The following is a 71,112-nucleotide window of genomic DNA, read 5'->3' on the forward strand; positions in this document are numbered from 1 at the left end:
CTCCCAAAGTGCTGGGATTACAGGCGTGAGCCACCGCGCCTGGTCTGCACTTAGAAGTTTCTAATAATCATGATGCCTGGAGATGAAGAGAGTCGCTTCAGGGAGGAACGGTTACAGCTATTAGTAACAACTACATAGCTAGAAAAGAAAGTAAGAAAGCGTAGGCTGCATACATCCGGCTTCCTGGTAACCGGTAGACAGGTAGAGGGAGGGAGGCACGAGCAGGGAGGTGCTGGGGAGACCTGATTAATACCATCCCTCGTCCCTACCAGGGCTCAGATCAATGGAGAAATAACAGAACTGTTAGTGGACAGAGGACTGAAGCATTTTTTTTTTTTTTTTTTTGAGATGAAGTCTCGCTCTGTCACCCAGGCTGGAGTGCAGTGGTGCCATCTCAGCTCACTGCAAGCTCCGCCTCCCGGGTTCATGCCATTCTCCTGCTCCAGCCTCCTGAGTAGCTGGGACTACAGGCGCCTGCTACCAAGCCTGGCTAATTTTTTTGTATTTTTAGTAGAGACGGGGTTTCACCGTGTTAGCCAGGATGGTCTTGATCTCCTGACCTTGTGATCCGCCCGCCTGGGCCTCCCAAAGTGCTGGGATTACAGGCGTGAGCCACTGCGCCCAGCCACATTCTTTTTATTACGAAGAAAGCTGACCATGCAAAAGATGTCATTTAAATCTGAAAGTGAGTGCACATTCTGCAAAATGGAAACAGACAGCTGTGCCTGCCCAAGTATAGGCAGAGTGGGGCCAGCGTGGGCCTCCCCACTCCTAAGGTGGAGCTGCCTCTGTAAACCCCCAGGTGGGAGAACAAGTCCCAAAAGGAAGAGAGAGAAGAGGGGCCGGGCTAGGCACATTCAGTTTCTCCAAGCTGCCCTCCTTCCCACAGGAGGAATGGGTGCCAAGGCCAAGAGCGGCTCCCTCACTAGCAGGAAACATCAACCCCAACAGAAACATCAGCTCTTTGGGGGTTTTGGCTGGCATGGCCTTGGTGGGGGGGTTGGCGGGGAGCGGGCTGCACAGCCCGTTTCTAAACCAGCCCTGTATTTTGTGTCTAACTCAGCACAGCATGATGTGCAATCTCATAAACAGGAACTAGAAAGAAACAAGTCCCCTTTCATGCCAGCAGCCCCAGGGCTGAGCAGCAATTGTGGCTTTGCCTTCTCCTTCACCTCGGAGAAGCCACCTTCGGAGGCTTCTGCCTTTTCGTTTTTTTTTTTTCTTTGAGACGGAGTTTTGCTCTTGTTGCCCAGGCTGGAGTGCAGTGGCGCGATCTCGGCTCACCCCAACAACCTCCACCTCCCGGGTTCAAGTGATTCTCCTGCCTCAGCCTCCTGAGTAGCTGGGATTACAGGCATGTGCCACCATGCCCAGCTAAGTTTGTATTTTTAGTAGAGATGGGGTTTCTCCATGTTGGTCAGGCTGGTCTTGAACTCCCAACCTCAGGTGATCCACCCACCTCAGCCTCCCAAAGTGCTGGGATTACAGGCATGAGCCACCATGCCCAGCCTGACTTCTGCTTTTTCTAGCCTGGTTTCTGGGCTTTTGAGATACCAAATTGGGACAATGAGTAAAGAAAATCAGAAAACAGGACATGAAAGGACAGAAAAGGTGAGTGGGCTTAGACTTCAGACAGCGTGGAGAGTGAGACGGAGCTTTGAAACAGCTGTGCAGATTTAAGCAAATTGGAGAGGAGAGAAAGAGAGCGAGCGCGCGAGAGAGGAGAGATTTTTGAAGAGTTGCTGAGGCTTATTACTCGGAGACTCCTTAACGTTATTCAAGAAGTGCCAGCAAAGATTGAATGTATATTTTAGCTACTTTAGGTTGCAAGATGGCGATGGCATTTCTTTGAAGTTGATACAATAGAGATTCTTTGCATGTATTCCTGGTGTATAATTGGATTATCCAAAATACTAAAACAATAGTCCGGGCGTGGTGGTTCATTCCTATAATCCCAGCACTTTGGGAGGCCGAGGTGGGCAGGTCACCTGAGGTCAGGAGTTTGAGACCAGCCTGGCCAACATAGTGAAACCCCGTCTCTACTGAAAATACAAAAATTAGCCCGGCATGGTGGCTTGCGCCTGTAATCCTAGCTGCTCCGGAGGCTGAGGTAGGAGAATCACTTGCAACCGGGAGGCGGAGGTTGCAGTGAGCTGAGATTATGCCACTGCACTCCAGCCTGGCGACAAAGCGAGACTCTGTCTCAAACAACAATAACAGCAACAACAACAACAACAAAAACAGGTCTGGTCTTTTCTGAGCACCTGTAATGGGCCAAGTGCTGGGACAGGGTCTGATGAGAAGAGCGAGTCACAGTCTCTGCAGTCTCTGCCCTGACAGGGCTCATGATTTTGTGCAGGAGACGGACAAATAAACAAATCTCTGTAGTTCAGTAAGGCTAGAGGCGCATTAGAGGTCAGTACCAAGCACTATGAGAACACAGATAGGTGACAGTGGAGAAGAAGTTGTTTAAATCTGAAAGCAAGCGCATATTCTGCAATGGAAACACACTGATGTACCTGCCTGGATATAGGCAGAGTGGGGCCAACGTGGGCCTCCCCACTCCTAAGGTGGAGCTGCCTCTGCAAACCCCCAGATGGGAGGAGAACAAGCCTCCAAAGGAAAAGAGAAAAGAGGCTGGGTTAGCAGCCGCCACACCGTCTGGCAAGTGAGGAGCGTCTCTGCCCGGCCGCCCCGTCTGGGAAGTGAGGAGCGCCTCTGCCCGGCCGCCCCGTCTGGGAGGTGAGGAGCGCCTCTGCCCGGCTGCCATCCCGTCTGGGAGGAAGTGAGGAGCGCCTCTGCCCGGCCGCCCCGTCTGGGAGGTGAGGAGCGTCTCTGCCCGGCCGCCCCATCTGGGAAGTGAGGAGCGCCTCTGCCCGGCCGCCCTGTCTGGGAGGTGAGGAGCGCCTCTGCCCAGCCGCCCTGTCTGGGAGGTGTACCCAACAGCTCCGAAGAGACAGTGACCATGGGGAGCGGGCCATGAGGATGATGGCGGTTTTGTTGAAAAGAAGGGGGGAAGTGTGGGGAAAGGAAGGAGAGATCAGATTGTTGCTGTGTCTGTGTAGAAAGAGGTGGGCATAGGAGACTCCATTTTGTTCTGACTAGGAGAAATTCTTCTGCCTTGGGATCTATGTTGATCTATGGCCTTGCCCCCAGCCCCATGCTCTCTGAAACATGTGCTGTGTCAACTCAGGGTTAAATGGATTAAGGGCGGTGCAAGATGTGCTTTGTTAAACAGATGCTTGAAGGCAGCATGCTCTTTAAGAGTCATCACCACTCCCTAATCTCAAGTACCCAGGGGCACAAACACTGCAGAAGGCCGCAGGGACCTCTGCCTAGGAAAACCAGAGACCTTTGTTCATGTGTTTATCTCCTAACCTTCTCTCCACTATTATCCTATGACCCTGCCATATCCCCCTCTCCGAGAAACACCCAAGAATGATCAATAAATACTTCATAAATTAAAAAAAAAAAAAAAAAAAAAAAAAAAAAAAATAAATAAATAAAAAAAAAAAAAAAAAAAGAGGCTGGGTTAGGCACATCCAGTTTCTCTCTCCTCTCTCTCTCTCTCTCTGGTTCTCTTCTCTCCAATTTGCTTAATTCTGCACAGCTGTTCCCAGGCTCCAACCCTCTCACTCTCCACACGCTCTGAAGTCTCACCCCACACACATTTTCTGTCCTTTCCTGTCCTGTTCTATCCCAGGCAGGCAAGAGGGGGTTAGAATCATAGCATGGTGAAGGCACAGAGGGAAGAATGACGAGCACGTTGGTGAGTGGGAGAGAGGGTGGCCGGAGATGAAGGTGGAAAGACCCCGTCCTCATGAGGTCACATCTGGACACTGAAATCTTTGATCAGTGTTTGGACTCACTTTAAGGGTGAAGGTGAGTCAGGAGAAGTTTTTTCTTTGGTTTGAATATCTTTTTCTGGATTATCAGATTCCACTTAGAGATATGCTCAGTTAATATTTATTCTATTTTGTCTCTGTGTGTGTCTATAAAACAAAATTAGAACTACACCCCACATAAGGTTTTGTAAACTGTTGATTTTCACTTAATTGTATGACTTTTTCTATTACTAAATAGTCTTCTAAAGCTATTTTTTTTTTCTTTGAGATGGAGTCTCGCTCTGTCGCCCAAGCTGGAGTGCAGTGGCACGATCTTGTCTCACTGCAAGCTCTGCCTCCCAGGTTCACGCCATTCTCCTGCCTCGGCCTCCCAAGTAGCTGGGAATACAGGCGCCCACCACCACGTCTGGCTAATTTTTTTGTATTTTTAGTAGAGACAGGGTTTCACCGTGTTAACCAGGATGGTCTTGATCTCCTGACCTTGTGATCCGCCTGCCTTGGCCTCCCAAAGTGCTGCGATTACAGGCGTGATCCACCATGCCCAGCTCCCCCCCGCCTTTTTTTTTTTTTTAATTTTTCAGACAGGGTCTCACTCTGTCACCCAGGCTAGAATACAGTGGAATGATCACAGCTCATTATAGCCTTGACCTCCCCAGGCTCAAGTGATTCTCCCACCTCAGCCTCCTGAGTAGCTAGGACTAAAGGAGTGCACCACCACACCTGGCTAATTTTTGTATTTTTAGTAGAGATGGGGTTCACCATATTGTCCAGGCTGATCTCAAACTCCTGGGCTCAACTGATTCTCCTGCCTTGGCCTCCCAAAGTGCGGGGATCACTCATAGGCGTGAGCCACCACACCCGGCCATAAAATAACATAAACCAACAGAATTTCTGGCCGAGTGTGGTGGCTCACGCCTGTAATCCCAGCACTTTGGGAGGCTGAAGCAGGTGGATCACGAGGTCAAGAAATCAAGACCATCCTGGCCAACATGGTGAAACCCCATCTTTACTAAAAATACAAAAAATTAGCTGGGTGTAGTGGCATGTGCCTGTAGTCCCAGCTACTTGGGAGGCTGAGGCAGGAGAATCACTTGAACCCAGGAGGCAGAGGTTGCAGTAGTGCAATCTCAGCTCAGAACCTCCGCCTCCTGGGTTCAAGTGATTCTCCTGCCTCAGTCTCCTGAATAGTGGGGCTACAGGCACGCACAACCATGTCTGGCTAATTTTTGTATTTTTGGTAGAGACGGGGTTTCACCATGTTGGCCAGGATGGTCTCGAACTCCTGACCTCAAGTGATCTGCCCACTTTGGCCTCCCAAAGTGCTGGGATTACAGGTATGAACCACTGTGCCCAGCCTCAGTTTTGGAACATTTTTATCACCCCGGAAAGTTTTCTTGTGCTCGAGTACAGTTAATCCCCACTTCATGCCCCAGACAGGTCTGCTGTCTGTCTCTGCATATTTGCCTTTTCTGAGCATTTCACAGACATGGAATCATACAGTATGTGGTCTTCCTCGTCTGGGCTTCTTAACACCACGTTTTTGAGGTCCATCCATGTTGTGACATGCACTAGTAGTTTGCTCTTTTTTATTGCTGTAGAGTATTCCACTGAATGGATATGCTACATTTTGTTTTATCCATTCATCAGCTGAAGACTGTTTGGGCTGTTTCCAGTTTCTGGCTATTATGAATTGTGCTGCTGGGAGCATTAGCCTGGGTGTCATGGGTGAGCTTATGTTTTCTTTTCTCTTGGGCAGATTACTAGGAGGGCAGGGTGAGGTTATCCCTACCTTGAATTTCTGAAAGCATCTTCCAAAACTGGCTCTCCTTCCAGTTCAACCCCTATACTGCGTCCAGTGTCAGCTCCCTAAAATGCACACCCGGGCCAGGTGCGGTGGCTCATGCTTGTAATCCCAGCACTTTGAGCGGATCTCGAGGTCAGGAGATCGAGACCGTCCTGGCTAACACTGTGAAACTGCGACTCTACTAAAAATACAAAAAAAATTAGCCGGGCGTGGTGGCGGGCGCCTGTAGTCCCAGCTACCAGGAGGCTGAGGCAGGAGAATGGCGTGAACCCGGGAGGCGGAGCTTGCAGTAAGCAGAGATCGCGCCACTGCACTCCAGCCTGGGTGACAGAGAGAGACTCCATCTCCAAAAAAAAAAACAACAAAAAAATGCACACCTGGTTATGTCTTTTCCCAGATTAAAGACTTTCAAGAGCTCAGAACAAAGTCCAGATTCCCGACCCTGCAAAATATACTGGCTTTTCCCAGTGCAACCCAGCCCCTCTCCAGCCCCTCTGCAGCTCCTCTCCTGCCCCATCTCTCATCTTGGGTATCAGGTTTTCCCAGGTGTGCCATTGTATCCCCAATGGGTGAGTCCATATATTGGAATCCATTTAGAAAGCACTTCGTAGGCATTGCTGGATGAACGAGTGGAAATTGCAGTTTTGTGATCACAGCTTTTAAAATGCTTGTACATACTGCTTCTTGGCCCTTTGGCAAAGGTTAAGTGTAAAATCCTTGTGCATAGCCATCAGACCCTGGGATGGCTGCAAAAAAAAGTCAAAAACTAGTACGGACTAGGAATTGGGAGAACTTGGTTATTTTCTAGCACCCATTGTAAAGGTTTAGTGAGCCTTTCTCAAATGTTCATAGCCAAATTCACGAAACATTTCATACTGTTAGACCTCTATGCCTTTATGTATGCAGTTTTCTCTCTCTGGAACATATTTTCCTTACCTAGAACAGATTCCCCATCTGCTTAGAGAACTCCTATTCATCCTTCAAAACCCTGGTCAGCCATCACCTCTACTGTAATATCCTCTCTTGATCCTTTCCACCCAAGTAGAATTATTATTCCCTTCCTCCTCTGTACTGCTGTATTTTGTACATACTTTTATCATTGTATATTTTGAAAAATTATTTGCTTCTATGTCTGCATACCACACTACACGTCAAGTTGTCTAGGGAACTATTTCCCATTTGCCCTTGTATCACAAGGCACTGGAGCCTTGGGATACAGATATAGGAGCTCAATAGTTTTGTTTTGTTTTTGTTTTTGAGGTGGAGTCTCACTCTGTAGCCCAGGCTGGAGTGCAGTGGCACGATCTCGGCTCACTGCAACCTCTACCTCCCAGGTTCAGGTGATTCTCCTGCCTCAGCCTCCTGAGTAGCTGGGACTACAAGAGTGCACCATCATGCCCAGCTAATTTTTGTATTTTTAGTAGAGACGGGGTTTCACCATATTGGCCAGGCTGGTCTTGAACTCCTGACCTCATTATCCACCCGCCTTGGCCTCCCAAAGTGCTGGGATTTCAGACGTGAGCCACTGCGCCTGGACTAATTGTTTTTTAACTAAACATTTTCAAGCCTCAAGTTCTCCTTTCATCAAATGGAGATGACAATACCTTCCTTAGCTACCCTAAAAGTTTTTTTTTATGAAAATAAAATGACTAATAAATAAAAATTCCTTGACAAAAGGCATGAGAGACTCTACGAAGGTCAAGTCTAGTCTAGTAAACTCTTGCTTGGCCAGGGTACCTGGCTACTCGGCTGGACATAAGTTGACCTTATTTGGTTCAGGAAGTGCTTGAGGCTCTCCTAAGCCTTCATCATTGTCACTGTGAGCATGGGTGGAATCAGGGGTCAGTTAAGGACAGTGATTAAGAGCTGATGACTGTGTCTAAAAATGTGACCCCATCCTTCTCCAGCCCTTCCTCTGCTTTATCTTCATTGCCTTTATTGCTCTGTGACATCATCCAACAAATGTATTTGCCTTGTGAATGTCACTTCATGGCAAAGGCTGCTGGTTGCCCACCCAAATCCATTCTCCTTTTTACCCTGGCTGTTGATTAAACCCCATTCCTTAACCCTTTTTGAAGTAGGATGGGTCCACAGGCCTAGGTTCTCACCTACGGAAAGGAAACAGAAGCAATGGCTGCCCCTCCCAGGCCTAGGCTTAAGCATGGTAGGTATGGCCTCTCCGAATTCCCTTTCACCTTCCCGTGTCTACACAAGGAGGTGGCAGCAGCCTAGCCTCACCTAAGCAGCTGAAGACAGTGTCCTAGGTGCTTAGAAGAGCAATGATGTGCAAGGGACCAGGGTTTTCCACATGACCACGTGGCTAGGGCAAGATTGTCCATCAGTCTGGGACATACGCCTTGAATTACTACTCAAGAAAGAAATTCAGGCCGGATGCTGGGGCTCATGCCTGTTACCACAGCACTTTAGGAGGCCGAGGCAGGCAGATCACTTGAGGTCAGGAGCTTGAGACCAGCTTGACCAACATGGCGGAAGCCTGTCTCTACAAAAAATACAAAAAGTAGCCAGGCGTGGTGGTGCTCACCTGTAGTCCCAGCTACTCGGGAGACTGAGGCAGGAGAATCACTTGAGCCTGGAAGGTGGAGGTTGCAGTGAGCTGAGATGGTGCCATTGCATTCCAGCCTGGGCCAAGGAGTGAGACTTTGTCTCAAAAAAAAAAGAAAAGAAAAGAAAAAAGAAAAGAAATTCACTTCTTTGTTCTTTAATAAATTTTGGGGTCTCTTTGTTCCCAACCCAACCTTACTCTAACTTACACATACTAATGCTTTGTGACAACTGAGACTTGGTCTTTTTCCTTCACTGCAATGTTCCTAGTGCCTAGAATAATATCGGGCTCATAGTAGGTGCTTAAACTAATACTGGCCCATAAATGAATGGAGTCAGTGCCTGTGTTTGAATCACTGACAAGCCATGTGGCCTCAACCTTGTGAATCTCAGCTTCCTCACCAGTAAAATGGTAATAATTGGACCTACCTTTTGGATTATTGAGGAGATTAAGATAATATATTCAAAGCTCATAGAGAAATGCCTGACATATATGTGCTCAGTATTAGAGATTATTATTACCACTATTATTATTATTATTATTTTGAGACAGAGTCGCGCTCTGTCACCCAGGCTGGAGTGAAGTGGCGCGATGTTGGCTCACCGCAACCTCCACCTCCTGGGTTCAAGAGATTCTCCTGCCTCAGCCTCCTGAGTAGCTGGGACCACAGGCGCATGCCACCACGCCCAGCTAATTTTTTTTTTTTTTGTATTTTGAGTAGAGACGGGGTTTCACTGGGTTAGCGAGGATGGTCTCAATCTCCTGACCTCATGATCCGCCCGCCTCAGCCTCCCAAAGTGCTGAGATTACAGGCGTGAGCCCCTGCGCCTGGCAGCACTATTATTATGATTGCATCCATGTCATGTTTTCTCCAGCCTTTGGGGTCTTCAGTAATATTAATACTTAACGATGATTTTATGCTAATTTAGAATAACTTACAGGGTAGAAGAAGCCACGGCTGCCTGGATGGCAAATGTGTCTCTATTTCTGCCATTGGCTGGCATAGGTGGAGTGGCTTTACCTGTTACTTGTTTCAAGAACTCAATGGGATAGCTTTGGGAGCATATGCAAATATATGCAAATTGCACACAAATTTATAGAAAACAGCCTTGTGTGTGCCTCCGCATGTACTAGAAAGAATTCTGGTGGCTTTATACAATTCTACCTTTGGGTTATGCCATTTTGTATTCTGCTGTTTCAGAAAGACTTACCTGGAAGGAGGGAGGTGCGTGCACGTGAGTGTGTGCTCACGTCTGCAGGACAGGCCGGGGGAGGGCAGAGGAGGCCAGTCATGACAGCGGAAATACTGCTCAGCAATCAGATATGTTTGCTGAGCAGTGTTTCAGCTGTCAAATTTTTATTTTATTGATCCAAAATAAAATGTAAAATTCCAGGCTCTGAGGCCCTACCTCTAATCAGTCAGTCCATGCGATCAACAGCCACTAATGACCTCCCATCATTAGATAACCCTCCGCTGTAGGCCACAAGGGCTGCAAAAGGAGTACAGGAAACTTGTCTTTGGGTTTGAAATGTCAAGTATCCTTAGGGCTACTCAGCTGTGAAAGGGTAAGTAATCAGCCACCCACCAGGGGTTTTTGTAAAATGGGCACAAAGATGCAGGCTGACCAGCCCCCGAAACAGCTGCTCTGAGGCTCACTTGAGAGCATGGGTGTAAGGGGTCTTTGCAGTGTTGCATATGGGTGTGACAGTGCACATGTCACCATCATTATTATCAGGAGGGGAGATTATGAGCAAGGAGGGCAAGTCCTGAGGCCGCCTTCTGCGGTATTTGTGGGGTTAAACAGGTAGGGCAGCAGCAGCATCGCAGAGACCCGCACCTTTAGAGACTTCCAAGGCAATCCTAACCTCAAATGCTTTGTCTACCAATCATTCCACACGGCAGAAGCATTTGCTTGTCACGCATGCGCTCATTCATTCATTTGGCAAAGATACCTTGAGCACCTTCCCTGGGTGGGGTCCTATGCTGGGTTCCAGGATATAAACACGGAGAAGACACGGTCTTTGCTCAGGAGGACCTGTTCTTTCTCACACTAGAGCCGAGTAATAATCCAGGAAAGGAGAGAAACATGTTATCAATAAATACCACACTGCATACAAGGGACAGTAACACAACGGAGGAAAGACACAAGGGAGAAAATAATTTGGCTGTACCTGGGAAGGCTGAGGCCTCACGGAGGAACACATGGCATTTTTGAGAGTGAGCAGGGGCCTGCCAAGTGGACTGGCAGGGAACCCTGTGTGCCGGGGTAGAGAAGCGTGTAGCCACATGGCCGTATGCTCCGAGAGCTGATTTGGAAAATATGGTCCGCTGTGTCAAGATGTGGCTTTCTCCAATCATCCCGGCCCAGACATCCCTGACTCCTCCAAATGCCTGTTACATTTATTAACCCACAGTACTTGTTTGGCAGTTACTGTACAGGACAAGTCCTTGCTGCGGGTGGCCTGTCTCTTCAAGGAGGTTGTGAGTCACCAGAGAACTGAGGCTGTCTACTCTGTCTTGGTCTCCCCGGGACCCAGTTCAATGCCTTCCTTTGGAATATTAAGCAGGCAAGAGAAGTTTTTTGCTGGAGGTGTCCAAATGGATGAGAATGTTTGCACCTTCGATGCTACTATGTATTGAGAATCCCACAGGTGCTGTGCCAAATGCTAATTTGTATATTATCTTATTGAATCTTCACAATAACCCTATGAGGTAGACACGGTGGGTCCCCCTTTTACAGAGGAAACAACCGAGGCTTATGGCGATGACTTCACTTGCAGAAGAACAGCAGCTTAGAAGGGATGGAGCCGGGATCTGAATATGGGCTAACTGGCTCAAGGGCCAAGGTTTTTAGCTCTGACTCTACCCAAATGTACAGCTTCTATTTTGGTATACTTAATAACACTATATGAATTCGAGTTTTAGAGACCAACACATAAGTCCCAACTCTAATGAAACAGTGGTTATTTCTTCCTGTGGCTGTCTCTTGAGCCCTGAGCTCCTTGAGCATGAGGCTACACCCGTGCCCTCTTTATGCTCCATACCTAGCATAGCACTTATTCTCCTGGAATGGAGAATAAAGGGGACCAGGGAATTGTTCAGGGTAATTCTAGGAGGACTTCCTGGAGGAGGCCAAATTTCCTTAAGCAAACTGGGAACATGGTGAGAGGCAAGCCAGGAAGAGGGTATGAATAAAGGCGCAAAGGTGGACGTGATGACATCATTTATGGGGTGCCACATGCTTTTGATGAAGAGGAACTAGATATGTGTTTGGGGGAGCCCCAAACTCCCAGGCTACTTCAGGGGTACAGTTGGAGTGCTTTGTGCTCCCCACGTAAATCTCGTTCCTTCCTGGGAAAGAGAGCCAAGGCTGTCTTTGGAGGGATGAAGTTCCTTGCTCTACCAGAAATGATGAATGAGCTTCTCTAGGTGAGATACTGCTGAGAAACTGGTAGCCTAGTTGACAGGCATCATTTACAGGTGACAATTAGTTAATTAATCAATTCTTGAGTGTTCTGGGGCTGATTCTAGGAACTGGAATAAAGCATTGAGCCTGACCTGGCACAGTAGCTCACGTCTGTAATCTCAGTACTTTGGGAGACTGAGGCAGGAGGATAACTTGAGCCGAGGAGTCTGAGACCAGTCTGGGCAACATAGTGAGACCCCCCCCATCACTGCAAAAAGTAAAAAAAAAAAAAAAAAAAAATTAGCCAGGTATGGTAGCATGTGCCTATAGTGCCAGCTACTTGGGAGGCTGAGGTTGGAGGATCTCTTGAGCCTGGGAGGTTGGGACTGCAGTGAGCCATGATTGCCCCACTGGACTTCAGCCTGCACGACAGAGTGAGAACCTATCTCTAAATAAATAAATAAATAAATAAGAAAGAAAGAAAGAATGAATGAATAAACAGATTGGCCCTTATAGAGGTTCCATTTTAGTGGCGGAAAGTAGCGTGAATAAGTAGACAAACCAGCAAGCTGAGAAATGCCAGGGGGTAATAAACATGTTGAAGCTGGGAAAAGAAGGGAAGCAACTTAGGAAGACAAGGGAGAGTGACTGGAGAAAGATAGGAGGTCAGTGAATGCCATTTTGGGGGGGTGACATTTGGGCTGAGACAGTCCAAATGACCAAATGGCACCAACCATGCCAGGAGCTGGGAAGGAAGTACTTCCAGTGGAGGGCACACCAAAGGGCAAAGGTCTCGTGGTGGAAACAAACATGAGGAATTACATGTATGAAAAGACTAGAGTGTGGTGAACCAAGAGAAGAGGGGTCCCAAATTAGGGGGGTGGGGGAAGGAACATGAAGCCAGGCCATGCAGGATCTGGTGGGCTCTTGTTCTAAGTTCCTTAGTGTATCAGTTAGCTATTGCTGTGTAACAAATTACCCCCTTTTAGCAGTTTTAAACAAAACACATTTCAAAGCTCACAGTTTCTGCAGGTCAAGAGTCTGGGCAGGCTTTCTCTGGGTCTTCTTCAAGGAGTGTCACAGGTTGCAGTCAAGGTGTTGGCTGGGCTTTAGTCTCTCTGGGTTCAACTGGGGAAGGCCCCACTTCAAGCTCCTGTGGTTGTTGGCAGGATTCAGCTCCTCAGGAGGCTGTTGATCTGAGTACCCCCAACCCTGTTCCTCACCATGAGGGTCTCTCCAACAGAATAGCTTTCCTCATCAAATTGTGCAGGAGACGAATTGTTCAGGGAGATGACGCAGTCTGCCAGCAAGACAGAACCTGAACACAGAACTGACCTTCATTGCCTCTGCCATATTCTATTTGTTAGAAGCAAGTCATGGGTCCCACCTCCACTCAAGGAATACCTAGAGGTGGGGATCATTGGGGGTCATCTTAGAAGGCTGCCTGCCACTCACAGGAAGTCACTGGAGGTGTCTAAGCAGGGAGGTGACTTGATCTGACATGTATTTTCAAAGGGTCACTTTGGCTTCCTTAAATATTGTGTGGGTGGGGGATGGGCAAGAGTGGGAGCCAGCTGGCCAGCCAGGGGCTACTGTAAAAGATGATGCCGGTTTGGGTTCAGGAGGTAGCGGTGGAGATGCAGAGAAGTAGAGGCAAGGGGGGCTTGCCAGTGGATCCAGAGAGGATCACATAACGAGGAACTGGGGATGACTCCCAGGCTTCCCAGGGCTTGCAACTCGTACCTGTGGGAGGATGGCGCTTTAGATTCTCGTTTTTCTCCTCCTGAGACAGACAGGGTGAAACTCTCTCCAACCTCCTCCAACCCTACCCAAGGTCGCACACTTGCTGGATGGCTGGCCAGCATTAGGAGCCCCGGCTGTGAGCAGAGAGCAGATGTCTCCTTGTGCCAGGCTGAGAGACTGACCCTGTGTCCTCAGTCTCATTAGCCTGCCCACGCTCAGACCAACCAAGCCAGCGGGCCAGAGGGAGGGAAGCCGCTCCCCCATAACTGTGATCACAAAGTCAACCAGAGCTGGAGAAGGCTCAGGGGTGTGTGTGTCTGTGTCTGTCTCAGATGGGCTACACTTGGAGTAGGGAGCGGTTCGGGGCTCTAGACCTGACTCTAGGTTCTGACTCTAGAATGTTAGGGCATCGCTAGTCAATATATTCCAGAGAAACAAACACCTAAGCTCTTTATCTGAAGAATATCCGTGTACACGAAACCTTTATTTGCTCCATGTGGGAAGAGAGAGAAATAGATCATCATGCAGTTACCATGTATTGTGTTTCCACTACGTGTCAGTCTCACTGCTAAGCCCTCAACAGACACCTCACTTCATCCTCATAACAACCCAGTGAAGTAGATATTAGTATTATCCCATTTCCTAGATGGGAAAACTGAGGCTTAGAAAGGTTAAACAACTTGCCCAAGATCTGTTTAACTTCAAACCCACGTTCCCAACGGCTACCACCACTCTGGCTCCCGTTTAGGCTGGTGGAAGATTCATTTCCTGCTTCCAGAGGCGAAACTAGAGGCAGCAGTTTTTCTTTTAAAACGTGGGTCCAGCCTTGCTCCAGGGAATAAACTGCGTTGAGAGAAGCGCTCAGTTTTGAGCAGTGGGGGCAGCAGGTGGTACCCCTTAGCGGTGGTAGCTAAAAAGGGCAGCGGCCGTGGGACGGGAACATGGAGCCGCAGTTGCAGCCAGTCAACGGGCTGGTGACAAAGACACGGTTGTGTCTGTGGAGCAGGGAGCCTGTTCCATCGAGGCAGGCTGCCCCAAGTAAAAGGCTAGAGAGTGTCTCCTTTCCTGGGGCCCATGAGATGTCCTCACGCTCCCTGGCCAGGCCAGCCAGGTGCTGATCAGAGGTGAAATACGCCAGTAACGCAAATGACATCACCAGACACCAGCCATACTCTTATTCAAACCTAGCATTTGCACCTAAATTCAACTTCTGCACATAAAATACTGGCAGCATCTTGTTTACGACTTGAGGCATAGGATTTTGGCTAATTTAGATGTCTGTCTGGTGAACAAAGGGGGATATTCTTATTATTGAATTTTTCTTGCTTACAGCAACCAGGCATCGCGTGGTGGGTTTCCTGGGGACCACCTTGCACATAGCTTCCCAAGGCCCAACCTCATGGGCAATTGCACAGGGATGGAGAGTGAGACACGACGTGCTCTGTAGCTCGGAGAACACAGAGAGGAGTGAGGATTCCGATGGGGGTGGGGGTTGGGGAAGACACGACATCAGGTTTTTAAATCATAGGGATACCTTGGGTATTTGCCACACTCCTGCTTTGAGCCTTTTGAATAGGAATTACAAAGTGTGCTGACTCTGAGAATACATACAGAAACAGAGCTGACAAGTGGAATCTCTCAACGTTCCTCCCTGTTACCTGCAATGTTTGTTACCTGCAATGTTCGCCCTCAAGGGTAAGAGACTCCCTTCCTGGGGAGGGGGTGAGTGGGTGAATTGGTGAATGGCGCAGGTGGGGACTCAGAATGCCTGTGTTCTATTTCCATCGCCTATCACTGACTCACATTGTGACCTTGCTGAGGTCATGGCTGTTTTATTTGTTGGGGGAAAAATTTAGAGGTGGCAAAGCTTGTATTTCCCCCAAGGGATGGGAGCTCTGGAATGTGAGATACCTCCCTGCCCCCGGCAAAGCCCGATCTTGTCTAGTTCTGCTGATATTAATGAAAAGAATGCTTACATTTGGATCCAAGGAACTTTGGGGGACACTCGATGAAACAAGTGGTTCCTGCCATCGCAAGATTTGTGGCCACTTTTATCTGCAATATTTCTCCAAAGACCTTTCAAATCATGTTTCCATACAAATACTTCCCCATGCGGCCCTCACGTTGTCTGTGGAAAGGAAGAAGAAAGGTATTTTTTCCTTAGTTTCAGGATGAGGAAACCAAGGCTAGGAGTGGTATTTCTCAACAGGTTTGTTACCAAGAGCCCCTCTTAATATTTTAGTACCATGCATTCCCGTTTTGCAAGCCGTTGTCAACTAAATATTGCATTTATTCAGTAGAAACTCATCTCTGTTTTTCTTAAAGTCACCTATGAATGCCGGTTCTGCACAAAAGGACTAGTGCTACCATTAAGTTCGCTGGCAAGAATTGCAGTATTTAATCCGGGAGACCTCCTCAAAGATAAAGGCCTAATTTTCACCAGACTTTTTTAAATTTTGAAAAGACCTCCTCTTCATAGTATCTGGGGACCCGGGCTGAGAAGTCCCCAGAAAGATCAAGTGGCTTGTGAAAGATTCTGTGGCTAGCGGTGGGGCCAGGACCAGACACAGGGTCTTGATTCATACAGGCCAGTGCTCCAGCCAACCACACCACTTGGCAGGGAGAGCTTGTGTACACACTCAGACATACAGACACGTGGGCGTGCACATGCAAGATGGCAGCCCAACCAAATGCGGGTGTCATGAAACCATGATGCTAAGGGCTCAAACCAGTAATAGGTTCCCCTCAGTACAGGAGGGAGCAGCCAGAACCAAGCCTGAGATTAGCAGAGGGCAACAGTTCGGTTCAGGCTGCTTTTGTAGAGTTGCAAGGGTGGGAGATGTGTTTATTCTGCCACCTGCCTGCACTTTGTGTGACTCTTCATTAATTTATGCATCATTTATGTAGGCAGAAGCATTTTCATCCACTCTGGGAGCATTCAGACCACTCCCCCAGGCACCTGCCTCTTCAAGAGCATGAGACTGGGGTGGGAAGGCTGAGCCCTTGAAGTTGGGGATGGCAACGGCAAATTGGGCACCCTGGGAGAGTGGAGATAGAGATGGAGAACTCAGGGAGGTCTGGCTTAGTGGCTTGGAATGTAAGTAGGGGAAGAGCTGCAGGACTCCAGGTGCCTCAAAGCTTCCCCCTGGGTCTCCCCCGCCTCTTCCCCAGGGCTCCTGCAAATATGCTCATCTGTTGAGCCCTTGGCTCCATCCCAGGGGATCAGTTTTTTCATCCCATGGCTCAGAGGCATCAAGTCGGCCTGTACCTTTGGAAGAAGGCCGAGGGCTGAGCTTTATGGCTTCAGAATCCAAGGCTCCACCAATCCCTAGCACGGCCAGGGGCCAGGGCAGGGTCTCTGGGGGCCTGCTGCCCAACAGCTGTTCCCCGGGTTATTTTGGTCTAGTGGGAGTCTGTCAGTTCTAGGGCATTTGGACCAAAATAGCCAACAGCAGGACAATCTCTTGGTAGCTTCTGTGGGGACCCCTCCCCATACAGAAGTTTCTAGAATGAGGTGGGACAGAAGGAAAGGAGTTTGGCATGGGAGGGGTGAAGAGGGAATTTTCCTGCCAGTGTCAGAGGCTGACATCAGCAATTCCTCACTGTCCTTTCATCTCAGCCTTGGCACGTTTCTGACCACCTCCCTAGGCTATCCAAGGTGGGGTTTTGAGGGGGAGAGAGGAAAAGATAATTTTTGAACTTTGTTTTTGACTTCTTGGTCCTCCGCCAAAGCTGGTGAGGTATATATTACCCTTTCCCATTTCACAAATGGAGCTTCCAGGTCCAGAGAGGCAGAGGCACTGGTCTGAGGCCACACAGCTTGGAAGCCAGGCCTGGTGACTCCAGGCCTCAGAGCCTCAGCGGCTGGACCTGTCAGACCAGCAGCTGATCCTTGCGTGGATGCCAGTTCCATCCAGAAGTTCGGGGCCAGCATGGAAAGTGCTGACTGGCCTGGCCTTCTTTCGGGCCACAGCGGGGGCCCTGGCAGGCACCTGCCTCGCTCACCCTCCGGCCTAAGATGGTTCAAGTGCAGGTGGGGGAGGGAAGAGGGAAGACCAGTCACTATCTCTCTCTCCTTGGAACCCCGCCCAAATTCAGACCAGCAGCCCCTGGCACGGCACCCGAGAACCTGCGGGGATTGCCCCCGGAGCAGAGTCAGAGTGACCCAGGTCCCACTCCCTTTGGCGACATAGGGTGACGTGCAGGGAGCGTGCTTTGGCACCAGGCGGGCGCGAGGGGGCAGGGCGCACGCCCGGGACACGCCTTAGGGAAACCGCTCCCGGGCTTGGTAACTGAACTTAGACGTCGAGTGCAGCCTGCCCGGTGCGCGCGGCGTCTTACTTCCAGATCTCGGAAATCAGCTGCCAGGGTGGGGCCGCGTTTTGGCGACGGCCGCTCGGCCACCCCTGACGCTCCTGCCTCTCCCAAGAGATTTTTCTAGCGGGTTAATTTCCTGTCCGGGTAAACCCTTTGGTGAGTCCCTTGCCCCTCCCTCCCCGCCCCTCCCCTCTCCATCCCAGCTGTCCCGGCCCCCTAGTCCGTCCGCGCCGCGCTCCATCGCCCCCGCACGCCCGGGCGCACGCCCTCCCCGCCCGGGCCGCCCTGTGGCTCTCCGCGCCCGGCAGACGGTGCCTCACCGCGCCGCCCCGCGCCAGGGCTCGCTCCGAGAGCCGCCTCCTTGTCGCCGCGGCCGGCGCGGGCCCCCCGGCCATGCGCCCCCGAGCCCCAGCCTGCGCCGCCGCGGCGCTCGGGCTCTGCAGCCTCCTGCTGCTGCTCGCGCCCGGGCACGCGTGCCCCACGGGCTGCGCCTGCACCGACCCGCACACCGTGGACTGCCGCGACCGCGGGCTGCCCAGCGTGCCAGACCCCTTCCCCCTGGACGTGCGCAAGCTGCTGGTGGCCGGCAACCGCATCCAGCGGATCCCCGAGGACTTCTTCATCTTCTACGGCGACCTGGTCTACCTGGACTTCAGGAACAACTCGCTGCGCTCGCTGGAGGAGGGCACGTTCAGCGGCTCGGCCAAGCTCGTGTTCCTCGACCTCAGCTACAACAACCTGACCCAGCTGGGCGCCGGCGCCTTCCGCTCGGCGGGGAGGCTGGTGAAGCTTAGCCTGGCTAACAACAACCTGGCGGGCGTGCACGAGGACGCATTCGAGACCCTGGAGTCGCTGCAGGTGCTGGAGCTCAACGACAACAACCTGCGCAGCCTCAGCGTGGCCGCCCTGGCTGCGCTGCCCGCGCTGCGCTCCCTGCGTCTGGACGGGAACCCCTGGCTCTGCGACTGTGACTTCGCCCACCTCTTCTCCTGGATCCAGGAGAACGCATCCAAACTGCCCAAAGGTGAGCCGAGGTGGCTGGGCTGGGAGAGGGAGTGGGGCAGGGAGAGGCCACCCCAGACCCCAGTCTGGGTGCGAGGAGCCGTGGGTTGAGTTTGGAAGAGGAGGCTTGGGGGATCCTGAACTTTTCCTGGGTCTTTGCTGGGGAAGTGGGTGGAGAGGGACACATCTGGAATTCTTTGGAGTTTCTGAACCCTGAGGCTGGACTTCTTCCCCTGTTTCTCCAGTAACTCACTTTCCCAAGTTAGCGACCTTCCCGTTCTCGGGATGCCCAGGATCATCTCCCTGGGCTTTGGGTCCTAGGACTGGCTGGTGTGGATTACTTATGGGTCCCTGGTAAGCGGAACGCAGCCTACTACTGTGTGGGGAAACGGCCGTATTCTCAGTACCGTGCACGAGGAGTCAGGCAGTTCCAAGGGCTCTCCAGCAGCCTCCCAGCCTAACCCGGCCTCTCAGCTTCTCAGCTCTAGTTTGCTCTTCTGTCTAATATGGGTGTGGAAGATTTCTGATGAGGAATAATGGCAGCCCATTAAGAGCCAATGATGCAGTAATGATTTGTAGTTCTCTGTGGGTTTTCAGCCAGATGTGAAAAACCTGAACCAAAATGTAGTGGGCTGGTGCCCCCTTTGCTTTCCTGGTGCACGCTTCCAATGGCGGCGTGGGCATACAAACCCACCTGGCAGACGGGAACACCAGGGCAGAGGGAGTTAAGGGGCTCCATTAAGGCCCGCAGGAAGGGAGCAGGGGTGGAGCTGAGAAGGAGGGTACTCCAGCATCCACAGGGATGAGCACCCTGAGTGAGGAGGCAGGTGGCAGGTGGGTGTCCTTCCCCCAAGTGGATTCCAGCCTTCCACTTGTGACCCTATGAGCACCAGTGCCCGCAGTGACCTCTCAGAGCTGAACTCTGCCTCCTGCCTTGCTCCCAAGATTTCAGCAGAATTGGAACCACAGCTGCAAGGCGCACATCATCAAAGGTGACATACATGCAGATTTAGCTTCAGAATATCTTTTTTTTTTTTTTTTCCATTTACGGAGAAATCAAGGATGCTGTTCATCTGTGTGCTGAACTCCTGCATTCATATTTTCGTTCCCGACTGTCATCAAACATACCCCATGCTTCGGGGTGCTCACGCTTCAGCAAATGCAGGCCCCTGAGCCATCACTTTCAGCCTAAGCTGGCTGAAATTCCTAAAACGATCTGGCCTGCAGGGTGCAGAGTCCCCACCTTTAAACTTTGTCCTCATCCACTTGTCTGGCTCCCCAGACCCTCCCCACCAGTAGACTCGGTCCTGGAGACAGGAGTGACTGGATGAAGAGCTTATGGTGGGATGGGGTACACCTCGGTTCTGCTTGCTTCTGCCTTTCCTTTTCAGTGGGGTTGGCACCATTCACCCCTGTTGTTGGTTGGGTTGGTTTATTGGCTCCAGTTGTCTTCCAGGTGAAGGCAAGGTTTTAAGAAGTCAGGAGCTGTGGGTTTGTCTCAGTTCTGCCATGGTGACTGTGACCTTGAACAGGCCACTTGTTCCATTTGGGCCTCAGTTTCCTCATCTCTAGAATACTTGCGTTGACCTCTGAGATCTCCAAAGAGCCCTGGATTTGGAGTCTGAAGACATGGGTTTAAGTCCCGGCCTAAAATCTGGGGGACTCTGGGTGGGTCACTCCAGTTTTTTAAGCTTCACCTTTCCCCTTGAGTGAAATCAAGACATGGGTAATGCTGCATAGTCCATCCCACTCAGTGGTTGTTGAGATCCAAACAAGGTGATGTGGGTGAAAGTAATGAGCAATGGGAGTGAAATGTTCCTCCTCCTGCTGTCTGTGATGTAGAGGAGAAACTGGACTCAGATGGGAAACACTGGAGGAAGGATGGACAAGTTCAGAGCAAGGAGCCGTGTCCAGAGCCCTGGGAACAGGGTTTGGGGGTGTGGCTTTGTCTCAGCCAGTAGGGAGAGCATGGACACAGCTCTAGGGCACCTCGCAAGGTGCAGTGCCGTGAGTAGCTCTGGTCTCACTGCCACTGTCCATGCTGTGTGGCCCAAGAGTGTCTCCTAAACTGTAAGCCAGATGCAGTGTGGGTGGTGGAGGTCTCAGCACATACCTTGAAGTGAGACCTGCATTCAGGTTTGGACTCAGGTTTATAATCCTAGGCAAGTCCCTGACCTCTCCAAGCCTCAGTTTCTCTGCATCTGGATTCAGAATGTGGTAACGGTGTCCTCTGCCGTGCTTGCTGTGAGATTTAAATGAGATCATCTCTGTAAAGGACACCGTCTTGCTTAGTGTGCAGTAAGTGATCAACAGGTGTTCACCGCCCCCTCCCTCCTCCTCCTGCATTTGTGCTTTTTCTAGTTTTCACAGAGACAGCTTAGAGCCCAGACGGGCGCCAAGCTGCTTGCGTTCAAATCCTGCCTCTACTTCTTACTGATTGTGTGATCTTTTTGTACCCGTTTCCTCATCTATAAAATGGGGCTGGTACAGTATCCACCTTCTAGGCTTGTCAGGAGGATTAAAAGGGCATTATTTATAAAGGACCGAGAACAGTGCCTGGCTCGCAGTATGTATTATGTAAGTGTTTTAATTGTTGCTGTTATTATCCTGTTTTGACTAGAGAAGTGATGTAACTTGCCTTAGATCACACAGAGAGTTAAACCCAGAGCTGGGGGTGCACCAGGATGTCCTATCTCCCAGCACCTCCTCCATGAGGACCACCCACTTCCTGCCAGAGAAAACCAGGCTCCATTAGGGTACAAGCTCCAGGGCTTTCTAGGCAGGCCTTCTGCCTCTTCCAGGGGAGGAAATTGAAGGAAGGAGCAAAGAGGATCCTACCCTTGCTTTCCCTTGCTTCCCTGCCCCCTTATCCTCCAGAGAAGCAAGACAGAGCCCAGAGCGTTTGCTCTGTGACCTTGTCTAGCTGTGACAGTTGCAGTCATTGTGCTGTCTGCCAGGTGAGCCTCCCCCCTGTGGCCACAGGGCTGATGGGGAGCACTCAGCCCCAGAGCATACAGCAGAGGGGAGAAAGGAAAGGCTGTCAAGGGCCAGTGGTACCCTCTGTCCAGGCTCTTCCATGGTCTAGGGGCTGGGGGAATCTGAGTCTGAGGACTGAGAAGGAACTGCCTTGCTGGTGGGAGGACGGCGAAGGGATGCCAGAATACCCAGCAGCCAATCAGCAAAAACCAAAACACAACGATACAACAAACCAAAACACCCAAGATGCCCAATTAATATTGAATTTCAGATAAATGACAAATAATATTTTAGTATAAGTAGGTCCCATGCAATATTTGGGACGTATCCAAAACATTATTTATTGTTTTTCTGAAATTTAACATTAATTGGGGATCCTGTATTTTATCTGGCAACCCTACCACCCTACCTTATGGGTGCAAGCCACCTTGTAGTTTACAAGAGCTGTGTCTTTTAATACAACAGCAGTGCCTGGCAGATACCTTTACCTATGGGTTACCCAACAAGAAACAGAAGAGGTGCAAAGAAGTGAAGAGGTTTGCACAGGTTACATAGTGGCTGAGATGAGCTTGAACTCAGGAGTGTTGAACCCACACCCAATTCTTTCTGATAGGCATAGAAAACGAGAATGAGGCCAGGCGTGGTGGCTCATACCTGTAATCCCAGCACTTTGGGAGGCCTAGGTGGGCAGTTCACTTGAGGTCAGGAGTTCGAAACCAGCCTGGCCTACATGGTGAGACCCCTGTCTCTACTAAAAAATACAAAAAAAGTTAGCTGGGAATGGTGGTGGGCACGTATAATCCCAGCTACTTGGGAGGCTGAGGCAGGAGAATTGCTTGAACCCAGGAGGCAGAGGTTGCAGTGAGCCAAGATTGCGCCACTGCACTCTAGCCTGGGTGGCAGAATGAGACTCTGTCTCAAAAAAAAAAAAAAAAAAAAAAAAAAAAAAAAAAAAGGAGAATGAGAGTATCCCCAGCACGCCCCGCCCCGACATCACTGATCCTTCTGGGTGACAGTGGCCTGGTCTGGTGGTTCTCCTGTGAGACAGTGGGGTTTCAAGCAGTTTAGCACAATGTATAGCCAAAAGGACAGTGATGATCTCTTTTTTTTTTTTTTTTGAGATGGAGTTTTACTGTTGTTGCCCAGGCTGGAGTGCAATGGCGTGATCTCGGCTCACCGCAACCTCCACCTCCCAGGTTCAAGCGATTCTCCTGCCTCAGTCTCCCGAGTAGCTGGGATTACAGTCCTCCATGTTGGTCAGGCTGGTCTTGAACTCCTGACGTCAGTGATTCACCTGCCTCGGCCTCCCAAAGTGCTGGGATTACAGGCGTGAACCATCACGCCCGGCTGATCTCTTTTTAAGTATTAGAAAGGGCTCCAGATCTGGAAGCCAAGGCACAGTGAAAGAGTGGGGAGGGCTCAGAGGAGACGAGGAAGCAGTGCAAGGACACTGTCTTCATCTGGCAGTGATCTTCAAAGCCTTTCACATCGTCCATCGTCTTCTCTGCACAGCAGCCCAGCGAAGTGGGCAGGAGATAAAGACACAAAAGTGGGGAGCACCTGAGAACCACCGGCGTGAGAATTGCCAGGGGAGCTTGTGTGAAGTGCAGATTCACAGGCCCCCAGATCTACGACCGAATGAGGGCCTGGGGGTAGGGGGCTGAGGCCTGGGGATCTGCATTTTAGCAAGCTCCACACCTCCAGGGGATTCCTGTGCATGAGAGAGCTGGGGCTTTTCGCTGGCTCTGTGGTGCAGTAACTCACTCACGGTGGGACTGTGTATAAGTTGCCTGTCCTCTGTGCCTTCGATTTTTCTCTTAAAGAGTGTAGGTAGGAGGACCGTAAGGCTCCTCCTAAGTCTAAAGTTCTACAGTTTTAGGGAAGGGGACATTGACTTGGTTTTAAAAGTTGGGAAGTCGAGGCCTGGGGAGGCACGTGAGCTCCAAAGACCCCTCTGCTGGAATTCAGGGGGCCGTAGTCTCTGTGCATTAGGGAGGGCAGAGCTCTTGGGTGCACTGGGGCTCTGGGCTCATGGGCCTGAGATGCTGTCACCGTGTGGAAGGACTTTACACATGCTGTCCCTAGCCCTGGTCCTGGGCCATAAGGGAGAAAATGCTGCTGGGTTTGAGAAACCGAGGCCAGTGGGCATGAGGCTTGGTAGGGGTCATTGGACTCTGGGCTTGGCTTTGGAGGGGCACAGAGCAGCTGACACAGCCCACAACATGCCTGGGAGTGTATCACAGGAGGGGCACTTGCAGGTGTCAAGGTAGGAGGCTGCATTCACCCAGGCACCCTCTTGCAGCTCCCTTTCTAGCCGCAGCCACGTGTGGCCTGAAGGTCACAGCCTACAGCACTAGGAAAGAGATTCGAGCTGATTCTCTCGCTCTACAACCTTGACGCATGGAGGTGTAGGGAGGGCAAGGCTGGGAGGAAGGATGGACTGGAGCGGAATTAAACAGAACCACATGTCATGCCTTGGGTCTGTGAACCCTGTCTCCTGGGTGGAGACAGCTTCCCAGAAAAGATCCACTAAAGGGCATCTGGAGCATCTGAGTATTCAGGGGCTTGGGGCCCCCATGGGGCAGACCCTGAAGATAACATCCTGTCTAGGAAGGGCATCATGGCAGGCAGGTCACGTCGTTTAACCCCATCAGCTTACCAGATCTGACTTGGGACTTGCCAGGGGAGCCTCTCCCCATTTCCCTGAAGCTCCACTTCCGTTTTCTGATGTCAGACACTGTGAGGGCCTGGTTTGGTCAGAGCAATGAGGAGTTCTTGTCGTACTGACAACATAAATGGTATTTCAGCCTAAGGGACAAACCTGGTGCTTGCCTGAAGGTCACACTGGTCCTTTTTCCCAGGTGACTCTATTTCTTTTTCTTCTTTGAGAAAATAAAAGCAGCTTTATGTTCCTGATGATAAAAATAACAGGCTCCTGTTATTAGACTGGGGAAATGCCGAATGTTTCATGAAGAAAATAAAAGGTACCCAGAATTCCATTGCTATTAAAGTTTTGCTGTATTTTATTCTAGTTGTATTCTTACGTATATGTATATTTAAACAGATTGATATTATACTGTACATTTGCAGAATGATTTTTCTGTTACTGAATTGGGAGCATTTCCTGTCATTACAGTTGTTGGAGGATTTAACTTGAAATGGCCTTGAGAATAGGTCATTTTATAGATTTATTAATTGGACCCATCCCCTGTTGTTAGAAGTGTGGGTTGTTTCCTTTTATGTTTTGTATGTAGGCAGTGCTGAGCTGAATATCCTTACACATGGAAAGTCTGTGGAAACCTCTGGTTATTTTATTTGGGGTGGAAACACAGGGTGAAAGTCTATGTTTTTTTATTTTTTTGAGATGGAGTCTCGCTCTGCCACCCAGGCTGGAGTGCAGTGGCATGATCTCAGCTCACTGAAACCTCCGCCTCCCAGGTTCAAGCTCTTCTACTGCCTCAGTCTCCCCAGTAGCTGGGATTACAGGTGCCCGCCACCATGCCTGGCTAATTTTTGTATTTTTAGTAGAGACAGGGTTTTACCATATTGGCAAAGCTGATCTCGAACTCCTGACTTCAGGTGATCTGCCCGCCTTGGCCTCCCAAAGTGCTGGTATTACAGGTGTGAGCCACCGAGCCCAGCCAAGTCTATGCTTTTTTTTAAAACCCCTGAATGCATTAATGGTGCCAGCTGCCTGGCACCATTAGCAGAGAGTACAGGTGTAGCCACACCTTTCCCATTGCTTTTGTTTGTTTGTTTGTTTTGAGATGGAGTTTTGCTCTGTCACCCAGGCTGGAGTGCAGTGGTGTGATCTCGACTCACTGCAACCTCCACCTCCCAGGTTCAAGTGATTCTCCTGCCTCAGCCTCCCAAGTAGCTGGGATTACAGGCACACGCCACCACACCCGGCTAATTTTTGTATTTTTAGTAGAGATGGGGTTTCACCATGTTGGCCAGGCTTGTCTCAAACTCCTGACCTCAGGTGATCCACTCACCTCGGCCTGGCAAAGTGCTGGGATTACAGGCGTGAGCCACTGCGCCTGGCCCCCAATGTTTCTTATTCTCATTTTTAAAAAATGTTTTTCTATTTGATGGGCAAGACAACATCTCCTTATTGCTTTAATTTGTGTTATTTGCTCACCGGTCGAGTGAACATTTTGTGTGTGTTTATACCTGACAGAGCCGTGTTGCTGGGCAGAGGCTTATTGAGGTCTCGGTTTTCATGCAAGTGACCTCTGTCCTGCTGTTGATGAGTCGGTGCATGTCCTATGTGCCACAGTCCACTGCACGCTTAACTTGTCTCTTAGAGTTGAGTCACTGGGGTGTCACCTTTCCCACCGTTACCAGTGTCCAGGAGCCAGGTGCCAGCTCTTATGGGCACTGTGGTCTGGCTTTCTGGTGCCAAGCCAACTGCAAGCTTGACCTAAGGTAACCTCACCAGGGGGTCTGCTTGGTTGCTCCCTGGAGAGCCCCCACAGGGTCATCCTACTCTGGCCCCAAAAACCAGATCTTTCTGAAATGTTCAACTCATCCAGTTACTCTACCAGTGAACTCAAAGGGAACCCTTTTTGCTGAACAATGTAGGACAGTGGACAGATAGCCCCAGGGGAACCCAGGAGGGGATTTGGTTTGGAGAGGACGGTATCACCAGTAGGTACATCAGGCAAGTTCCAGCCGGCTCAGTTACCCAAAGGGTTAAGCCCTTTAAGCCAAGTGGCCGCACGGTTCCTGCTCTCCTAGCATCTTGTGGTCTGGAACATGGTTTGCAGGGATGAGGTGCTTGGCTGGCCTTATCAGCCTTCGGGCTGGTGCGGGCTGTAAAAATGCATCAGGGCTAGGCGTGGTGGCTCAGGCCTGTAATCCCAGCACTTTGGGAGGCCAAGGCGGGTGGATCGCCTAAAGTCAGGAGTTCAAGACCAGCCTGGCCAAGATGGTGAAACCCCATCTCTACTAAAAATACTAAAAACTAGCTGGGCACGGTGGCATGCACCTGTAATCCCAGCTGCTTGGGAGGCTGAGGCAGGAGAATCACTTGAACCTGGGAGGTGGAGGTTGCAGTGAGCTGAGATCATGTTATTGCACTCTAGCCTGGGCGACTGAGCGAGACTCTGTCTCAAAAAAAAAAGAAAAAAGAAAAAAGAAAAAGAAATGCATCAGGACCTCCATGTGCTGGGGGTTGTGGTGAGTCCCTGGGTCAGGAGCGTTGGTGGTTCTGAGTCAACTCATATCCTGAGCATGGCCACAGTAAGATCACAGCCGAGTGCATCCCTTTTGGTCCCGGGAAACATCATGGGCTGTGATGCCACAGGTCTGTGCCTGTGCTGTTACCCATCCTGGGGTTCTTTCTTCCTCCCCATTCCCTGCCTTGACTTCTTTACCCTTCTGGTTCCCACTTAACCTTCCATGCTCCACCTCTTCTCTGGGCTCCTGAGGCTGGGTTGGGAGCCCATCCTGTGTGATCTCCTGGCATGCTGTGCTTATCCTGTGACCACTGCCTGACATTACAGGTCACGTCTGACCCTTTTTGAGGAGGCAACATGTGTCTTGTTCTTCCTTGAATCCCCAGAGGCTCGTACAACACAGGGCATATTTGGAAACCTTCCAGTGGCTTCCATTGCATTTTGAATCGACCGAGCTCCCTCCCACAGCCCAGACGGGCCCCTCCCTATCATTTCTCCTCCATCCCTGCCCCTTCCCCACCTGTGCCACACCAGCCTTGTTCTGTCCCCGGAACACACCCAAGTGCCAGTATCCAGCCGGAGCCCCTGAACTTGCTGCTCTCTCTGCCTGGAAGGACACCTCCCCCCACTCCGATCTTCCTCATAACCAGGTCTTCCATCAAGCATCACCTCCTCCGAGAGGCCTTCCCTGACCATCCCACCCCTACCCCATCACTCTTGGTCACATCTTCTTGTTGTAGTTACGTCATAACACTCACTGAGGTTGACGTTATCAAATTCACACATTTTGTCCCACTAGAAATGCAGGCTCCAAGAGGCCAGCATGCCTGCTGCTGTCAGCCGCACCCTGCGTAGGAGACTAGGAGGGTCTCCGTGGGGCCAAGGAATGCCCACTCCTAAGGGTCATCCACGGACGGGCCCAAATCACTGGCCTTTGTTTTTGTTTTCAGCAAATACCCCTCGGTGACTTCGGGTCAGCAAAGCATATCCAGATTGCCTTCAGCCAAGGCAGGGCCCAGAATGCACGTTCTCAGGGTTTCTTTCCTAGGTTGGGTTGTTTTGATCTTGGTCAAATCCCCCCCCCCCGGTAGCCCCCTGAGCCGCAGCTCCTGCTATGCAGGAGGGAGGGAGCGGCTACTCTGCCCCCATCTGCGGGAGCGCTGCTGGGAGAGGAGAGGGCCCTGGAGAGGCAGCTGGAATGTTCTTCCCTCCTCTGCTAAGCACAGCGGGAGTGGCTGATGGACAGAGTTCAGGATGCTGGGGCCACAGGTCTCAGTTTAACTCCAGCTGAATTGGACAGCTTTGCTTATCAATTCACAGAAACAGAAACCAATGTCATCTGGAATAAGCAAATAGGAGGGTTACTCTTAAGGATGCTGGTGTGGCCAGGAATGCTTGGTCCTGAACAGTCAAGCCCCAGGAAGTTGTGGGAGCAGAACTGGGGCACAGGAAACAGCACCCCTTTTCCTCGCTCATATGCTTGTCTCTGCTTCTCATACTGTTTTTTCTTTGTTTCTCTTTTCTATCTTTTTCTTTCTTTTCTCTTTCTCTTTCTTTCTTTCTTTCTTTTTCTTCCTTCCTTCCTTCCTTCCTTTCTTTTCTTTCTTTCTTTTTTCTTTCTTTCTTTCTTTCTTTTCTTTTTCTTTCTTTCTTTTCTTTCTTTCTTTCTTTCTTTCTTTCTTTCTTTCTTTCTTTCTTTCTTTCTTTCTTTCTTTCCTTCCTTCCTTCCTTCCTTCCTTCCTTCCTTCCTTCCTTCCTTCCTTCCTTTCTTTCTTTCTTTCTTTCTTTCTTTCTTTCTTTCTTTCTTTCTTTCTTTCTTTCTTTCTCTTTTCTTCTTTTCTCTTTCTTTCTCTCTCTCTCTTCTTCCTTTCCCCCTCCCCTCCCTTCCCCTTCCCTCCCCTCCCCTCCCCCCTTCAACACAGTCTCACTCTGTCACTGAGGCTGGAGTGTAGTGGCGCAATCTCGGCTCACCATAACCTCTGCCTCTTGGGTTCAAGCTATTCTCATGCCTCAGCCTCCTGAGTAGCTGGGATTACAGGTGTGTACACTACCACACCCAGCTGTTTTTTGTATTTTTAGTAGAGACGGGGTTTTGCCACATTGGCCAGGCTGGTCTCGAACTCCTGGTCTCAGGTAAACCACCCACCTTAGCCTCCCAAAGTGCCGGGATTACAGGCGTGAGCCACTGTGCCCAGCCTCATGCTGATTTCTTATTTTTCTCTCTGTGTATTGATGGGCTTTCTCTGTTTTGCTATCTGTGTGGCAAAAAATATGTACTGTGGTTACCATGGGTCTGGGGCAGGGCTTGGCAGGCCACCCCCGGCATCCATGACTGTCTGTGCTTCTAATGAGCTGTCTGATGGCAGATAAGTCCCCTGATGTTCCTGGTCCTCAGTGTCCCCTGGTCAAATGTAGGTGATAGCATCTCTCCTTTGACCTCAAGTGATAGTCATATAAAGAAACTTTTGAGCAATTTCCTCCATCACCACGTATAGAAGCTGTTATTATTTTGTCTTTGTTTAAAGCACAGAAATGTGGCCAAACAGACCAGATACGTATACAGGCTTACAAAACCCAATGAACTATGGAATTGCCTGTCAAATCCCAAATGTGTGACAACCCACGCAGACAGCAGTATCTGTGAAAGCGCATCCTCCCAGCGGCTCTTGGCCGGCTCTTGCACGTCGGAGGCTGCCAATCAAGAGTCCTCTGGTGTCCCATCTTCTCCATCCTCCCAGCTGGATAAGTGGTAAATGTCAAGGTCAGGGAGTCAGGACCTTGAGGGCGCTATGGGTCATTGAAGATGAAGGGGCAGCTTCTCAAAGGCCAACAGAAACCGAACAGCCAAGGATCATGGTCCCAATCCCGGCTCCAACGTTAGCTCCCAGTGGGTCCTCCGCGTCACGTGCTTCTCTCGGCTTCAGCCTTCTCATCTCTCAGAGAGTGGATTTTCCCAGATAAGGAGTGAAGGAATGAGACCCCAGATGCCCCCAGGGTCAGCTGGGTGAGGTTAGCAGAAGCAGCCAGTTGGAGTCAGCAGAGAACATAGGTATATAAACAATTTAGAGTGGGCAGGGCGCAGTGGCTCACACCTGTAATCCCAGCACTTTGGGAGGCCGAGACGGGCAGATCACCTGAGATCAGCAGATCGAGACCAGCCTGGCTAACATGGTGAAACCCCGTCTCTACTAAAAATACAAAAAAAAAAAAAAAAAATAGCTGGATGTGGTGGGCGCCTGTAGTCCCAGCTACTCGGGAGGCTGAGGCAGGAGAATGGCATGAACCCAGGAGGCGGAGCTTGCAGTGAGCCGAGATCGCGCCACATTGCACTCCAGCCTGGGTGACAAGAGTGAGACTGTCTCAAAATAAATAAATAAATAAAAATAAAATAAATAAACAATTTAGAGTGCTGGCTGAACTCCAAAACGTGTTCCTCCCACTGGCCACCAGTGGCAGACCCCTGCTCTAGGTGACCAAAAGGGCCCCTTTTCATTCTGATGTAAGCTGATGCTGGGACCTCTTGTGTCAGCCTCCTCCAGGGCACAGAAAGAGTCTGAGGCTCCCAGCAAAGGTCCCCTGGGTGGGTCCCTGTGGCAAATGTCCCACCACCCCAAGAGCTCCCTTTCAAATCAGGAGGTGCAAGAGTATGTTCTTGTCTTCATTTGAAAAAAATACCTCCCTCCTTGAGTTATTGGAAAGAATAGCATTGCTTTTTCATAAGACCCCGATGAGATGGTGTGTGCTTTTAGATCATCTACATCAGAAATGATCATCTACCTCAGAAGTGAAAGTTGAAGGTGATCACCTGGAGGGGGGCAAGGAGCTTAGAGCCGAAGGTCAGGACCTCCTTCACTTGACAGGTCACCTAACTTCCCTGGGGTTTTGTTCCCTTGCCTGTCATCCTGAGGTTTGTCGAGAGGATCGAGAGGATCGAGGAAACACAGATGTGAAAAATCTTTAGAAGAGAATGGAGGAGTGTTTGCAAATGAGGAGGGCTTGTGTTAGCCCAGTAAAATGACAGTGGTTTATAGACCGTTCCTCATCTCCCCTTCCAAGTCACATGGCAAGCCACAGAATAGCAATAGGGCAGCCAGACAAGGAGAGAGGGTGACGGTCCAGGCCACAAGAACTGCTTGCTGATGGGAAACCCCGGCTCCAGCGTTCATTTGTGTGTGCAGGAGTCAGAGGGAGGAGGTGGTGAGGGGGTGAGGAACCCTCCTAGCCAGTGCCTGGGAGCAGCAAGGCTGGGGAAGCAAGTGGGGGCAGGTATGGGAGCCCCGAGGTCAGGGGAAAGAAGCGAGTTCCCTAGAAAAGTGACCAGAAGGATAGCCTAGTGCCAATAGTAATTTTCTCTGGGTGAAAAGGTGGTTTTATTTTATTTTATTAAACAATTAATAGACTTTAGCTAGGTGCGGTGGCTCACACCTGTAATCCCAGCCCTTTGGGAGTCTGAGGCGGGCAGATTACCTGAGGTCAGGAGATTGAGACCAGCCTGGCTAACACAGTGAAACCCCGTCTCTACTAAAAATACAAAAAAAAAAAAAAAAAAAATTGGCTGGGCGTGGCAGCGTGCACCTGTAGTCCCAGCTGCTGGGGAGGCTGAGGCAGCAGAATGGTGTGAACCTGGGAGGCGGGGCTTGCAGTGAGCCGAGATCATGCCACTGCATTCCAGCCTGGGTGACAGAGCAAGACTCCGTCCCCCTCCCCCCCAAAAAAATTAGCTAGGTGTGGTGGCAGGTGCCTGTAGTCCCAGCTACTCGGGAGGCTGAGGCAGGAGAATGGTGTGAACCCAGGAGTGGTGCAGATCACGTCACTGCACTCCAGCCTGGGTGACAGAGCGAGACTCTGTCTCAAAAAACAAACAAATGAACAAACAAACAAAAACAAAAATGAGCCGGGCATGGTGGTGCGCACCTGTAATCCCAGCTACTCGGGAGGCTGAGGCAGGAGAATTGCTTTAACCCAGGAGTTGGAAGTTGCAGTGAGCCAAGATCGCACCACTGCAGTCCATCCTGGGCAACAGAGTGAGACTCCATCTGAAAAAAACAAACAAAAAAAACAAACAAAAAACCCCACAAAAATTAGTCGGGCATGGTGGCGTACACCTGTAATCCCAGCTGCTAGGGAGGCTGAGGCAGGAGAATTGCTTAGGAGTTGGAAGTTGGAGTGAGCTGAGATTGCTCTACTGCACCCCAGCCTGGGCAACAGAGTGAGATTCCGTCTCAAAATAAATAAATAAATAAATAAAATAATTAATAGACTTTGTTAAGAGCAATTTGAGGTTTATGGAAAATTAAGCAGACAGTAAAGATTTCCCTTTACCCCCCACCCTGCACAGTTTCCCCTATTTTAACATCTTGTGTTAGTATGTCACATCTATGCCATAAATACATAAGTACTATATATAGTATATATACTCTATATGCTGTATATATTCATATATATTAGTATGCCACATACTATTTGGTATATACTAATATATATGCATATATATATCTGTATTAGTATGCCACATCCGTACCATATATTACATAAACCAATATGATGAACCAATGTCACTGTGATTATTCACTGAAGCCCACAGCAGGTTTACATGAGGGTTCACTCTGTGTTGTGTATTCCATAGGTTTTGACAAAGGGATTATGTCATGTAATCCTTCACGATCATAGAATCACGCAGAATAGTTTTACTGCCCCTGAAAATCTCTGTGCCCTGCTCATTCATTCCTCTCCCCTCCCTCCTCAACCCCTGGCGACGACTGATTTTTTTGCTGCCTCTAGCTTTGCCTTTTCCAGAATGTCGTATCATTTAAAATTTCTCTTTCGTATGCTTTCTGGCGTTCATTTTATAACCTTTTATTTTAGTATAACACTGTAAACCAAAAGGTATCTGAGACAGGTCTCAATCAATTTAGAAAGTGTATTTTAGCAAGGTTCAGAATGTGTGTATGACACAGCCTCAGGAGGTCCTGACGACATGGGCCTAAGGTGGTCGGGGCACAGTTTGGTTTTATACATTTTAGGAAGACATGAGACATCAGTCAATATATGTTAGATGTACCTTGGTTCGGTCCAGAAAGGTGGGACAACTTGAAGTGGGGAGGGGGCCTCCAGGTCATAGGTAAATAAGAGACAAACAGTTTCATTCTTTTAAGTTTCCCATTAGCCTTTTGCTGAATTCACAATTAACAGGAATAGTCACTTATGCCACAGTGTGGCTTAGTGAAACAGTAGGGCAAGGGAAGCATTCAGATGGGCATTCATCTCATATGAGCAGAGAGATGACTTTGAGTTCTGCCTGCCCTTTGTCCACAGAGAATTTCCTTGTGGGCAAATTGTGAGGGAGGTATGTAGCTTTTTTCTTTTCTGTTTTAAATCTTGCAGCTTTTTTTTTTTTTTGAGACAGAGTCTCACTGTCGCCTGGGCTGAAGTGCAGTGGCGTGATCTCGGCTCACTGCAGTCTCTGCCTCCCGGGTTCAAGTGATTCTCCTGCCTCAGCCTCCCAAGTAGCCGGGATTATAGGCGCGCACACTACCGTGCCCGGCTAATTTTTGTAGTTTTAGTAGAGACGGGGTTTCTCCATGCTGGCCAGGCTGATCTCCAACTCCTGTCCTCAGGTGATCTGCCTGCCTCGGCCTCCCAAAGTGCCGGGATTACAGGCGTGAGCCACCGAGCCCAGCCAATCTTTGTAGCTATCTTATTTAGGAATAGAATGGGAGGCAGGTTCGCCCTACACAGTTCCCAGCTTGACTTTTCCCTTTGGCTTAGTGATTTGGGTGAGATTTATTTTCCTTTCACAATACACATACGGAAAGCGTGGATACCTACTGCGAGCAACCTCCCGTGGGTCGCACTGTGGTCTGGGAGGCTGCACACAGCTCCAGTCCTGCTGCCTCTCTGCCTCATATAACTGCCCGCTCCCCTTATCTTTTCAGGCTGGGGCCGTGAGACCACCCCTCCCACTGGCCTGAGCCCTGGGGTACTGCACTATCCCTGTTGACTTCCTAAATCCAGTACACACCTTTGTAACCAGCCCCTTTGTTAGACTCACTTCAAATAACCCTGTTTGAGTGGGCCATGCCAGGATCCTAAGAAAGGAAGCAAATTCCTGCAGATTTCTGAGCAAGGAGCAATGGAAAAGGATGCTATGGGTTGAATTGTGTCTCCCTGTCACCCCCAAGTTCATACATGGAAGTCTTAACTCTAAATACTTCAGAATGTGACCTTGTTTAGAAATAGGATCATCTGGCCAGGCGCGGTGGCTCATGCCTGTAATCCCAACACTTTGGGAGGCCGGGGCGGGTGGATCACTTGAGTTCAGGAGTTTGAGTCCAGCCTGGCCAACGTGGTGAAACCCCGTCTCTACTAAAAGTACAAAAATTAGCTGGGTGTGGTGGCGGGCACCTGTAATCCCAGCTACTCGGGAGGTGGAGGCAGGAGAATTGCTTGAACCTGGGAGGCGGAAGTTGCATAGTGAGCCGAGATCATGCCACTGCATTCCAGCCTGGGCGACAGAGTAAGACTCTATCTCAAAAAAACAAAAAAACAAACAAAAATGCAATGGGATCAGCGTTGTAGGTGTTAGCCTGAACTCAGTGTGACTGGTGTCCTTGTAAAAAGGGGGAATTTGGACAGACATAGAGACAGATGTGCACACCGGGAGAAGGACATGTAAAGATGAAGGCAGAATAGAAGTGCCGTACCTACAAACTAAGGAAAGCCAGAGATTCCCAGCAAACCAGCGGAGCCAGTGGGGAGGCCTGGAACAGATTCTTCCTACAGCCCCTGGAGAGAACCAGCGCTGCCGATGCCTTGATCTCAGATGTTCAGGCTGCAGAATTCTGAGACAAGCATTTCTGTTGTATAAGCCACCCAGTGGATGGTATTGTGTTGCAGCCACCCCAGGAAACACCTGCAGGGGATAATGCTAACAGCTCACCTGCCAGAGGGAGGGAGTGGGTTACAGCCTCTAGAATGGGTCCAGCCCTTAGGTTTTTTTGTTTGTTTATTTGTTTTTTGTTTTGTTTTTTGAGACAGAGTCTCGCTCTGTCACTCAGGCCAGAGTGCAGTGGTGCAATTTTGGCTCACTGCAACCTCCGCCTCCCAGGTTCAAGCGATTCTCCTGCCTCAGCCTCCCGAGTAGCTGGGACTATAGGCGTGCACCACCACGCCTGGGTAATTTTTGTATTTTTAGTAGAGATGTGGTTTCACCATGTTGGTCAGGCTGGTCTTGAACTCCTGACCTTGTGATCCGCCTGCCTCAGCCTCCCAAAGTGCTGAGATTACAAGTGTGAGCCACTGTGCCTGGCCTCTCAGCCCTCAGATTTTATAATATCCAAATACATTGCTTTCCTTGGTTTGCGTATGGGGAAATAAGCACTAAAATACAAACTGGGCTCTTGTTTTTTTTGTTTTGTTTTTTGTTTTTGGTTGGGGGTCGTCTCTGCTTCGTGCCCCAGAGCAGGCTCCTCCCCTGGCTTCATTTTGTCAATTATCTGCTCGATTCCAGGCGCTGAGCTGAAAACTCTTGGGCTGCGCGGCCTGATAGAAATAGAATGCAAGCTGCAGGGATAATTTCAGATGTTCCAGCAGCCATATTTAAAACAGAAAAATGAGCAGATGAGATGAACTTGGATATTTTATTTAATCCAGCATATCCAAAATGTCATTTCTTTTTTTTTTTTTTTTTTTTTTTTTTGTGATGGAGTTTTTCACTCTTGTTGCCCAGGCTGGAGTGCAATGGTGCAATCTCGGCTCACGGCAACCTCGGCCTCCAGGGTTCAAGCGATTCTCCTGCCTCAGTCTCCTGAGTAGCTGGGATTACAGGCATACACCACCACACCCAGCTAATTTTGTAGTTTTGGTAGAGACGGGGTTTCTCCGTGTCAGTCAGGCTGGTCTCAGGTGATCTGCCCTCCTTGGCCTCCCAAAGTGCTAGGATTACAGGCATGAGCCACCATGCTTGGCCCAAAATGTCATTTCAACGTGTAATCAATGGAAAAATTAATCATGAGCTATTTTTCCTTTTTTGTCATATGAAGTCTTCAGAATCGCTCCAGTTTATGTGGAGTGATTCCCCCAGAGAGGAAGCCAAGGTGCAAACAGGTTAATGTAAGTTGGTCACCAGCCAAGAAGTGGCATAGCTGAGGTGTGACTCCAGGATCTTTGTTGCTAACCATTTTGTGGCCCCTGAAATCTCATGTCAGAAACTAGAGTCTCTTAGCCACAAGCTCCCACACTTGCTTCAGGCTGAGAACCAAACTTAGTGAGGCTTCCTGAGTCAGAACCTTCACTTGGAGGGAGGTAAATCAAAGGTGACTTGACCATATTAGTGGAAACCAGGGTGGATTAAACACTTGTTAAAAACAAATTTGACTCCTACCTTCCTCTCCTATGAGAGCTTTTTCTGGAGCAGTGACCCCTCCCTGCTTTTCAGGTATCAAGTCATGTTCCTCCTCGGCTCAGAGCTCTCCAGGGGCTCCCGTATCAGGAAGAGCAGAAGTAAAAGTCCTTCCAGAGGCTCACAAGGCCTCCTGTGATCTGTCCTCCTCCTAGTTCCTTTCTGACCAGATTTCTTGCTCTTCTCCCTTCATTCACGCTGGCCTGGGCACCCCAGATTCCTTGTCATTCCTTGAGCTTATCAGGTACCTTCTTACCTCAGGGTCTTTGCACCTGCTACTTCCCCTCTGCCAGGATGACCTCCCTCTGGGTGTCAGCATGACTTGGCCCCTCCCTCCTCTCAGACCCTTTCTCAAATGCCACCTTCTCCCTGGGCTGCAGCCCCATTGAACCCTGCACCCCACCACCTCTGGCTCTCCTTCCCTGTCCCCCTGCTCCTCTTCTTCCTCTTGCACTAGTCCCTATGGGTCATGTTATACATTTTACTCATTTACTCATCGTCTGTTTGTTTCACTCAGTTGTAGCCACAAGAGCAGGGCCTTGTCTGTTCTGTTCAGTGTTTTAGCCACAGTGCTAGGACTGCGCTCGCAGGTAATAGGTGCTCCATACATATGTGTTGAAGGGATGAATGACTCGGTGGGTGGATGCTGAGCCAAGGCAAAGGGAGGAGAAATGGAGAGGAAGAGGCCTCCAGAACTGTCCCCTTGCTGAGAGAAGCCAGTATGGTAAACTGGTTCTTGTTGGAGTGTTAGCAACTTGAGGCTTAACCAGAAATAAATGCAGTAAAGACAGAAGGGGGCTGAGCAAGGTGGCTTATGCCTGTAATCCCAGCACTTGGGAGGCTGAGGTGGGAAGATTGCTTGAGCCCAGGAGTTTGAGACCAGCCTGGGAAACATAGTGAAACCCCATCTCTACAAAAAATAAAAAATAAAAAATAAATAGCTAGGTTTGGTGACACACACCTGTAGTCCCAGCTACTTGGGAAGCTGAGGCAAGAGGATCACTTGAGGCCAGGATTGTTTGAAGTTACAGTGAGCTAGGATCTTGCCGCTGCATCCCAGCCTGGGTGACAGAACGAGACACTCTCTCTCTCTCCATTATATATATATATATGTTTGATTAGCATTGCTGATCATTGAGGCATGAATTTGTATAGAATCTCAGATGGTGATGCTTGGATGGGGGTGTTCAGAGAGTAGGAAGGTTGAGGCCCCCAGACCCCTTCTAATCACAATTTGTAAGCCGTTACCTGGGTTTCCTGTTCATTAGAAAATGTCAGACACTCTTTGTATTCGGAGAGTAAGACTGTGCTGATATAGGAAAATTGGTGTTCAACTCTCAAAAGTAGAGACTTGGAAGAACATAATGCCTGTCTGCAGGCACCTGAGGGGCTGTCACTGAACATAGGAGACTTGTTCTGACCTCAGAAGATGGGCCCATGATTGAGAACTACAAGGAAATGGAATTCGATGTACCATAATGAGAACTGTCTAACCGCATTAGGGCTCTGAAAATGGGCTGCCTTTGGGAGATAATGAGGTTGCCATCACTAGGGGCATTCAAGCAGAGTCCAAATGATCACTTTTTAGTGGTGCTGCAAGGAGCATCAGGTATTGGGTGGGATTTCTGCCCAGGGTGCTTGAGTCCTGTGATTCTTTCTGGGGTTCCTATCCTGGTTCTGCTGGCCGAAGGAGTAGGTCTTGAAGGAGGGTCCAGGGTGCTTATAAACCAGTGACTCCACCTGCTTTGATACTGAGAGCAGTCACTTCTCTTCCCTCCCTCCCCCTCCCCACCACGTTTCTTTCTGACCCTAAATAGACCCTGCAGCAGAGGACATGCAAAGCTCCCAGCCTCTTGCACGTCTCAGGTCTCATTCTGCTCACACCGGATCCTTGTCAGAAACTGGATCACCCACCAGCAACCAGAATCGGCTTCTAAATATGTATCACATACATCTAGTTTATGTTCAGCTCCCCTTGAGCCAGAACACTGACCTTCTACAGCTCTTCCTGTGGGCCCGTGCAGCCTGGGCTCCCAGATACGCTGGGGCTGTCCCACCGTGTATGTCACCAGCTCATCCTCATTCTTTCTTTCATGAATATTTGTCTTGCTTCTGCTCCATGCTCCAGAGAGACTGGCTCCAGGATCTTTGTCCGTGACCCTTCTGTGGTCTCAAATCTCATATCAGAAACTTGTATCCCCACCCGCTTGTGTCCATGGCTCCTGCCAGAACCTGGCCTCGTAGAGGCTAAACCAAAGGTGACCTGAACATATTAGCAGAAACCAGAGCAGACCAAACACCTGCCAAAAGCAAATTCAAGTCCAGCTGCCTAGAACATAGCAAGGCTGACCATGGCTCTGCCCTCCTGGAGCCAACATTCCAGAAGACAAATGGCTTAGACTGTAGGGTCATGTAACCTGCCTTTCTTCATGTTCAGGTTAGGAAACCACAGCTCAGAGAGACCAAGTGAGTTGCACAAAGCCACACAGCGAACTAGTGAGAAACCCAGGCAAGAGCCAAGCCCCCCAGTTCCTGGTTCAGCATAGCTCCCCTCATATTGCGTGACACTCGTTAGAGAGGGATAGATACATCACAGCGGCTAAGAACACAGGCTTTTGATTTTGATCCACCATGGTTTAAATTCAGTGCCTTTATTTACCAGCTGTGTGAGCCTGGGCAAACTGCTTCACTGCTATGTACTTCAGTTTTCTTACGTATAAAATGTGGACAAAAATATTCACAAGTCTATCATGAGGGCCAGAGAGAGAATCCCTGTAAAAATCCTACCACATTATATAGCAAGGAAGAAATGAAAAAAAAAAAAAAAAAAAGTCTAGCATAGTGCCTGGCACACAGAGCACGTCAACACCACTGTTATTGTCACTGCAGTCAGTCAGTGTTAACACTCAAAGGACTCAGCTCCTGAGGCTCACACTGAGCTACAGATGTGTCTCAATGAGGAACTGCTGAACGTGGGTGGAACTGAGGGTGCGGACACCTGGCTCCCGGGCTCGGCTCTGCCACTGACTCACTGTGTAACCTTGGGGTATGTGTGAGTTTCTTAGTACTGCTGGAACAGGCTACCACGTTGTAGGGGCTTAAAAATGACACAAATCTGTTATCTTCCAGTTCTGGAGGTCAGATGTCCAAAATGCTGCTTCGTTTTTTTTTTTTTTTTTTTTTTTTTTGAGACAGAGTCTCCCTCTGTTGCCCAGGCTGGAGTGCAGTGGTGCGATCTCGGCTCACCGCAACCTCCGCCTCCTGGGTTCAAGTGATTCTCCTGCCTCAGCTTCCCAAATAGCTGGGATTACAGGCGTGCGCCACCACGCCCAGCTAATTTTGGTGTTTTTAGTAGAGATGGGGTTTCACCATATTGGGCAGGCTGGTCTCGAACTCCTGACCTTGTGGTCTACCCACCTCAGCCTCCCAAAGTGTTGGGATTACAGGTGTGAGCCACCATGCCCACCCCAAAATGTGTCTTAGAGGCTAAAATCACGACATCCGTGTCCTTTTGCCTTTCCAGGTTAGAGGCTGCCTGTACTCCCCGGCTCTCAGGCACCTCCCCGTGACCTCTCTGCATCGGCATATCTCTTTCTCCCGCTCTGACCCGCCTGCCTCCCTTTTATAAAGACCCTTGTGATTATATCAGGACTGCCTGCAAATCCAGGATAATCCCCCCATCCCAAGAACCTTAATCTAATCACGTCGGCAAAGCCCCTTCTGCCTTACAAGGCAGCATATTCACAGATTCTGAGGATTAGCATGTGGACGACTTAGGGGGTCAGCCTGGATCTCCTGCAGGGAAGTAACCTCACTTCTGTGTCCCTACCTGTGACAGTAGAAGGTCAGATAATGGCGAGGTCTTCTCCACCTGTATAGGCTCATTTCTCATGAAACCTCCCCTTGCCCGCCCCAAAGGCCCCACCCCGAGGTCACTTCCCCGTACCACAACTCTGGCTCTGGCGACAGCAGTTGCTGCAGCACTGAGCCCCGCTGAAGACCACCAGGTACAGATATCTGGTGCTGGGAACCTGGGTCTACCTTGGCCCCTGCTGCTAGAAAAATTATAAATACAAAAAAAAAAAAAAAAAAAAGCAACTTGATTTCTGACTTGCCAGGAAAATCAGAATTGCTTTTATTGGTAAATTATTTTGAAGCTATTTGAAGCATAGAGAGCACTTTGTGAGCTGAGGATGAGATGCCTGCACTCACAGGAAGATATCCCTGGAATAACTGTCGCATACAGCACAGAGACGGGGGGGGAATCCCCATCCCAGGGATAGCATGGCCCCCAGGGAACTCCCAAGAGCGACAGGCCTCATGTGGTCAGAGGAGAGAGGGGAGCGGCAGAGCAGAGATGCATCACATCTTTTATAATAGAATTGTGAACGCGGCATTATATTGGCTTGTCTGCACTTTGAGATCTGCTGGGTCTACAGACGTGCCAGTCAAACAGGTCCTGGATGAGTAAGAGAACAATTCATAGAGTTTCAGGGCTGGGTAATGGTATGTTTTTAAAAAGTGTTTTTTTTTTTTCCTTTTTTGAGATGGAGTCTCACTCTGTTGCCCAGGCTGGAGTGCACTGGTGCGATCTCGGCTCACTGCAACCTCCACCTCCCAGGTTCAAGTGATTCTTGTACCTCAGCCTCCCAAGCAGCTGGGATTACAGGCACCCGCCACCACGCCCGGCTAATTTTTGTATTTTTAGTAGACATGGGGGTTTTGCCATGTTGGCCAGGCTAGTCTCGAGCTCCTGACCTCAGGTGATCCACCCACCTTGGCCTCCCAAAGTGCTGGGATTACAAGCGTGAGCCACCGCACCCGGCCAAAAGTCCTTTTTTTAAGAGTGAAAATTTTCTCTGTTTTTTGCATTATATTTTTCCTCCAAATAAATGTAACAACAACATGTTGTCTATCCATGAAATGGATTATTATGCAGCCCTAAAAAGCAAGGGAATCCTGACGTGCATTACAACATGGATGAACCTTCAGGACATTATTCTACTTGGTGAAATTAATCACAAAGGACAAATATTGTATGATGTCACTTGTATGCAGTACCTAGAGTAGTCAAACTCATAGAAGAGAAAGTAGAATAATATTTGCCTGTGCCTGGGAGGAGGGGGAATGGGGAGTTAGTATTTAATGCGGACAGATTTTCAGTTTGGGAAGATGGAAGGAGTTCTGGAGGTGGATGGTGGTGATGATTGCACAACGATGTGAATGTAACAACACTAGAGAAACTTTCCACCTGAAAATGGCTAAGATTTGGCCGGGCGCTGGGGCTCACACCTGTAATCCCAGCACTTTAGGAGGCCGAGTCAGGTGAATCACCTGAGGTCAGGAGTTTGAAACCAGCCTGGCCAGCGTGATGAAACCCTGTCTCTGCTAAAAATACAAAAACCATAGCTGGGCATGGTGGCACATGCCTGTAATCCCAGCTACTCTGGAGGCTGAGGCAGGAGAATCACTTGAACCTGGGAGGCAGAGGTTGCAGTGAGCCAAGATGTCGCCACTGCACTCCAGTCTGAGCGATAGAGGGAGACTCTGTCTCAAAAAAAAAAAAAAAAAAAGAAAAGAAAAGAAAAAGAAAATGGCTAAGATTTAAATACATCATCTTAGTCATTTTCAAGTGGACAGTTTGTTTCTCTAGCATGAAGCTACCTTCACATTGTTGTGTTGTAAATTTTACCACAATTAAAAATATTTTTGGCCAGCCTGGGCAACATGGCTAAACCCTATCTCTACAAATAAATACAAAAAATTAGCCAGGAGTGGGGTCACACATGACTGTCATCCCAGTCACTCGGGAGGCTGAGGTGGGAGGATCGCCTGAGCCCAAGAGGTCGAGGATGCAGTGAGCTGAGATCACGCCACTGCACTCCAGGCTGAGTGACAGAGTAAGACCCTGTCTAAAAAATAAAAAATAAAAAATTTTGAACTGGATTTAAAAAATACCCCAAGGCAGGGCATCTGATGCTCAGCACGGCTGCTGCGTGAGTGAGGCTGGCTACTTCTGTGTTGTGGGTGCTGTCTTGTGCGGTGTGGGACGTTCCATGGCATCCTTGTTCTTCTGCCTTCCAGATGCTACTGGTGCCCCACCCAGTGTGACAACCAAAAATGTCTCCAGACATCGACAAATCCCCCTGATGGGCAAGATTACCCCCAGCGGAGAACCATTGTCCTGAAGGGTTGTTGGGCAAGAGGGTTACATTAAATGGTAACTGGGAAGTACTCATCGTAGTTCCTGATAAATAGCAGGAGTTTCTAGAAATATTACTTCCCAATAGGATGCCTGCTTGACAGTGTCATGGGAGGGGACACACACACCCCTGAGTATCCTGAGACACACAGCACGTCTCTTCTTCCAGTGCGCCGGCGAGCCCACCATTACAGATGAACTCAGGACAGTGGGTGCTTTAGAAGGGCAGGCCTGGGAGGGAGCCACAGTGGGTGCCTGACCATCCAGAGGCTGTGTGGAGCTCTGAGCACCATGACAGGCTATGGGAGTTACCAGACTCATGGACCATTCCTGAATTTCCTCACGCTGCCTAACCAGAAGGTTCTCTCTAACCAGATCATCCGTAGTCACCAGACACAGGTTAGTATCCCTAGTATTCAGCCTGGGGCTCAACTCATAGGACGTGTTTATTTTGGATGATGGAGCGGATGGGGGTGGAGGTGGACATGGGGAGGTGGTGGGAGCAGCAGTGGCAGTGATGGTTGAGATGACAGGGGTGATGGTGACATCAGTGGGGATGGTGGAAACTCATGCTTTTTTCCCAAGAGTATAATTTTCTATAAGGCTGGGCACAGTGGCTCATGCCTGTAATCCCAGCAGTTTGGGAGGCCAAGGCAGGCGGATCACTTGAGGTCAGGAGTTCAAGACCAGCCTGACCAACACGGTGAAACCCCATCTCTACTAAAAATACAAAAATTAGCCGGGCATGGTGGCAACTGCCTGTAATTCCAGCTACTCGGGAGGCTGAGGCAGGAGAATCGCTTGAACCCGAGAGGCGGCGGTTACAGTGAGCCAAAGTCACGCCACTGCACTCCAGCCTGTGCGACCGAGTGAGACTCTGTCTCAAAAAAAAAAAAAAAAAATTCTATGATCATTCTCTGCTCGTTTCTTACCAGGGGAAGGACAGATTACAAAAATCACATGAACAGTCAGTCGGTTTTCCTCGCTTATGTGTGCGACTGATGTCAGTGTTTTAAGATGAGGGGTGGGACCCAGGCTAGCGTGTGGGATTCGGATACAGGTCACACCCCTGGTGCAGGGTCCCCGTTACTGCACTGCTCCTTCTACAGGACACATTCTGTGGAGCCAGGACAAGCCAGGGTGAGCCCTTGACCCGAAGCTGCAGATGCAGCTTCCTCTTAGCAAAATCAGCTTATTACTCAATCAGACGAAGTGTCTACAGTAGAGATGAGACGGGAGTTTAATTGGGAATTTTCCCCCTATGCAACTGTTGATATTTAATGAAAGTGGTGGTGGAGAACACAGGTCAGCACTATCAGAAATTAGAGCTGGTGTTCCTGGCACCCCTGTCCCCAGGAGAGAAGCAAGCCCTGCAGTCCCCTCTCGGCTGCCTCCTTATGAAGAACATTTCTCTGCGGCTTGAAGCGGCTGCAGCAGCGACTGCAGCTTCCCCAGATGCTCAGGGTGAATTAAGGACCCGGTGACTGGGAAGAGCACTACACAGGGAGTCAGGAGACCTGGGTTCCAGTCCAGACTCCAAGTGGCCTTAGACAAATTGCCCAAGTTCTCTGGGCTTCTCATCTGTAAAATAAAGGAGAGGGGTGGGGAGGGAGGGGAAGTGAGAGATATCAAAGGTGACTTTGATCCTCTATGATGCTATGAAACCAAGGCTGGCTATGGGCGTGAAAGGCCAAAAAGCTGCTGTTATTTCCTGGGCCTTTGGGATTGGAGTTCCTGGAGGCTGGCAAGGAGGGCAGGGAAAGGTGTTCTACCAGCACAGGCTGGGCTCTCTTAGCCAGGGAGGGGAAGGCAGAAGAGAGTGATGAGGAGTAGTAAGCTCTTGCCAGGAGCAGAGGGACCAATTCCCAGTGGTCCCTGGAGAACCTTCCATGTTGGTCCTTCCTCTAGGCCATGGGAGGAAGAACCTGACTTCCCTGGAAGTTGTAGCTGCAGTAATGGCCACAGGGTATTTTATTGTGTAGATGAGCCACGATTTACTTACTCAGCCCTGGAAGGTTTTCAGTTTTCTCTCCTAGAAGCAATGCTGCTGTGAACAGCCTTGCCCGCATTCTTCATGATTTCCCTAAGACACATTCCCACAAGTTGAAGGTTGTGGAAATGGATGGGGTTGGGTGGGCTGGATCCATCATACTTCTCTCCAATCCCCCCTTTGCACGACAGCCTCTCACCTTAGGAAGACTTGCAAAGCTAATGTCATAGCTCCTGGGCAGGCAGTTCACAGAAGGACACATCCAAGTTTCCAGTGAGCACGTAATACAACGTTCAGCTCTCCTAATAATCAGATAAATGCAAACTAAATCAACAATATACGCTTTCATGGCTTATCAGATTGATAAAGATGAAAGAGTGACAAAATCCAGTGTTGGCGCAAGTTCAAGGACTCACCCACAACCTTCAACTTGTGGGAATGTATCTTAGGGAAATAATTAAGAATGTGTTCGGCCAGGCACGGTGGCTCACGTTTGAAATCCCAGCACTTTCGGAGGCCGAGGCGGGCGGATCGTGAGGTCAGGAGCTCAAGACCAGCCTGGCCAACATGGTGAAACCCCGTCTCTACTAAAAATACAAAAATTAGCCAGGCATGGTGGCAAGTGCCTGTAATTCCAGCTGCTCAGGAGGCTGAGGCAGGAGAATTGCTTGAACCCGGGAGGCGGAGGTTGCAGTGAGCTGAGATCCCACCACCACTATACTCCAGCCTGGGTGACAGAGCGGGACTCCATCTCAGAAAAAAAAAAAAAAAAAAAATGTGTGCAAGGCTGTTTGTTCATAGCAGCATTAGTTCTAGGAGAGAAAACTGGAAAGATCCTGGGGTTGGGTAAGTAAATCATGGCTCATCTACACAATAAAATGCCTTGCAGCCATTAAAAACGATATCTTATATTTGTTGAATGGAAAGATGTTCCCAGTATGGTTATCTGACAGAGTGGTGGAGTATATTTCTGCTTGGTAGATTTATGTACACACACACACACACACACACACACACACAATCTAGAAAGGTATAAGCCAAGTGTTAACTTTTTTTAAAATTCTCCCTTCTCTTTGATTATTTTTATTGTCTCAATATATATGTGAGCTTTGCCTAATAAGTGGAGATAAGAAAACAAAAAAATATTTTTAATGACAAAAAGCGCTTACCAGAGCCTGTTGTTAATCTGAGTTACGCAGTTCCCAGGAGGCCAGATCAGGGGAAAGGCCCTGAGAGATCCTCTGGCTGCAGGCCTGTTTGTTGGCAAGGGTCCGGTCCGGTGCAAGAGATTAATCTCAATCTAACATCCGCTGTGTCACTGTCTATTTCTGGAGAATGGCAGCTCTTCACCCTCTCCAGCTCAGGTGTCAGCTGCTGGGGAGAAGTATCACTCAAGGGGAGGGAGCCCAGACAGGTGGTGATGGGCAGGCCACCAAGCCGCCCTGCACAAGGGAGATGCCTGTCTCTTCTGAATGTGCTCTGGAAGAGAAGGAAGTCGTGGTTATAAGGGGAGGGCACTGTGGGCCCTGTTCTGCCTAGGCCAGAATGAGATGGAGCCCACTTTGGTTTCAGTGGGTTGGAGGTAGACCCATCGCAAGATGAAAGGTAGGAAGTCAACTTCCCACCAGTTGAACCTGCCTATTGTGGGGAGGTGAGCTGCGTGACTCCTGCTGCCTCCCAAAGCCCTCATGCCACCAAGCACGTGGTTTTATAGAACAACAGGACCCAGTTAAATGATTTGTGGCTGTGGCACAAAGGCTGACAGGACAGGAGCCCAATTCGTTCTTGAATTCCATTGTCCTAGAATCTATTGGTTGGGTATCTTCAGCGTAAACAACAGAAGCAAACTCCGACTAATGTAGCCAGGGAAGGAATTTGTTGCAGGATGTCAGATAGTTCACAGAGTTGAAGAGAAGCCTGGAGAAGCAGGCTCAGAAGAGAATGGGGCAGCTCTGAAGGTGGAGAATGCAGAACAAATGGATAGTTTCTGCAGGGTGGGGCTGCTGGATGGACTGAACGGGTTCCAGCCACCTATTTAGTCAACCCACCCAAGACTCAGTGTCCTGGGACAGACAGACTCTGGCTCAGTGTGGGTTGGGTACTGACCTCTATGCCAGGAGAGGGCCACACATTTTAAGAAAGTTAGGCTAAGTGCAGTGGCTCACGCCTGTAATCCCAGCACTTTAGGAAGTTGAGGCAGGTGGATCGCTTGAGTCTGGGAGTTCGAGACCAGCCTGGGCAACATGGCGAAATCTCGTCTCACTGAAAATACAAAAATTAGTTGGGCGTGGTGGTGCGTGCCTGTAACCCCAGTTACTTGAGAGGCTGAGGTGGGAAGATCAGTTGAACCCGGGAGGTGGAGGCTTCAGTGAGCGAAGACCGTGCCACTGCACTCCAGCCTGGGTGATAGAGTGAGACCCTGTCTCAAAAAAAAAAAAAGGTGTACCAAGACATATTTAATGGGTGAGAGATGATTATTCCAAAAGGAAGCTGGGGAGTTGCCTCAGGAGAGATGAAGGGGGAGAAGCCAGAGGGCAACAGGTGGCTACAAAATATGTGATTCCTATAGTGGGTTGAATTGTATCCCCCGAAAAGGCGTGTCCAGGTCCTAAGCCTTGGCGCCTATGAATGTGACCTTATTTGGAGAAAGGGTCTTTGCAAATGTAATTAAATGAAGGATCTGGAGATGAGATCATCCTGGACTGAGGGTAGGACTGTCCTAAATCCAATGGCAGATGTCCTTGTAAGGGAAAGGCAGAGGGAGAGGCTGGAGGGAGGCAGCCATAAGCCAAAGGATGTGAAGAACTACCAGAAGAGTTCGAGACCAGCCTGGTCAGCATGGCGAAACCCCATCTCTACTAAAAATACAAAAATTAGCCTGGTGTGGTGGTAGGCGCCTGTAATCCCAGCTATTCGGGAGGCTGAGGAAGGAGAATCGCTTGAACCCGGGAGGCAGAGGTTGCAGTGAGCCGAGATTGCACCACTGCACTCCAGCCTGGGTGACAGAGCGAGACTCTGTCTCAAAAAAAAAAAAAAGAACCACCAGAAGCTGGAGGAGGCCAGGAGGGATTCTCCCCAGAACCTTTGGAGGGAGCCCAGCCTGGCTGACACCTTAAATTTCAGAATTCTGGCCTCCAAAACTATGAGAGAATAAATTTGTTTTAAGCCCCTCAGTTTGTGGTAATTTGTAACAGCAGCCCAAAAAACACACACAGCATGCAGCCCCCCTAGAATGACCTTTTAGTGCTCTTCGCCCTGAGTACTCCAGGCTCAGGCCACCAATGGAGGTAGCATGGGCCCCAAACCAGATTGACAAGACATTGTGCAGCTTTGACATAATCGTAGGACCCTCCGGGTCTTAGTGTCCTGGCAATAACTTGTGCAAGCATTCTTCTTCTTCTTTTTTTTTTTGAGATGGAGTCTTGCTCTCACCCAGGCTGGAGTACAGCGGCACAATCTTGGTTCACTGCAAACACCGCCTCCCGAGTTCACACCATTCTCCTTCCTCAGCCTCCCTAGTGGATGGGACTACAGGCGCCTGCCACCACGCCCGGCTAATTTTTTGTATTTTAGTAGAGACAGGGTTTCACCGTGTTAGCCAGGATGGTCTTGATCTCCTGACCTCGTGATCTGCCCGCCTTGGCCTCCCAAAGTGCTGGGATTACAGGCGTGAGCCTCTGTGCCTGGCCATTTTTTTTTTTTGTTTTTAAGATGGGGTTTCGCTCTTGTTGCCTAGGCTGGAGTACAATGGCACGATCTTGGCTCATTGCAACCTCTGCCTCCTGGGTTCAAGCGCTTCTTCTGCCTCAGCCTCCTGAGTAGCTGGGATTACAGGCATGCGCCATCACGCCCAGCTAATTTTGTATTTTTGGTAGACACGGGGTTTCTCCATGTTGGTCAGGATGGTCTTGAACTCCTGACCTCAGGTGATCCCCCTGCCTCAGCCTCCCAGAGTGCTGGGATTACAGGCGTGAGCCACCGTGCCTGGCCTGTGCAAGCATTCTTAAGGCAACAAGGAAGGGAATTGTCTAACTGCATAGGCACTAGGGTGAGACCACCTGATTCTAGATCCTGGCTCTTCCATTCTTAGCTGGATAACCTCAAGCAGGTAACATAACTGTTCAGTTTGCTTATCTGCGAACCAGGATCATCCCAGTACCAGCCACAGAGTTTGTTTTGTAGATTAAAGGAGTGCAGGCAATGCAGAGTGCTTAGAAGAATATCTGGCATATGGTGAGGCTGCAAGAGAGGTTGGCTGATGCATCTTCACTCTGTCTGTTTCCAAAGATCAGTGAGAATTTCCACCTCCCAAGAGAGGAAAGCATGAAAACATACACAGCTTCTCTCTACTCCAGAGAGTTGCAAGTTACCTGCTGGTGAATTTGGGGGAAAGAACTTTTGTCCTAGAAGGCAGGGGCCTGTGCTGGTCCAGCACCATTGGCCACTGGGGATCCATCTGTCTGATAGGGGAGCTGGTTTCAGAACCCCTTTGTGGCCACACGTCTAAGCCACGTTCCCTGATCCTGTCTTTATTCATATGTTGATTCAAAAATATCGTTTACAGGTTCTAGTACTAGGAATACAGCAGGGAACAAAACAAAACGCTGAACCTCACATAGCCGACATGGGGGTGGGGGAGGAGCGGGGGGGGTGCAGAAAATAAATACCTGCGCAGAGAAAAATAAAGAGGGAAGGGGGAGATGGAGGATGATGGGGTGGGGAGAGCGGCTGCTTTGAATGGAGGCAGGGAGGCCTCTTTGAAAAGGGAAGGAGCGAGCCAGGCAGAGCAGGCAGGTGCAGAGGCCTTGAGGGTGGCCTGCGCGGGGGTGTTTTGAGGAACAGCAAGCAAGGTGGAGTGGAGGAGTTTAGCAGGGGTGATACGGACTGTGGATTTCATTTTAAGAGAGATGGGGAGCCACTGAGGGATGTTGAGCAGAGGAATGACTAGAGGTACTTATAATAAATCTCTCTACACACACACACACGCGCGTGCTTGCTCCCTCTCCCCTCCCCTTCCCGCTCCTCCCCTCCCTGTTCTGTCCTCTCCTCTCTGTTGGTTCTGTTTCTCTGGAACACCCTAATATGGGCACCCTTCTCATATATCTGGAGTCAAACGCAGGCTCAGTCTGAAACTTCAAAAATCTGAACAATGTTAACCACAGGGTTCTCGAGCACGTGCGTGGCCAGGTACTGTGGTGAGAGCTTTTCAGATATTCCCTTATTTCATGTTCACAGTGTCATCTCGAGGAGGCACTCAGGGTGGTTGGGCCTGGCCCAGTGTCACACAGGCACCAGTTGGTGGAGTGGCCCAGCCTGGGGTCCGTCCTAACCCTAACGTGGGCAGCATCTCTCCGTTCTGTATTTCAGGGCATCCAGAGAGCCCTTCTGACAAGGGTGTCCAGAAGCTGTGCTCCCTGGATGCCTGGTGGCTTCACCTTCCCAGCCTTTCCAGCTCATGGTGGGACCAGGAGGGTGGCTGGAGAGTTCTAGGCCATCTCTTTAGAAGACACTGTGCCTGGGCTGGGTACGGTGGCTCACGCCTGTAATCCCAGCACTTTGGGAGGCCGAGGCAGGTGGATCACCTGAGGTCAGGAGTTTGAGACCAGCCTGGCCAAGGTGAAACCCCATCTCTACTAAAAATACAAAAATGAGCTGGGGGTGGTGGCACGCGCCTGTAATCCCAGTTACTCGGGAGGCTGAGGCAGGAGAATTGCTTGAGCCCGGGAGGCAGAGGTTCCAGTGAGCCGAGATCACACAACTGCACTCCAGCCTGGGCTACAGAGCAAGACTCTGTCTCAAAATTAAATAAATTAATTAATAAAATTAAAATAAAAAAAAAGACACTGTGCCTCGAGGGAGCTTGTTGGGGAGGGAGGGGGCTGGGCCAGGCTGGTGCAGCCCTAGGTCTCGTGCCTGGGACAGTGGGAGGCACGATGCAGTGGCCAAGCTCCAGAACCAGACCAGCTGGGATCAGGCCCAGCTCTGGCATTTCCCTGCTACATGGCCCCAGGCGAGTCACTTGCCTTCTCTGTGCTTCAGTTTGGTCAGCTGTAAGATGGGGGTACTTACAGTGGCCTTCCGATCAGGTTGGCCTGAGGAATAAAAAAGGCTGGTACGTTTTGTGAAGCTTCAAGTGTGCCAGGCACACACCAGGTGCTGTGAAGTATTGGCTTTCCTTCGCTATTCTTAACTTACACAGCTGAAGGGCTGGGTCAGGAAAAGGAGAACAGCATTCCAAGGTCAAGTAGGAACATTGCAGGGATCCCACCGTCACCTCCATGTGCCGCATGCCAGCCCATCCTTCTACTGTCCTGTTGATCCAGTCCCCAAAGCCCCCTCTGTGAGCTTGCCCTTGACCTGGCTTGTGGGGCTTTGCACTTTCTTTTTTCTTTTTTTCTTTTCTTTTTTCAAGATGGAGTCTTATTCGGTAGTGCAAGCTGGAGTGCAGTGGCACGATCTCGCTCACTGCAGCCTTTGCCACTGGGGTTCAAGTGATTTTCCTGTCTCAGCCTCCCAGGTAGCTGGGACTAGAGGCGTGTGCCACCATACCTGGTTAGTTTTTTGGTTATTTTTAGTAGAGACGGGGTTTCACCATGTTGCCCGGGGTGGTCTCGAACTCCTGCATTCAGGCGATCCACTCGCCTTGGCCTCCCAAAGTGCTGGGGTTACAGGTGTGAGCCACCTTGCCTGGCCGGGCTTTGCACTTTCTACTTTAAGTGTCCTCTTTTGTACCTGTGTCCCAATGCCTCTCCTGTAGGACCTAAGCTCCATGAGGCCAGGGCCACCTCTCTCTGTCTCTCTCTCTTCCTCCCTCTCTCTCTGCCTTCCTTCCATTCTCCCTTCCTTCCTTTTGTATCCTGCACAGCATGTAGCATGAAGCGTCACCTGTTTTGCTTAATGCATGGATTAAAGGAAGCCATTTAATAACTAAATGTCTATTTACTGACCCAAAATAGGCCTGTCTTAGAAGGTTACTATCTTAGTCTTCTCAGGCTGCCATTAGAAAACACCATAGATTGGTGGCTTAACAAGCAGGCATTTATTTCCTCACAGTTCTGGAGGGTGGAAGTCTGAGATCACGGTGCCAGCAGGGCTGGGTTCTGGAGAGGGCTCTCTTCTTGGCTTGCAGACGGTTGCCTTCTTTCTGGGTCCTCACATGGAAAGAGAGAGACAGAGACAGATTGGGAGAGCTCTCTGGTGTCTCTTCTTATAAGAACACATTGGCTGGGCACGGTAGCTCATGCCTGTAATCCCAGCACTTTGGGAGGCCGAGGCAGGCGGATCACAAGGTCAGGAGGTCGAGACCATCCTGGCTAACACAGTGAAACCCCGCGTCTACAAAAAAAAATACAAAAATAATTAGCTGGGCGTGGTGGTGGGTGCCTGTAGTCCCAGCTACTCTGGAGGCTGAGGAAGGAGAATGGTGTGAACCCAGGAGGCGGAGCTTGCAGTGAGCCGAGATCATGCCACTGCACTCCAGCCTGGGCGACAGAGCGAGACTCCATCTCAAAAAAAAAAACAAAAACAAAAACAAAAAAACATAAGAACACTAATCCCTGGCCAGATGCTGTGTCTCACATCTGAAGTCCCAGCACTTTGGGAGGCCAAGGTGGATCTCTACTAAAAATACAAAAAAATTAACTGGGCATTGTGGTACACACCTGTAATCCCAGCTACTTGGGAGGCTGAGGCAGGAGAATCGCTTGAACCCAGGAAGCAGAGGTTGTGGTGAGTCGAGATCGTGCCACTGCACTCCAGAGTGAGACTCCATCTGGTGGGGGTGGGGAGGAAGAACACTAATCCCATCAGGATGGCCACACCCTAATTACCTAATCTCATCTAACCCTAACTGCCTCCCAGAGGCCTCACCTCCAAATACCATCACACTGGGGGCTAGGGCTTCCACATATGCATTTTGCAGATCTAAATGTTTAGTCCATAATAGCCACCTAATGGCTGGGCCTGGTGGCTCATGCCTTTAATCTCAGAGCTTTGTGAAGCTGAGGTGGGAGGATTGCTTGAGGACAGCAGTTCCAGACCAGCCTGGGTGTATTAGTCTGTTCTCATGCTGCTAATAAAGACATACCTGAGACTGGGTAATTTATAAAGGAAAGAGGTTTAATGGACTCACAGTTCCACATGGCTGGGGAGGCCTCACAATCATGGTGGAAGGTGAAGGAGGAGCAAACCCACGTCTTACACGGTGGCAGGCAAGAGCGCATGTAGAGGAGAACTCCCATTTATAAAAACATCATGGTAGTGAGACTTATTCACAACCAGGAGAACAGTATGGGGGAAACCTACCAACTCCATGATTCAATTATCTCCACCTTAACAGTTGGGGATTATTACAATTCAAGGTGAGATTTGGGTAAGGACACAGCCAAACCATATCACTGGCCAACATTGTGAGACCCTGTCTTTACAAAAAAATTTAAAAGTCTACATAATAGCTATATACTTAGTAGAGCATGTCAGTCTAAAGCAGTGATCCTCAACTGAGGTGACTGTCCTCCCCACCCAGGGGACATGTAGCAATGTCTGGAGGCAATTTTTTTTTTTTAGACGGAGTTTCGCTCTTATTACCCAGGCTGGAGTGCAATGGTGTGATCTCAGCTCATTGCAGCCTCTACCTCCTGGGTTCAAGCAATTCTCCTGCCTCAGCCTCCCAAGTAGCTGGGATTACAGGCATGCGCCACCATGCCCAGCTAATTTTTGTATTTTTGGTACAGACGGTGTTTCGCCATGTTGGCCAGGCTGGTCTTGAGCTCCTGACCTCAGGTGATCCACCCACCTCGGCCTCCTAAAATGCTGGGATTACAGGCGTGAGCCACCGCGCCCAGACTGGAGACAGTTTTGATTGTCACACTGGGTGGGGGGTGTTGCTGGCATCTGGTAGGTGGAGGCCAGGGATGCTGCTAAACATCCTACAGGACACAGGACAGCCCCTATGTCAAAAAATGATCCCGTCCCAAATGTCAGTAATGGCCAAGTTGAGAAACCCTGGTCTAAACAAGGGTCCGTTAGGAGAGAAGAGGGGACCCTGGAGTCTGCCTATGCCAAGTCCAGAGTTGTGCTGTTGGCTTCACAGCCTTTGTAGACAGCTTTTGTAGCAATACCCTTAGCCTTGTGCTGGGCCCTGTCTGCCTGGCAGACTCTCTTTGTCCAGCTCTTCTTATTTCTCTGCCCTTTGTGAGCTATGAAAGCTCATCAAGTCAGTGGATCTTATCATGAAAGCCCCACTAAGCACTGCCGTTCCAAAGTCCCTGCCCCTGGTGGGCTTGTGTGCACCGGTTTTCAAACAAGCCCATTTATTCTAGCCACAGAGAAATGTGAGATGACATTTTCTAAAACTGTCACTTTGTAAAAATGCCAAGACGAGTTTCAGGGCACAAAGAACATTGTGGAAATCAGAACTGACTTGGGAAGTGGTGGCTTGCAAAGCTTGGATTTAAACGGCAGGTGCCGTGGGCTTATGTTGTTGGGTTGTGGTTGTTTTCCGGTTGATACTGCTTCCTGAAGATGAGGATTTCTAGAAAATTTCTCCAGCTGAATAATGATCTGTCACTAGTTTGGAGGCTGCAAATAATCTGCTGGCTTTAGAAACTGCCTGTGCTTCACACAGTCTATTGGTGTCCATCTTATTTATTTTCATATCGTTTGTGGCTGGGGTGGGCTGTTAGGAGGCAGGTTGATTGATGTTTTTCCATTTTTTCATTGAAGACATCAGTGTCTGCAAAAAAAAGCCCAGTATAACTTTATTTTAAAGTGCTCCTGTTTTTATTTTTATTTTTTAAAAGATAAAGCTCTCCTGTTTTACTCAAATGCATTTAAAATTCTCAGGATAAGTTTGGCCTCTTTAAGAGAAAGAAACAGTCAAAAACAGTAATCAAGTGTAAATTGGGGAGGCCTGCAGAGCTCTGGTCCAGCTAATTCTTTGGGTATATAAAGCAGACACTGATCCCAGGAGAGGAGGGAACGCAGAGTCTTGTTGCTAGGCAATGGTTCCCATGGGACAGAAGCATCGATGGGTTGGCTGTAGACTACATAAAAGATGGGGCAGGACAGAAGGAAGGAGGATGCTCAGACACTATTCCTCCATCTTCTGTTTCTGAGATGGAGAAAAAAAGACACAAAACCCCCCAGGGTAGTTGCAGGGTTGCTGTGTAATTAGCAGGGCTGCTTTTTCCAGGACAGAAGCCTGCTAATTAGTGAGGTGTGAAGAAATCATTTCAACTTTCACATAATGCTGGAAATGGGTTAAGGGTCAGATTTTTGAAACCCGGAAGCACTAAAAAAGAGAGGAGGTGAAGGTTTTCCTGAGAGTTGAACGAAGCCAGAGGCAAGCAGAGGCTGAAGGCAGTTGAGCTTCATGTCAAAATGGCGTCGTTGCATCTCTCTGGCTATTCTCACTGGGAAAAGGGCACCTTGTTAATCAAAGGATAAGAGTAAGCTTCCACAGCCAAATGGCTGGGTTCAAATCCTGGCTTCATCATTGTGAAGCTGCATTGCCAAAGGCAAGCTATGCAAATGCTCTCAGTTTTCTCATTCATGAAATGGGCATAATAACAGTACTTACCTCATAAAACTGTTGTGAGTAAAAACGTGTGTAGCGATTAGAACAAGATCTGCACATAGTAAGTGCAACATGACTGTTAGTTACTACTTTATTTATTTTTCTCTCCTCTTCCAGATCAGAAACAAAAGATCTGAGCTCTTTATGGATTATAATACCATTCATTCTCTTATAACTGAGGTTTGTAAAATCATGGTTGTCATTTGAATTTGTATATAGCTTGTATTGTGTATCAGTCAGGATGATTATTCTTGGTAACAAACAGTCTTTAGCAGCTCTGTACCACATAAGCTATTTCTTTGGTTCATGTCCAAGGAGGGCTGGTAATGGGGATGGGGGGGGCTCTGTTCATAATATTTATTCAGAGACCTTAACCATCAGGGGCTTTATCTCAACACATGGTGTGTTTCTCACCTAAGCTGATGCTAAATTCTCCTATGTTCACTCAGCTACCCCTGGCTACATTGTGTTCCCTGAATGCTGAGCTCTTTCCCAACATATTTTTGTTTTTCTTTTTGACACTGTTTCTGTTTTCTGGGCTAGAGTGCAGTGGCATGATCATAGCCTCAGTCTCCCAGGCTCAAATGATCCTCCTGCCTCAGCCTCCTGAGTAGCTTGAACTACAGGTGTGTACTACCACACCTGGCTAATTTTTAAAATTTTAGTAGAGACAGGGTCTTGCTATATTGCCCAGGCTGGTCTCGAACTCCTGAGCTCAAGTGAGTCTCTCATTTTGGCCTCCCAAAGTGTTGGGATTATAGACATGAGCCACCACACCCGGCCTCTTTCCCAGCTACTTGTCTCTGCCTAGAATGTTCTTCTTATGGCTAGTTTCATCTCATCCTTTCGACCTTAGCTTAAATAATACCTCCTGACCACCCCTTCTAAAGACAATTCTTTGTCCCGGACTTTCTTTATCATTCCACCTTGATGTTTCATCCTAAACATTTTACATATGTCTTGAACTATTCATTTATTGTCTAAAATGTAAGCTGCATGAAGGCAAGGGCTTTGTTTTGTTTCCTGCTGTATTCCCAGGGCCTCGTACATGGCAAATACTCAAAAACATCTGTGGCATAAATGAATGTCTATCTTGTTGAACTAGAATTTACACTCTTTGAAGGTAGAGGACTTAGTTGCCTTGTATATCACCAACCCAGGAAACGTACAAGTTCAAGCCTGGGCAACATGGTGAAACCCCATCTTCAATACATTCTTTTTTTTTGAGATGGAGTCTCGCTCTGTCGCCCAGGCTGGAGTGCAGTGGCGCGATCTCGGCTCGCTGCAACCTTTGCCTCCCGGGTTCAAGTGATTCTCGTGCCTCAGCCTCCCAAGTAGCTGGAATTACAGGTGCACACCCCCACGCCTGGCTAATTTTTGTATTTTTAGTAGAAACAGCGTTTCACCATGTTGGCCAGGCTGGTCCCGAACTCCAGACCTTAAGTGATCCATCCACCTTGGCCTCCTAAACTGCTGAGATTACAGGCGTGAGCCTCCATGCCCAACCAATACGTTCTTATTAAATGAATAAATGAGCATATGGAGAGCCACCTCTCATGGTGCCCAGTTTCTCACGTCTCAGGCAAGTCTCCCTTTTGATTCATATAAGTAGATGGAGGGTACAGAATCCACCTGTCTGTAATTCTCAAAGCTGCCTTCTACTGCACTTGATGGCAGGTGGGATTCCCCAAAAGTGGTAGTTGAGGGATAAGGGGACCGTCCTCGGGAGGTGTCTCTAAAATGTTATAAGCCCATTGTGTTAGGATACCACCAGCTGACTGGCAGCTTCTGTCACTGTCATCTGATGGCAGCCACGGGAATAAAGCATCAGTTTCCTATATCTGCACTACCTGCATCCCTGGCACTTCTCTTCTTGGCTTTCTTCCCCTTTCCTCTTCCTTTTGGAAACGTAGTGGCTACAGGCCAGGTCTCTGGAGACAGATTGCTTGACTTGTAATCTAGGTTCAGCCACATACTAGCTGTACAGCTTTGGGCAAGTTACATTACCACTCTGAGCCTGTTCCCCTATCTGTAAAATGGGGATGATAATGGAACTTACCCCCATGGAGTGGTTGTAAGGATTAAATGAATCAATATAGCCAAATGCTTAGAACAGTGCCTGGCCTGTGGTAAGGCCTACGTAGCATGTATGTGTTATTAATTATAGAGCTCTTGCTCAGCACACACTCACTTGTGGTATTTTTCTAGGCTGGAGGGTTTGAAATGTCTTCATAAATTAGTCAAACACTCTTCAGGTAAAATTGGGAAGACAATCCTAATATATAAAACACAGTTTTAAAGGGCTTCTCTAAGGCCAGGCGTGGTGGCTCACACCTGTAATTCCAGCACTTTAGGAGGCTGAGGTGGGCAGATCACTTGAGGCCAGGAGTTTGAGACTAGCCAGGCCAACATGGTGAAACTTCATCTGTACTAACAATATAAAAATTAGCTAGGTGTGGTGGCACACACCTGTGATCCCAGCTACTTGGGAAGCTGAGGCACAAGAATCACTTGAACCCAGGAGATGAAGGTTGTAGTAAGCTGTGATTGTGCCACTGCACTCCAGCCTGGGCAACAGAGTGAACTCTGTCTCAAAAATAAATACATACATAAATTAAAAAAAAAAAAAAAAAGGGCTCCTCTGGTCCTAGTGGAAGTGAGTGTCCTAGAAGTTCTCAAACCCCTTCCCAACCTCCTCTGACAACTAGAAAATAATGCTTCTTGAAGTGGGCCTCAGGATCCACAGCATCAGAATCACCTGGTTATTAAAAATACTTATTAAACATGCAGAGTTTGGGGCCCCACCCCAGATCTACTGAATCAGATTCCCCATGGGTGGTGCCTTGGAACCTGCATTTTAACAGCCTTTAGGTGATTCCTAAGCACATGGAAGCTTCCTCCAAGCTTCCAAGTACCAAGAACTATTTGAAGGCCACCTTCAGATACATCCTTATGTTCTCCACCTCTGTCAAGGAAAAATCCTTTTGGGGTTGCGGGGTTCCTACAATGCCATGCTAACCCTCCTTTCACTTCCACTCAGAGGACAGTGAAGAGGAAGATAGTATGTAACTTGGAAAATGGCACTACCAAGTGGAGGGTCCATTCACTAGCTGGCACTGACCCATCACACTGCATCTGCCCCAACCTCCACTCCCTGCTACTAGCCAGGTCTGGATTAGGGTCTACAGAGGTCCTAAACCCGAAACAGATAATGGGGCTCTTCTATCCCCGCTCTGAGTAACTCAAAATCAAAAGAGTACTAAGCCTGGCTGGGCACGGTGGCTCATGCCTGTAATCCCAGCACTTTCAGAGGCCAAGGTGGGCGGATCACCTGTCCAGGAGTTCAAGACCAGCCTGGACAACGTGGTGAAACCCCATCTCTACTAAAAATACTAAAATTAGTCAGGTGTGGTGGCACACACCTGTAATCCCAGCTACTCGGGAGGCTGAGGCAGGAGAATCACTTGAACCCAGCAGGTGGAGGTTAAGGTGAGCCGAGATCATGCCATTGCACTCCGGCCTGGGCAACAGAGACTCCATCTCAAAAACAAACAAACAAACAAACAACAAAAAGAGGCCAGGTGTGGTGGCTCACACCTGTAATCCCAGCACTTTGGGAGGCTGAGGCGGGCGGATCATGAGGTCAGGAAATCGAGACCACCCGGCCAATACGGTGAAACCCCATCTCTATTAAAAATACAAAAAATTAGCTGGGCGTGGTGGCAGGCGCCTGTAGTCCCAGCTACTCGGGAGTCTGAGGCAGAATGGCATGAACCCGGGAGGCGGAGCTTGCAGTGAGCCGAGATCTCACCACTGCACTCCAGCCTGGGCAACAGAGCAAGACTCAGTCTCAAAAAAAAGAGAAAAACCTGAAAATAAGTCAGTGAAGACCAGCACATTCCAATTTTTCCCATGGTGATCACTCTAAGGCTTTTTTTTTTTTTTCAAGTTTAAATTCCATTTAAATTAGCCTTTCCCCCCCTTTTATTTTTGGGAGGATGCTTGCACATTGCTGGCTTTGTAAGTACCTGCCTTGTCAACTTTTAGGCAACCTTGAGCTGCAGTCTAAATCTCTCTCTCCTCTGCCTGCCTTTTCTCAGGCCTTGATGAAATCCAGTGCTCCCTGCCCATGGAGAGCAGGAGGATATCCCTGCGTGAGCTGTCGGAGGCCAGCTTCAGTGAGTGTAGGTTCAGCCTGTCACTCACAGACCTCTTCATCATCATTTTCTCTGGTGTGGCTGTGTCCATCGCGGCCATCATCTCCAGCTTCTTCCTGGCCACTGTGGTGCAGTGCTTCCAGAGGTGTGCACCCAACAAAGACACGGAGGATGAAGACGAGGACGAGGATGACTGAGCCACTTCCTCCCTCCTGCTCCTTACTCTCCAGCACCGAACCAGAAGCTCTCTCCAAGAAGAGAGGGAAATGCTGAAAATGGAAAAGCACTGGCCACTGTCCGTGAACTGAACACAGCCTGTTCCATGTCTTGGCCCCTGGGTACACCTGCTGGGACCACCAATCTCAGAGTTTAGAATCAGCAGAGCATAGAAGCCCAGAAAGGATGGAGGGAATTATTCCTGGAGCATAACCTGCCTCTCAGATTGAGGTGTCTGTTGGGGGAGAAGACGACTGAGTCAGGCTTCATAGCTGATGACTAAAAGCCTCCCCCAGGAGATATGAAGACTGGCAGCTTTCAATGGCAAAGATGATTTTACGCCATTCTTTTTCTGACCTGTACTGGGAGATCATGAAGCATCTGCCTTCCTCCCAAGAAATAGCAGCTCAAACAGTGGAGATTCAAATTCGGATCATTCACCGCAAGAACGAGAACTTTGATTCTTATATAATGGGCCTCAGCAACCTTGGGATGTTATACTGAGAACTAATAAACTCATGCGCAATAGACTCAATGTTTATGTTCCCCCAGATTTTATATGTTGAAACCTAATCCCCAATGTGATGGTATTTGGAGGTGGGGCTTTTGGGAGGTGATTAGGTTTAGATCATGTCATGAGGGTGGGGCCCAAATGATGGGATTAGTGCCCTCATGAAAGGTGGCCCCAGAGAGCTCCTTCACCCCTCCAACACTTGAGGATGCAGCAAGAAATCAGCCGCCCATGAACCGAGAAGCAGGCCCTCACCAGAACCCAGCCATGCTGGCACCCAGATCTCAGACTTCCAGCCTCCAGAACTGGGAGAAATAAATAAATATCTGTTGTTTGTCAGCCACTCAATCTCTGGTGTGCTGTTATAGTGGTCGAAATGGACCCATGAAGAAGCTAAGAACTGGTCAGAGGGTGTCTGTTGTTAATTTTGGTAAGCTGGTTGGGAAAACTTTGACTTGACATAACTCAAACCCTGATCTTTATCCTAAGCGGTAGCGACTTGTAGAGGAAGGGTTAGTTGCTTTGTACAGTTGTGATGGTCTCTCTGCTCAGCATCATTTTTCCTTCTGAAGGACAGGCAGGTTGTTCTCCTCCATCACCCACTTCCTGAGTCCCTTCCCAGCTACTCTTTATGTCAGCACAGTTCTGTATCTCCAGAACTTTTGGTAAACTTGCCTGGAGGCCAGTATTCCAATCAGCATGTTGCACTGGATCAACCAAATGCTTAAAAAAAAAAAAAACACTGGGACTTGGGCTCTGAAAAACTTCCATCAGTGACCCTTAGGGTGTATGTGACGTTGCTTTGGTGCACAGGCTATGACAGGCACCAAAAAGTGTTTTCCAGGATGTGGAATGCAGCACTTTGGTTCAGAGACAATATGAAACAAACAAGTCTTACACCCCAGTGGGTTAATACAAGATAGCTTGTGCTAGCAGCACTGGATGAGGCTGGGGGCTGAGACTTGGATGAGGGCCTCACACCAACTCTCGAGATATTTTTGAGAATCTTTTCTCCATTGTTTCCTATCATATACTCCTGTTTCTTTCCTCCATTGCTCCTTTCCATCTTTGCCCTCATAAATAGCTATTGAGTGCTTGAGTGCCAGGTACTGGTCCAGGCACTGTGGCTATGCATTGGATAGGAAACACAGGTTCCCTGCTCTCTTGTGCTTTATATTCTTATGGGTAGAACATAAAACAAACAGGGAAACAAAACTACCATTGCAGATAGAGATAAGTATCATGAAGGAAATAAATGAGGTCCTTTGACAGAGAGTCACTGGGAGAAGACACTCCAGCGGAGGTAGTGGGGTGTGTTAGGTTTCTCCAGAGAAAACAGAACCAACAGCAGACAGACAGACAAAGAGATTTATCGTAAGGATTTGGCTCAGGAGATGATGGAGGCTGAGAAGTCCCATGATCTGCAGTTGGTGAGCTGGAGACAGGAGAGCTGATGGTATAGTCCCAGGCCAAGGGCAGGAGAAGACTCAGCTCAGCAGTCAGGCAGAAAAACAGTGGATTCTTCCTTCCTCCACCTTTTTGTTGTATTCAGGCCCTTACTGGATTAGATGAGGCCCGACACATTGGGAAGGGCCATCTGCTTTACTCAGTCCACCTGTTCCAATGTTAATCCCATCCAAAAACACACAGACACACCTGGAAATAGTTCAACCAAATATCTGGGCACCCCATGGCCCAGTCAGGTAGACACAAAATTAACCATCACATCGCAGAAGGCCTTTGATTGGGTGGCTTTTGGGCTGAATCCTGCTTCCCCCTTCTCCCGCCTCCTAACCTCCTCCCTTCTTTCCTACTCTCCCACTCTTTTCTCCCCTTCAGCCTATAGGAGACTCTGGGTCACCCCTCTGCTCCCCAGCATTGCAGTCTCCAGTGGAGGAGACCTGGCTCAGGAGGGCTACCTTCTCACAGAGACCCTGGGCCAGCGGAGAAGTGAGTGGCATCTTCCAGGACTCCATGGCAACCTCAGCTCCTGCGAGAGCCCCATCTATGGTCTCTGACCCTCGGTGCACATACTGCTCCCCCTGGGAGTTTGAGATGCAAAACACACAATCTAAAGTCAGCACCTCCCCAGCCTGGCCACAGATTCAGCTGAGACCTACGTGGAGTTGGAATTGCTGCCATGGCCTGCTCTCCACCCCAGGAGCACCACTGCCTGAGACTCAAAGGCATGAACCCAACTGGGTTTTGGCCCCCACCAAAGTCATAATGTGTACCTCCAAGAGTCCTGGGGACATGGTACCCTAAGCTGGGGAAATAGCACTAGACCCTTGTTCTAATAGGTTCTAGTGGATGAATTCTCATTTAATGAGTCTGCTTTATTCCTTCTGTCTGCCTCAGGTGATTCATGCTGGTCAGCAGGTTCAGTTGTTTCCTTAGAAGGCATGAGCCAGGCCGGGCACAGTGGCTCACGCTTGTAATCCCAGCACTTTGGGAGGCCAAGGCGGGTGGATCACGAGGTCAGGAGATCAAGACCACCCTGGCTAACACAGTGAAACCCCGTCTCTACTAAAAATACAAAAAAATTAGCCAGGCATGGTGGCGGGCGCCTGTAGTCCCAGCTACTCAGGAGGCTGAGGCAGGAGCATGGCGTGAACCCGGGAGGTGGAGCTTGCAGTGAGCCAAGATCCTGCCACTGCACTCCAGCCTGGGCAACAGAGCAAGACTCTGTCTCAAAAATAAAATAAAATAAAATAAAAAATAAAAGCATAAGCCCTGCATGACGCAGGGGCCAGGGTTCATTCACGGAATAAATTAGTGAGAAGGGGAGGGGCAGTCATTTCTGCTGGCTGTACCAAAGAGTTTTGGAGTGAACGTGATTCTTGGGAAGAACAGGAGCTTTAAAAGATGTCCAGTTAAAATGGTCCCTTACTGCCTGGATATAAAATTTTTATAAAACATTGAGAACATGGGCGACCTGGGGGTGGGGAGGATCTGCAGTCAGGCCCAAGAAAATAAACTGACCAGGAGCCACAGCTCAACTGGGGAAATGCCTTTTGAGACATGACATTGCACAAACAATAGGCAATGATTTAGAGCTCTCTGACTTGCCATCGATTGGGTCTCAAGTTATTGCCATTATTAACAGTGACAATGCTACATACCAGTTTAGGGTCTCCCACATCTCCAAAGGTGTCATTTGGGTCTCCGCTCAAACATTACTTCCTCAGTGTCAGCCTTATCACACCACCCTATATTATTTTCTGCACAGCTCATACTATGATCTGATCTATGTGTTTGTTTGCATGTTTATTGTTTACCTTCCTGGACTAGAACTTGAGCTCCCCAAGGGCAGAGACTTGGGCAGCTCATGTGCCCAGCATTTAGAACCATGCCCAGCACAGCCAGGTGCAGTGGCTCATGCCTGTAATCCCAGCACTTTGGGAGGCTGAGGCAGGCAGATCATGAGGTCAGGAGATTGAGACCATCCTGGCCAACATGGTGAAACCCCGTCTCTACTAAAAATACAAAAATTAGCTGGGTGTGGTGGCACATGCCTGTAATCCCAGCTACTCAGGAGGCTGAGGCACGAGAATTGCTTGAACCCAGGAGGCGGAGGTTGCAGTGAGCCGAGATCGTGCCACTGCACTCCAGCCCAGGCGACAGAGCGAGACTGTCAAAAAAAAAAAAAAAAAAAAAAAAAAAAAAGAACCATACCCGGCACATAGCAGTGGCACAGCCAGCATAGGTATTGGTTGAAAGAACAAACAAATGGTTTGCCACAGTAGCTACCCCACAAACCTGAGGTCTATGTAGGCATCCTTACAGCTCCAGGTAAGAGCCACTATCGTCCGTTTTGTAGATGAGGAAGCTGAGGCTCAGAGAAAGTAGGTAGATTACAGGAAGCAACTGACCCCAAAAAGACTTGTGGCTATTGGACTCCAAAGCCTGTGCTCTTGGTTCTGCTCACAGTTCATGTGTATTAGAGGCATTCTCTGTATGAGATGCTGGACCAAGCCCTTATGCGGATTTCCTCCTGTAAGCCACTCAAACTGTAGGAGGCAGGTACCATTATTACCTAGTCTTTACAATTCCTTCACTTCCATTTTGCCATTGAGAGAGCTGGTTTGGGTCTGGGAGTAACTTGCCAGGGGGACACAGCCCATCAGTGATGGTACGGGAGTTGGCCACAGGTGTTCTGACCTCTGCGTGCACTGCCTCTCTTAGCCACATGCATTCCCTTCTTAGGTCAGCAGGTGCAGGCCTGGCAAGAACAGCTTGGAGGGACACATTTCTTGAGGCTGCATGCTGAGCTTCTGGAAAAGCAGCCTGCAGTTGCCATATGCACCCAAGATGAGTTTATTCCAAGCCTCAAATCCAACATCTCGGATCCCCCCCAGTGAAGAGTCAAAACCACCAAAATGTCTTACTGTCTTGCTCTCAAGACCTTATGACTAGAGGATTCCAGCATCACAATCAAATTCATCAGTAATGAATGCTGTGATGACAGCGGGTACCACTAGTACAGCCCTTGGACCTGGGCAAGAGGGGCATTATCTTGGGTCCAGTGCTTTAGTGGGCCCTGCTCCAGTCCTCCTTCAGCTGTGCTCTTCCCCAGGGAGCAAGGAATCCATGGCCACCCAGAACATGTCTCCTTCTATAACATTTTTTGGGTACTTGGGGCCCCCGATTTCTGGCCAAAATGATTCCAAGCTTGGATGTGGGCATCTTCCCAGCATCCCTGCTTTAGAGCAGGCTGAGTGGCCAGACAGGATGGTGGTGGGGAATGTGAATAGAGGTTGGATGTGAGGGTGGGATGTCCACACAGGTGTGCATAGACCCCTAAGGTGCAGGATGGAGCTGGGAGTGGGAAGAGAAAGGGAGCAGGTTTCAATTAGTTAAGCTGTCCCCACAATGCCATATTCTGCAGCAGATTTCCAATAACTTAATAATTTACCATTTAAACCTAGTCTTCGAAGTCATTAAGAAGGTACTTTTGTTGGCCGTGTGCGGTGGCTCACACCTGTAATCCCAGCACTTTGGGAGGCTGAGGTGGGCGGATCACCTGAGATCAGGAGTTGAGACCAGCCTGACCAACACGGAGAAACCCCGTCTCTACTAAAAATACAAAATTTGCTAGGCGTGGTGGTGCATGCCTATAATCCCAGCTACTTGGGAGGCTGAGGCAAGAGAATCACTTGAACTTGGGAGGCGGAGGTTGTGGTGAGCCGAGATCGTACCACCGCAGCCTGGGCAACAAGAGCGAAACTCCGTCTCAAAAAAAAAAGAAGGTACTTTTGTCAAGGTAACTGGATAGAACTTTTTTTTTTTTTTGAGATGGAGTCTTGCTCTATCACCCACGCAGGAGTGCAGTGGTGCGATCTCAGCTCACTGCAAGCTCCGCCTCCCAGGTTCACGCCATTCTCCTGCCTCAGCCTCCCAAGTAGCTGGGACTACAGGCGCCCGCCACCATGCCCGGCTAATTTTTTTGTATTTTTAGTAGAGACAGGTTTCACTGTGTTAGCAAGGATGGTCTCGATCTCCTGACCTCGTGATCTGCCCGCCTTGGCCTCCCAAAGTGCTGGGATTACAGGCATGAGCCACGGTGCCTGGCCAGAACATTTTTTTTTAACCGTTTATTGGCTGGGTGCGGTGGCTCACGCCTGTAATCCCAGCACTTTGGGAGGCCGAGGCGGGTGGATCGTGAGGTCAGGAGATCGAGACCATCCTGGCTAACATGGTGAAACCCCGTCTCTACTAAAAACACAAAAAATTAGCCGGGCGTGGTGGCGGGTGCCTGTAGTCCCAGCTACTTGGGAGGCTGAGGCAGGAGAATGGCATGAACCTGGGAGGCGGAACTTTGAGCCGAGATCACACCACTGCACTCCAGCCTGGGCGACACAGCAAGAGTCCTTCTCAAAAACAAAACAAAACAAAACAAAACAAAAAACAAAAAAAAAACCCAGTTTATCTGTATTTGTGACTTGTAAATATTTAGATATCAGCATCTGGAGGGTATATGCACTCTCATCCTGGCTTCACAGATGTTCCAGGTGACTCTGGGTACCACAGCAGGGACCAAGGGGGTGGCCACATGCTCTGGCTCTGGCCCCAGGATGCAGTAACACTTCAACCTTGCAGTGCTGGTCCAAACTAGGCTTTATCCTGGAAGAGAGGCTAAGAAATTCATGTGCTCAGACTGCTTTCCCTGGTGACAGAGAAGGGTTTGCATGGAACATCCATGCTGCTGTTGCCACTGCCTCTTCTCACCCTCCCCCTCCTCCCCTATGTCCCTACAGGCTCAGATGGTCAAAGTTACAGGCATGAATCCTAGGTGCCATCAGTGGCTGGGGGCAGGTGGTTTTCCAACTCTATTACATTTAACTGGATCCAGAGCACGTTCAAGCTCTGAGTCTCATTAATATCCTGCCACCGCTCACTGAGCCAGCCACCAGCCCTGTGCCTTGGCCATAAACTCCTTTTTAGTGGCCTCTAGCGGCCTTGAATGTTAAGTAATTTATTATTTGCAAAGTGGTCTATTGAAACACCTGTATTGTGAAACCTACCCAAAGCAAACCTCTGTGGGTTTCATTTGTCTGCAATCTACAAGGTATCTTTGTTCTTTAAGGCCCCAGACCAATAAACACACATGCAAACTTTACATTGTTTTTCCATGGTAAAGATTTTTTTAAATAAAAAAGAGCAGTGTTCTCTACTGTTTGCAAATGCAATCTTTTTTTTTTTTTTTTTAATAAACATACCTTTCCAGGGTGCAAATGAGTTGTTATATTTTGGCCTTGGAAAAAAATACAAGGTACTTTTAGGGTAAAACTTTATACCCACATTCAGGACTGGTAGTCATGAACTCATTTGCTCTCTGTAGTTCCACTGGAACCCAAGCTGAGAGTTGGTTTTCTGAGAATCATTCTCTCAGAGTTTGACACTCAGCACAGAGCTTGCATCCCTATCTGAGTCTCTGATTGTGAATAATTACAGCAGGAAGCAATCCCCTGTTAGCTGGTCTCCAACAGAGCCCTTCAGTGGAGCGTCCCCTCTGTCCTCATAGCTGAGTGGCCTTGGACATGCTATGGATTCACTTAGGGCCACAGGTCCTCCTCTGGGAAACAGTCACACTGACTTCTCGGCAGTCAGGGAGAGCACAATGAGGTAACGAGAGGGACTTCCCCGCAAACGTGGATTCCCTTCTCTCCTCCTTCAGAATCCTGGTGGTGCCTCCTTGAGAATTCACAGGTGCATGGAAGAGGATGCAGTGGCAAGAGGACCCTAGCATCAGAGCCCAAATCCCAGCATCAGATGACAGAATGGACATCCGGCAGCCTGAAGACCTTAGTTCTCATTTTTACTGTTTCATAATTAGTCCCCAGGCCCCCCTGCTGTTGGCTTAATGACCCAGCTGCACTGCAGTGCTCGAGAATCTGCATAAATGTCAGAGGCGGCTTTTACACATGTGACCCACACGTCCCCAGAGTCCACTCACCTGGGGCGTATAAATGAGGCCACATGAATATCCAAATTATGCTGTCCTGGTCATCCCACCACCTGAATGCAAGATTTCACCCCAGTGAAAGTGCGCCTTCCCATGCTCTGTGCTCCAGCCTGTGGGCACTAAGGACTTCTGGGGATGGGGAGGCTTTCTTGGGCTTGAAGCCAAGCCTAACTCATGACCACAGAGTGTCCAGGGTATCTGCTGAGGGCCCACCCTTACCCTGGGGCAGTATGGCCTCCACCAGCCCTCTTGGGGTCCCCTTCCTGAAACTGTCCACCCTGTCTAGCTGTTTATTTATTTTTGAGACAGAGTCTCACTCTGTCGCCCAGGCTGCAGTGCAAAGGCATGATCTCGGCTCACTGCAACCTCTGCCTCCCAGGTTCAAGCGATTCTCCTGCCTCAGCCTCCCCAGTAGCGGGGATTACAGGTATGCAACATCACGCCTGTCTAGTTTTTATATTTTTAGTAGACAGGGTTTCACCATGTTGGCCAGGCTGCTCTCAAACTCTTGACGTCAGGTGATCCACCTGCCTTGGCCTCCCAAAGTGCTGGGATTACAGGCGTGAGCCACTGCACCTGGCCCCTGCCCAGGTGTTTAATCCCAAACTGCCAATCCCTGGAGGTGCCCTCATAGAATGAGCTTCCTTTTGGCTCATACTCATCCCACAGGACCACAGTGTTTCTTCTGGAAGCAGGGACAGTGTCCCCTCCGTGAGGTCAGACCTACTCCCTAGGCCAACCTCGGGGCCAGATTTCCTCCTATCGCCCCAGTTTCCCCATCTCTCCAGTCTCTTATCTGGACATCAAAACCTCCCTTTCATCAGCCTACTCCACTCAGGTTAATCAATGTAAGAAATTAGGTTCCCTGGGGCAGGGAAGGTCCTGAAGCCATAGCAGCTGGCTAGCTTCCTAACTGCAGATCAGGCTCAGGTGGGACAGTGCATGGCTGTGAGCCTGAACCTCTGCTCCTTTGTGATTGCCAGGGAAGCTGCGGGGTTCTTTCTGCTGGTGACCAGAAAGCCGTGGACTCCACACACCCTTAGGAGCTGCTGCGTGAAACGGTGAGAAATGCAGGGGCTGAGGCCCTGCGGGTCATCTCCCCTCCTCCCCATGGAATCTTCTGTCCCCAGAGATGCCCTAGACTGTAAGCTCCATGAGGTCATGACTAATGGGTGCCACTCATCAGTAAATACCAAGCCTTGACGCAGGCTTGGCAGACAGGAACCCTCGATTGTAGCATGAACTGAGGAACACGGACGCAGCTCCTAACCTGCAGAGGGCCATACCGTGTGGCCTGCCTTAAGGAAGTAAGTCCAAGGCGGGTTGAGGAGGCATGGCAGAGCCCAAGCTGGGGCCCAAGCTGGGGCCCAAGCTAGAATTTATTGCAGTTGATCTTTTCAGAAACCCACAACTGTTGAAGTGGTTCTAATAGAATATTTGGAAGTAGTGTTACCCAAGTATTAGAATAACAGAGTAACAAAATATTCAAACCGAATATCAGAGTATTCACATTCTACCTGAGTATTTAGGGGACAGCTGTGCTGGGCCCACTGCCCACCCAGCTGGCCCTTAGGTTCTGTAGTGCTGTCGTGAGATGTCCCAGACTTTGCCAGCCTGCCCGATCCCTGTCCCCATCACTCATGTCCTTCAGCCCCTCAGTCCTCGTCTGGTTTCTGACCCAGGCCTAGCTTGCTCCAGCCAGAGGGTCCTTGCACCTGGCTGTCCCCTTGCCTGGGATGCTTTCCCCTGAGATCTTTGCTCCTTCTAGGCCTCCAGGTCACTGTCTCAGCTTGGAGAGGCCTTCCCTGCCCATCCCAGCCAAAGAAACCCTCACTTGTTGCCACTCTCTGTAATGGTTAATTTTAGATGTCAGTTTGTCTGGATTAAGGGATACCCTGGTAGCTGGTCAAGCATTACTTCTGGGTGTGCCTGTGGGTGTTTCCAGAGAGACTGGGATTTGAGTGAGTGGGCTGAGTAAGGAAGATCAGCTCTCACCCAATGTGGGCAGGCACCATCCGATCGATTGAGGGCTGGGACAGAACAAAAAGGCAGAGAAAAGGTGAATTCACTCCTCCCTCTGGCTTCTGGAGCTAAGATGCTTTCTTTTTTTTTGAGACAGAGTCTCGCTCTGTCACCCAGGCTGGAGTGCAGTGGCGCGATCTCGGCTCACTGCAAGCTCCGCCTCCTGGGTTCACGTTATTCTCCTGCCTCAGCCTCCCAAGTAGCTGGGACTACAGGTGCCCGCCACCACGCCCGGCTAATTTTTTGTATTTTTTAGTAGAGACAGGGTTTCACTGTGTTAGCCAGGATGGTCTTGATCTCCTGACCTCGTGATCCGCCCATCTCGGCCTCCCTAAGTGCTAGGATTACAGGCATGAGCCACTGCGCCCAGCCGCTAGGATGCCTTCTTATCCTACTCTTGGATATCAGAACTCCAGGTCTCTGGTCTTTGGACTCCAATACTTGCACCAGCGACCCTCAGGTTCTCAGGCCTTTGAACTTGGACTGAGCCACAGTATCAGCTTGCCTGGCTCTCCAGCCTGCAAACAGCCTACTGTGGGACTCCTCAGCCTCTTTAGTCCCATGAGCCAATTCTCCTAAAAATCTCTCTCTATCCATCCATCTGTCAGTCATCTATCATTTATCTATAATCATTCTACCATCTATTATCTATCTGTCCATCCATCATCTATTATCTATGTATCCATCCATCCATCCATCATCTATTATCTATCATCTATCTATTGTCTATCATCTATTATCTATCTATCTATCTATCTATCTATCTATCTATCTATCATCATCTATTTACCTATCTATCTGATTGGTTCTGTTTCTCTGGAGAACCCTGACTAGTACACCCTCTAATGCATTGTCACCCTGTTTGTCTTTACAGCATTCATGACTGCATGGGCTTTGTGGGTTTTGATTGCTTGCTTGTATACTGTTTTCCTCTGCTAGATTATAAACCTCAAGAGGAAAGTCCATGCCTGTCTTGCTTACCCTGTATGCCCAGAGCCTAGACCTGCCTTGAGCTTGGCAGGAGCCTGATTAATATTTGTGAAGTGGATGGTGGGTGCGTGGATGAATGGATGGATGGGTAGGTGGCTGAGCTGTGGATGGGTGGGTGGGTGGATGAGTGGGTGGGTAGATGGATGGGTGAATGGGTAGATGGGTGGGTCATAAATGTCCTATCCTTTCCAAAGATGTGAAAGCCACACATAATGTGTAAGAAATATGACCAAGGAAGGATTTGCAAGACTCATACTGAGTTCATTAAAGAAAAATTCCTCTTTTTCATCTTGCCGAGGGCACAGTTCTGAACCCAGGGCTATAGCAACAGCAGGAGCCATTTGTGGTGTTTCCTTTCTTAGCAGCTGCCTATTCCTGTTGTACCTCAGGCTGCTGGTTACAGACGTAAACCCCCAGACTTCACACTCTGCCTTTCCTGTGAGAGGCCGGGGGAATAAGCCCCTCAGTTGGATTGCCATGTCTGGTCAGGCTGCCCTCTCCTCTCTGAGCCCTCCTGCCTCCTTGGCATTGCCAGCCTTGGCATCAGCGGCTGGGCACTGAGTGATTTCCATTTGTGACCATCTGACCTCTAATTACTTCTGTTAATTACTTGGACAGGCTTTCTGTGCCAAAAGGGCTTAAAACCCAGGGACAGCGGGAAGGGGATGTCCTTCATCTGTCCTTGTCCACCACCTGTCCCTGGAGGAAGGAGGCGGTACACGGTGTGGGTTATTCAATTTCCCAAA

General features: G+C 49.4%; 1 protein-coding gene across 1 annotated transcript; it reads left to right on the plus strand.

Annotated features, from left to right (window-relative positions):
* The first annotated feature begins 17,662 nt into the window (after positions 1 to 17,662).
* Positions 17,663 to 60,232, plus strand: LRRC38 (leucine rich repeat containing 38). The gene is made up of 2 exons (XM_054438085.1): positions 17,663 to 18,703; positions 59,106 to 60,232. The coding sequence occupies exons 1-2, from the start codon at positions 18,073 to 18,075 to the stop codon at positions 59,357 to 59,359; spliced, it is 885 nt and encodes a 294-aa protein (XP_054294060.1). The 5' UTR covers positions 17,663 to 18,072; the 3' UTR covers positions 59,360 to 60,232.
* Positions 60,233 to 71,112: the final 10,880 nt, after the last annotated feature.

Source organism: Pongo pygmaeus, chromosome 1, assembly GCF_028885625.2.
Source record: "Pongo pygmaeus isolate AG05252 chromosome 1, NHGRI_mPonPyg2-v2.0_pri, whole genome shotgun sequence".
NCBI lineage: Eukaryota > Metazoa > Chordata > Mammalia > Primates > Hominidae > Pongo > Pongo pygmaeus.

Excerpts from the sequence above, each read along its gene's own strand:
- LRRC38 (XM_054438085.1), top strand. The coding sequence starts at position 18,073 with ATGCGCCCCCGAGCCCCAGCCTGCGCCGCCGCGGCGCTCGGGCTCTGC. Across the intron at positions 18,704-59,105 it reads CGCATCCAAACTGCCCAAAG|GCCTTGATGAAATCCAGTGC; the intron begins GTGAGCCGAGGT and ends GCCTTTTCTCAG.